This window comes from Tachyglossus aculeatus, chromosome 21 (genome assembly GCF_015852505.1).
Source record: "Tachyglossus aculeatus isolate mTacAcu1 chromosome 21, mTacAcu1.pri, whole genome shotgun sequence".
In the NCBI taxonomy this organism is placed as follows: Eukaryota; Metazoa; Chordata; class Mammalia; order Monotremata; family Tachyglossidae; genus Tachyglossus; species Tachyglossus aculeatus.
This window is the reverse complement of record NC_052086.1, coordinates 58148116-58199151: the sequence shown is the minus strand read 5'-3', so window position 1 is coordinate 58199151 and position 51036 is coordinate 58148116. Positions and strand designations below refer to the sequence as shown.

Sequence of the window (51036 nt, the reverse complement as noted above, 5' to 3'; positions counted from 1 at the left end):
ATCAATTATAGTATAGAAGTATAGGTAATCAATTATAATCAATCAAGTATAATCAATCTAATCAATTTAGACCCAATCTCTGTCCCATATTGGACTTATAGTTCTAAAGTGTTTAATATTTGCAAAATGTTTCACAGTCATCCACTAATTTTTACAGTATCAGGTGAAATGGCAGTCCCTGACAGACACTGGATCTGGGACACTAGTATAGCAGTAGCATGACATAGTGGATAGAGAACAATCCTGGGAGTCACAGTCATGGGTTCTAATCCTGGCTCCACCATTTGTCTGCTGTTTGGCCTTGGGCAAGTCAATTCATTTCTCTTTGCCTCAGTTACCTCATCCGTAAAATGGGGATTAAGACTGTGAGCCCTCTGCAAGACAGGGACTGTGTCCAACCCAATTTGCTTGTATCCACCCAGCCTTAGCATAGTGCCTGGCACATAGTAAGCACTTAACAAATACCATAATTATTATTATAAATGTCATTACAGAACTCAAAATTGTGAAAAGAAGGGTGTAGGGAGAGCAGAGAGCATCACGATAATGTTGGGGCAATCATTCTTCAAGCCAGTGCACTGCCCGCTATTGTCTGCCTGTGATTTAATCCATTTTCAAAAGCCATTCTGTGTACAATGCCCTTAATATTAGATTTGAAAACATTAGCTCATACATTTGGAGTTAGAGGGCTGGTGGATGGAATACCAATCAAATTCATTTAAAACAGGATAAAAATTAGCATTCTGAGCCAAGAGCCTTGGCATACAAGAAAACAAGAACCCAACACTGCCTCTGTATGAAACAGAAGTATTTGTAGTGTATGGATCTCACAAAGAGTTTTTTTATTTTAAAAATGAACAAAAAACCCCCAACAACATTACGTTCTTTAAAGCCATCTGGCTAGTAAGTGCCAACACTTCTCAGCCATTTAAGAAGAGGGTTTCAAGAAGTGTTACATCAATAAAGTTTCACCCAACTCTGCTAACATTAATTTAAGCATTTATGTTACTCTTTACTTTTTTCAGAGGGATTTAGAGTCATTAGCTCATTCTTATAAAAATCCCTGTGAAGTAGTTTCCAGCTTTACAGAGGTGAAAACTGGGGCACTGGGTGGTTAAGTGATTTACTGGAGTTCACACAGAAGTCAGTAGCTAAGAGCCTCTAATACACAGTTTCACATAGCTAACTCTTGGCTACCTGTAATAATGGAGAACAAAGATAGCAGAATAAATGAAACTAACAGTAATTTTTAAAATCTACTAGCTATTTGCTCCAACTCTTCCCCAGTTAAATCTGATACTGGATATTCCAACCACTGTAATGGCAAAACCACAAGAAATTTCCTTTTACATAATAATAATAATGGTATTTGTTAAGTGCTTACTGTGTTCCAAGCACTGATCTAAGCACTGGGGTAGATACAAGGTAATCAGGTTGGACACAGTCCACATGGAGCTCACAATCTTAATCCCCATTTTATAGATGAGGTAACTGATCGAAGGCCACACAGCAAGACAACTAGTGGAGTCGGGATTACAACCCTCTGACTCCAAAGCCTCCGCTCTTGCCATTAGGCCGTGCTTTTCCTATATATCCCCTACTCATTCTTGGATAGAGAGGCTAAGAAGCACCAGTCACCAGATGGGAGGAGGAGTAAGGGATCTTAGATTTTTCCACCTGTCCACAATGGACAAGTTGATGCCACATAACCATAGTCGGCCAACTGAAGGCCAACACTGCTCAGAGTTGTGGGTTCATGCCCCACGTTGGGTGCAATTCTTTCGAAAAGCAGCAAGCAGCGTGGTTTAGTAGATAGAACACAGTCCTGGGAGTCACAAGGACCTAGGTTCTAAGTCTGGCTCCACCACTTGTCTGCTGAGTGGCCTTGGGCAAATCACATAACTTCTCTGCACCTCAGTTACCTCATCTGTAAAATGGAGATTAAGACTTTGAGCTCCATGGAGGACAGGGGCTTTGCCCAACCTGATTGTATATATGTTTGTACGTATTTATTACTCTATTTCATTTGTACATGTTTGTTCTATTTATTTTATTTTGTTAATATGTTTTGCTTTGTTCTCTGTCTCCCCCTTCTAGACTGTGAGCCCACTGTTGGGTAGGGACCGTCTCTATTTGTTGCCAACTTGTACTTCCCAAGCGCTTAGTACAGTGCTCTGCACACAGTAAGCGCTCAATAAATACGATTGAATGAATGAATGATTTGTTTGTATCCACCCCAGCAATTAGTAAAGTGATCAGCACATAGTAAGCACTGAACAAATATCACAATTATTATTATATACTATTTTTATGGGAGCTTATTGATACAAACAGGTCTCCCAATCCAACACAAAATAAGAATTACATCATTTCATCCCAAAATTCAGTACAAGCAGTTCTCTGATTTCTAAGCACAACTGGCTCCAGAAAACTGTGTCATAAATAAAAATGTTAAGTTTGAACCAATTTTCTCACAAAAACATTACCTATTGGGTCCATTTCCTGGTCAGCTTACTTTTGGTAAAAATACTCAGAAATGTTTTCCCAATCAATTATAGATGAGTAATATAATAATAAAAATATTGGTATTTGTTAAGCGCATACTATGTGTCAAGCACTGTTCTAAGCACTGGCAACTTCAATGTATTTATATTGGGTCAGAGAGCTTCCATGGTAAGGTAGCCAAATTTCATTTCATTGGAAGTAAACCGGACTTGTCAACTCTCCCTGGTGACTCCACCTGGGAAGCAGGTTAACCCTATCCCCTACCCCTTTCCGCTCAACCCCTCACTTCCCTCCCTTAAGTTTTCCTGCCTAAAAGTGTTTCCCTTTTTCCCCATGACTCCTTTCCTGCCCTCCATTCCCACAGCCCCAGAGCTAATAATAATAATAATAATAATAATGATAATAGTGGCATTTGTTAAGCGCTTACTATATGCAAGGCACTGTTCTAAGCACTGGGGAAGATACAAGATGATCAGGTTGTCCCATGTGGGGTTCACAGTCTTAATCCCGATTTTACAGATGAGGTAACTGAGGCACAGAGAAGTTAAGTGACTTGCCCAAAGTCACACAGCTGACAAGCGGTGAAGCAGGGATTAGAACCCGTGACCTCTGACTCCCAAGCCCGTGCTCTTTCCACTGAGCTACACGGCTAGTGTCATACAGGAAGCTAGTTTCATAAAATCAAAACTGAAAAATTATGTACATTTAAACTACCATAAGTGCTGCATATTGTCATGTGCAACATTTTAAATTGGTCTGCCTGAACTAAGGTTGACTTTCAGCTTTCTGCTAGGATGCAGCATTTTCTGAGGTTTAGTTTCACCATGCCCTGGGAGTCGGTTGCTGAGGTTCTCCCCCTTCTAGACTGTGAGCCCACTGTTGGGTAGGGACCGTCTCTATATGTTGCCAACTTGTACTTCCCAAGTGCTTAGTACAGTGCTCTGCACACAGTAAGTGCTCAATAAATACAATTGAATGAATGAATGAATGAATGAATGACAGACCAGCAAAGCACACCACCATCAAGAAAGCAGTGGCTCTTTTTGAGCAAAAAGCTTTGTAGGCAAAGAGAAACAATGAAGCAAAAGAGAAAAAGTAGCAGGCATTATAAACATTAAGTTCAACACACAACAAGGAATCATTTCCTTTGTGTCCCCAGTGCGGCTAGAATTGTGGCTCCTGCATTGGCCTTTTCGGTCATACATGCACTCATAAGGTGAACTTCACAGTCAGCAGTGTTTTCTTTGTATATAAATTAAAATGACTTCAAGGTGAAATAAAAACACTCAATACATATATGAAACTGTCACTAATCTATTCCTATATTGCTCCTCTGATTTCTCAGCTTCTTCCTAGATTTCATGCCCCAAGCTGTCAGAATATACTCTTTCTTGGCCATAGATAAACCCAGCCAAGTTTTATAATTTAACTCTTAGCTTCAGGTGACACATTCCTCTTAACTGATTGGCTTCATAACCTCAGTGTTTCATCTTTGAAGGATTCTCAAATACCTAAGAGAATATATCTGACTTTCCTGAGGCTTATATTGCAGCCAAAATCCCAAGCCAATTCTTTGCTGCTTGGGGCGTCTTACTTTTCTTAACTTTATCAACTCTGGAAATATGCAACTGTTTGTATAATCTTTGATATAGAATACTATCTGGTTGCTTCAGGAGGCATATATATGTTTTTAACATACATAAACTGGATAAGACCACATTCTCCAAGGTTACCAATGACTTCCTCCTTGCCAAAATTAATGGTCTTGATACTAATCCTCCTTGACCTTACTGCAATATATGACACTGTGGACCACTCCTTCCTCTTGGGAACACTATCAAATCTTGCTTTCAATTGTACAGTTCCCTAGTGGTTTTTCCTCCTACTTTGGCCATTTTTTATCATTCTCTTTCATTGGCTTCTCTGACGACTCTACTTCCAACTCTGGGTGGCTCTCAAAGCTCTAACCCAAGATCAAACAGCAGGCAGCTGGCAAACCTAGGATTAGAACCAAGGTCCTCTGACACTTAGGCCCGTGCTCTCTCCACTAGGCCATGTTGCTCCTCTTGTCATATTCTGGCTAGACTTACCCTCTGATCTCCCTGTCTCTCCCATCTCCAGTTCATACTTCACTCTGCTGCCCAGATCATGGAATAGTGGATACAGCGTAGGCCTGGGTGTCAGAAGATCATTGGTTTGAATCCCAACTCCACCACTTGTCTGCTGCGTGCCTTTGGGCAAGTCATTTAACTTCTCTGTGCCTCAGTTACCTCATCTGTAAAATGAGGATTGAGAATGTGAGCCTCATGTGGGATAGGGACTGTGTCCAACTTGGTTTGCTTGTATCTACCCCAGCGGTTGGTACAGTGCCTGGCACACAGTAAGTGCTTAACAAATACCACAACTATTATTATAATTATTACTACAGTGCCTGGCACATAGTAAGTGCTTAACAAATACCATCATCATTTTTCTAGAACATTCTACTCATGTTTTTCCACTCCTTGGAAATCTCAAAATGTTATCCATTCCTTTCCTCATTCCTTTAGTCTTCTCACTTTATCCTCAATTCTTCAGGAACTCACCTGCTCCCACAGCTTCAACTATCACTTCTATGAGAAGGATGGCTCTCAAATGAAACTCAAAGGCTCTGAACTTTCAACCCACCTGCAATCTTATAATTTTCTCTGCCTTCAGGACTTCCCACTGGTACTTTAACTTCAACATACCTAAAATTGAACTCTTCATCTTCCCTCCTAAACCCTTTCCTCCAACTAACCTTCCCATCACAGTTGACAATAACAATCTTCCCTGCCTCCAAAGCCCATAGTCTTGGTATTATTCTTGGCTCCTTGCTCTTCCAACTCACATATTCAGTCTATCGCTAAATTCTGTCAGATTTTTCTCCACATTTTTTCCTCATTTTTCTCCACCCTCTCCTCTCCAGCCATTACACTGGTACAGGCCCTTAGGAAAAATGGTGTTTGTTAAGTGTTTACTATGTGTCAAGCACCGTTCTAAGTGCTGGGGTAGATACATGATCATCAGGTTGGATGCTGTCACTGTGTCCCACATGGGGCTCATAGTCCAGGTATTGAATCCCCATTTTACAGATGAGGAAACTGAAACACAGAAGTTGTGTGATTTGCCCAAGGTCACACATCAGGCAACTGGCAGAGTTAGGATTAAAACAACCTCTTACTGCTAGGTCAGTGCTCTTTCCACTGGGTCACACTGCTCCTCTTGTCATATTCTGGCTCGTCTTCCTCCCTGGTCTTCGTGCTTCCCCTCTCCAGTTCATACTTTACCTTGCTGCCCAGATCATTTTTCTAGAATGTTCTGCACATATCTTTCCATTCCTTGGAAATTTCAAATGGTTACCCATTCCTTTCCTTATTAAGCAGAAACTTCTGATAATTGATCTTAAGGGACTCCTTCAGCTAGCTAGCTCTCTCTCTCTCTCTCTCTTTCTCCTATCCACTCTTGCTTCCTACCTCATCCCAGCTTTCACTCTGTTCCTCCCAACACAAGTTCTCACTGAGCCTCCTTCTCAATTCTCCCATCTCCAACCTCTGGTTCACATTCTTCCTTCTGTTTGGAACTCCCCTAAATATACCAGGCTTCAGCTCTTCCCATCTTCCAAGCCTGTCTGAAAGTTTACCTCCTCCAGGAGATTTTCCCCAGTTCATTTTTCTTCTTCCCAAGTCACATTCTCCCAGTAATTATCTGCTTTGCCTTTTGCACCATCAGCACTTAAGCAGTCACATCCTTCCGTAGCACTTTTGTGCATATCGATTCACATGCTCTTATTATTTAAGCACTCCTACCTCCTAGCTGTAATTCATTTTGTGTCTGTCTCTTCCATTAGACTGTAAACTCCTTAAGGTCCCAAGCACTTGGTACAGTGCTCTACTCTCATTTGGTGAACAATAATACTATTGATTGGATAATTAGTTTTTAAATGGAAAAAAAAAAGATTTTGCTTATTCCAGTGATCCATTCAGTTCAATAGGATCAAGCATTCTTGTGGGGTTAGTTAGCAGGGCTGAATCCCATGCTTTTGAGGAACTCCAAAATCAGTGGTGAAGAGCACAATAATTTTTGCTAGTTTCTGCAATTTCTCCATCTATATGCCCTCCACTCCCCATCTAGCAACCATCAGCCCCATGGAAGTTCAATATCCAAAAGGAATTTTTTGCTCTGGGCCACAGATTTCTAGAGGCAGGTCAGCCTCAACTTGCCTCAAGAGTAAGGCCTCAACTATCTTTAGATTGGACATTCAGGAATATATTTCAGAAGATGAAAACCATTATGGCCTAGTGGATAGAGCACAGGCCTGGGAATCAGAAGACCTGAATTCTAATTCCAGCTCTGCTTCAAGTCTCCTGTTCTACCTTGGACTTCTCTGTGACTCAGTTACCTCGTCTCTAAAATGGGGATTAAATCCTACTCCCTTCTACTTAGTGAGCCCCATGTGAGACAGGGACTATGTCCAACCTCATTAACTTGTATCTACCCCAGCAATTAGAACAGTGTTTGGCACATAATAAAAGCTTAACAAGTACCATAATTATTATTTTATTATTATGACATTGCTAACCTGTTACTTGTTCCTATTTTGGTAACTGTTAATATTTATTGTGTACAAACAGAAAAACCTTTGATTGAGGTTCCAGAATTGAGGATAAAGAGGGAATTTAGGCCATGTTTTTTTGTTCAGGGAACAATCAATCAATCAATCGTATTTATTTAGCGCTTACTGTGTGCAGAGCACTGTACTAAGTGCTTGGGAAGTACAAGTTGGCAACATATAGAGACAGTCCCTACCCAACAGTGGGCTCACAGTCTTCAGCTCCTCCAGAAAAGCTGAAGTCCACTTACCGCAGCTCCTTTGCTAGACTGCCTGGCTCCAGTATTCTCATTTCCCTTAGCTCTTTCCACTTGGACTGGCTGCATCCTCAGTCCTGGCTTTCTTACTGGACTTAGCAGTACTCCATTCCCTCTTTAAAAATAACAGGTATTTGTTAAGCACTTACTATATGTATTCTAAGCACTATTACTATTCTAAGCACTGGGGTAGCTACAGATCAATTAGGTAGGACACACTGTTCCGCATGTGGCTCATAGTCTAAGTAGGAGGGAGAAGAAGTAGTGAATCCCATTTTACAGTTGAGGAAACTGAGGCACAGATAAGTCAAGTGTCTTGCCCAAGGTCACAAAGCAATCAAGTGGCAGAGCTGGGATTAGAACCCAGGTCCTTCTGACTCCAGGTCCATGCTCTTTCCAGTAAGCTGTACTGTTTCTGATTAAGGCTCTTCACTTCCCACTGTCACTGAGGGAGTTCCCTGCCGCCTTATGTCCCATAGTTGCGAGAGGAGAAATACTGCTTCATTTGCCATCTTGGAACCTGTCCCTGACCAGGGCCAGAATGTACAGCATGGCTGAATGGAAAGAGCCTAGGTTTGGGAGCCAGAGGTTGTGGGTTCTATTCCCAGCTCTGCACACTTAACAGCTGTGTGGCTTTGGGCAAGTCACTTAACTTCTCTGTGCCGCAGTTACCACACCTGTAAAATGGGGATTAAGACTGTGAGCCCCACGTGGGACAACCTAATTACCTTGTGTCTACCCCAGTGCTTGGCAAATAGTAAGCGCTTAACAAATACCATCATCATCACCATCACTCACCCACACAGAGCAGTGCCTCAGTCTTCAATATGCCCCAGAGTCAGGACCTGGCCTCCTTTCTCTGAGCAACAGCTGTTCCTTCAGGTCAGACTCTAACACCTCCTCCTAGAGAGCGGAGCAAGCTCCCTAAGTCACAACTCCTTGCTTGGTACTGACCTTTAGGATGTGTCAATCCTCAGAGATAATTAAGGATAAAATAGTATTTGTTAAGCACTCACTAAGCGCTGGGGTGGATGGAATATAAGCCGCCTGGGCACATCTCAATCACAGTTTAAAGGGAAAGCACGGGTATCTTATCCCCATTTTACAAATGAGGAAACTGAGGCACAGAAAGTGATTAGCCCAAGGTTACGCGAAACAGGCAAGTAGTGAAACCTGGATTAGAACGCAGGACTCCTGACTCCCAGGCCTGTTGGGAGAGGTGGAAGACACTAATGGGACCTCAGCAAGGTCTGAACAGGATTGCCAATTTCCAGAATCAAAATTAAGGATTCAATTTACTTTATTTGGACAGAATTTTCAGTACACCAAATCTAGTAATTCCAAACTAGAACATAGTTTCCCGCCGCAGGCCACCCTTAGCCATCCTATCGTCACCCTGTACCCCACAGCACTTATGTATGTATCTGTAATTTTTTTTATTTATATTAATGTCTGTCTCCCCCACTAGAATGCAAACTCACTGTGGGCAGGGAATGTGACTACCACCTCTGTTATAGTGTAATAATAATGATGGTATTTTTTAAGCTCTTACTATGTGTCAAGCACTGTTCTAAGCACTGGGGTAGACACAGGCTAATCAGGTTGGACACAGTCCCTGTCCCACATGGGACTCACAGTCTTGATCCCCATTTTACAGATGAGGCAACTGAGGCATGCAGAAGCTAAGTGACTTGCCCGAGGTCACACAGCAGACAGGTGGCAGAGCCGGAAATAGAACCCAGGTCCTTCTGACTTCCAGGCCCGTGTTCTATACATTAAGCCATGCTGCTTCCCTACTCTTCCAAGCGCTTAGTCCAGTGTTCTGCACACTGTAAGTGCTCAATAAATACAATTGATAGACTGATTGAAAAGTTGCATTAATTTTTTTAGTAGTCGAGAGGCTCCACTTCACTTCTCTGTGCCCCAGTTACATCATCTGTCAAGTGGGGATTGAGTCTATGAGCCCTATGTGGGACATGGATGGTGTCCAACCTGATAAACTTGGATCTACCAAGTTTAGATGTGCCATTGGCCTATATTCTTGAGAAACAGCATGGCTCAGTGGAAAAAGCACGAGCTTGGGATTCAGGGGTCATGGGTTCTAATCCCAGCTCCGCCAATTGTCAGCTGTGTGACCTCGGGCAAGTCACTTCACTTCTCTGGGCCTCAGTTACCTCATCTGTAAAATGAGGATGAAGACTGTGAGTCCCCCGAGGGACAACCTGATCGCCTTCTAACCTCCCCTGCGATTAGAACAGCGCTTTACACATAGTAAGCGCTTAATAAATGACATCATTATTATTATTATTATTACTCTTGGCCTCGGCCTAAACACACGGTTCGGTGGGCCACGCTCTTGTGCGCAGGCGCAACCGCGCCGTCGAGTTGCTGGGGAACGGCGGCGGCGTCTCTCCCGTTACGCATGCGCGGCCTTCGGAGCCGGGTTCCTCGGCGGAGGGGCTCACCGCGCCTGCGCGCGACCGGGGTCAATCAATCAGTCAATCAATCAATCGTATTTATTGAGCCTTTACTGTGTGCAGACCACTGTACTAAGCGCTTGGGAAGTACAAGTTGGCAACATATAGAGACAGTCCCTACCTAACAGTGGGCTCACAGTCTAAAAGGGGGAGACAGAGAACAAAACCAAACATACTAACAAAATAAAAAAGAAGGGAAGCAGCGTGGCTCAGGGGAAAGAGCCCGGGCTTTGGAGTCAGAGGTCATGGGTTCGAATCACGCCTCCGCCACATGTCTGCTGTATGACCTTGGGCAAGTCACTTAACTTCTCTGAGCCTCGGTGACCTCATCTGTAAAATGGGGATTACGACTGTGAGCCCCACATGGGACAACCTGATCACCTTGCATTCCCGCCCCAGCGCTTAGAACAGTGCTTTGCACCTAGTAAGCACTTAACAAATGTCATTATTTTTATTATTATTATTATTATTTAAAATAAATAGAATAGATATGTACAAGTAAAATAAATAGAGTAATAAATATGTACAAACATATCTACATATATACAGGTGCTGTGGGGAAGGGAAGAGAAGGGAAGAGAAGCAGCGTGGCTCAGTGGAAAGAGCCCGGGCTTTGGAGTCAGAGGTCATGGGTTCAAATCCCGGCTTTTCCAACTGTCAGCTGTGTGACTTTGGGCAAGTCACTTCACTTCTCTGGGCCTCAGTTCCCTCATCTGTAAAATGGGGATTAAGACTGTGAGCCCCCTGAGGGACAACCTCATCGCCTTTTAACCTCCCCAGCGCTTAGAACAGTGCTTTGCCCATAGTAAGCACTTAATAAATGCCCTTGTAAAAAAAAGTCACTTCACTTCTCTGTGCCTCAGTTCCCTCATCTGTAAAATGGGGATTAAGACTGTGAGCCCCCTGAGGGACAACCTCATCGCCTTGTAACTTCCCCAGCGCTTAGAACAGTGCTTTGCCCATAGTAAGCGCTTAATAAATGCCCTTATAAAAAAAAAGTCACTTCTCTGTGCCTCAGTTCCCTCATCTGTAAAATGGGAATTAAGACTGTGAGCCCCCTGAGGGACAACCTGATCGCCTTGTAACGTCCCCAGCGCTTAGAACAGTGCTTTGCCCATAGTAAGCGCTTAATAAATGCCCTTATAAAAAAAAGTCACTTCTCTTCTCTGTGCCTCAGTTCCCTCATCTGTAAAATGGGGATTAAGACTGTGAGTCCCCTGAGGGACAACCTGATCACCTTGTAACTTCCCCAGCGCTTAGAACAGTGCTTTGCCCATAGTAAGCGCTTAATAAATGCCCTTATAAAAAAAAGTCACTTCATCATCATCAATCGTATTTATTGAGCGCTATGTGCAGAGCACTGTACTAAGCACTTCACTTTTCTGTGCCTCAGTTCCCTCATCTGTAAAATGGGGATTGACTGTGAGCCCCCTGAGGGACAACCTGATCGCCTTGTAACTTCCCCAGCGCTTAGAACAGTGCTTTGCCCATAGTAAGCGCTTAATAAATGCCCTTATAAAAAAAGTCACTTCATCATCATCAATCGTATTTATTGAGCGCTTACTATGTGCAGAGCACTGTACTAAGCACTTCACTTCTCTGTGCCTCAGTTCCCTCATCTGTAAAACGGGGATTAAGACTGTGAGCCCCCTGAGGGACAACCTGATCGCCTTGTAACTTCCCCAGCGCTTAGAACAGTGCTTGGCACATAGTAAGCGCTTAATAAATGCCATCGAAAAAAAAAAAAAAAAAGGAGGTAAGATGGGGGGGAGAGGAAGGAAGGGGCTCAGTCTGGGAAGGGCCTGCGCCTCAGGGGGCGGGGCGGCGCATGCGCCCTGAGAGGCGCGCGGCCGCGGCGTAAACAAGAGACGTGAAGGGATGAGGCGGCGGCGATGGCGGGCCTCGGTCCCGGGTGAGGAGACGACGAAGGAGACGACGAAGGAGAGGAAGGAGAAGCGGGCCCGGAGCCGCCCCTGAGCCCTTTTTCCCTCCCGGGCCTGGGTGCCAGGCCCCCCCCCCCCGCCATGAACCTCGCCAGTCAGAGCGGGGAAGCCGGTTCCAACCAGCTCCTCTTCGCCAACTTCAACCAGGACAACACGTAAGGAAGGCCGGGAGCCCCGGGGGGGAAGCCCTCAGGACCCCGCGGGAGAGGCAGCAGGGAGCACCCGACTGGGCCACCCTAGGAATAGTAATAATATTACTATTAATTACTTAATAAATACCATCAAAAAAAAAGGAGGTAAGATGGAGGGGGAGTGGAAGGAAGGGGCTCAGTCTGGGAAGGGCCTGCGCCTCAGGGGGCCTCCCTTCAAGGCCCTGTTGAGAGCTCACCTCCTCCAGGAGGCCTTCCCAGACTGAGCCCCTTCCTTCCTCTTCCCCCTCTCCATCCCCCCATCTTACCTCCTTCCCTTCCCCACAGCACCTGTATATATGTTTGTACATATTTATTACTCTATTTGTTTTACTTGTACATATCTATTCTTTTTATTTTATTCTGTTAGTATGTTTGGTTTTGTTCTCTGTCTCCCCCTTTTAGACTGTGAGCCCACTGTTGGGTAGGGACTGTCTCGATATGTTGCCAATTTGTACTTCCCAAGCGCTTAGTACAGTGCTCTACACATAGTAAGCGCTCAATAAATACGATTGATGATGATGATGATGATGATGATGAATAATAATGAGGGCATTTCATAAGCGCTTACTAAAGCACTGTTCTAAGCGCTGGGGAGGGCCCAAGGCGATCAGGTCCTCTCCCCCTCTCCATCCCCCCCCTCCCGCCTTAATAATAATAATGTTGGTATTTGTTAAGCGCTTACTATGTGCAAAGCACTGTTCTAACCGCTGGGGTGGATACAAGGTAATCAGGTTGTCCCACGAGGGGCTCACAGTCTTCATCCCCATTTTACAGATGAGGGAACTGAGGCTTAGTGAAGTAAAGTGGATTGCCCAAAGTCACAAGTGGCGGAACCGGGATTTGAACCCACGGCCTCTGACTCCAAAGCCCAGGCTCTTTCCACTGAGCCATGCTGCTTCAACCTCATTCATTCATTGTCAGTTGTACTTATTGAGCACTTACTGTGTGCAGAGCACTGGACTAAGCGCTTGGGAAAGGACAGTACAATTTTCGTCCTGGCCTCCAGCTTCTCTTCCTCCTTCTCGTCCTTCTCTCGCCTTTCTTGTCTTTCTCCTGCTCATTCTTTCCTCCTTCTCCTTCTTGTCTTCCTCCTCCACTCCTTCTCTCTCCCTTCTCTTCCTCCCTTCAAAGCCCTACTGAGAGCTCACCTCCTCAAGTTGGAGGCCAACTTGTACTTCCCAAGCGCTTAGTACAGTACTCTGCACACAGTAAGCGCTCAATAAATATGATTGATTGATTGATTCAACGCTGCCTTACCTCTTTCCCTTCCCCACAGCACGTTTTAGACTGTGAGCCCACTGTTGGGTAGGGACTGTCTCTATATGTTGCCAACTTGTACTTCCCAAGCGCTTAGTACAGTGCTCTGCACACAGTAAGCGCTCAGTAAATACGATTGATTGATTGATTATCCCCTTCTAGACTGTGAGCCCACTGTTGGGTAGGGACTCTCTCTATATGTTGCCACCTTCTACTTCCCAAGCACTTAGTACAGTGCTCTGCACACAGAAAGCGCTCAATAAATACGATTGATTGATTGATTATCCCCTTCTAGACTGTGAGCCCACTGTTGGGTAGGGACTGTCTCTATATGTTGCCAACTTGTACTTCCCAAGTGCTTAGTACAGTGCTCTGCACACAGTAAGTGCTCAATAAATACGATTGATTGATTAATAATAATAATGATGGCATTTGATAAGCACATACTAAAGCACTGTTCTAAGCACTGGGGAGGGCCCAAGGTGGTCAGGTCCTCTCCCCATCTCCATCCCCCCCCGCCTTACCTCCTTCCCTTCCGCACAGCCCCTGTATATATGTTTGTACGTATTTATTACTCTATTTATTTTACTTGTACATATTCTATTTATTTTATTTTGTTAATTTGTTTTGTTCTCTGTCTCCCCCTTCCAGACTGTGAGCCCACTGTTGGGTAGGGACCATCTCTATATGTTGCCAACTTGTACTTCCCAAGTGCGTAGTACAGTGCTCTGCACACAGTAAGCGCTCAGTAAATATGATTGAATGAATGAATGAATCAGGTTGTCTCCCTTGGGGCTCACCGTCTTCATCCCCATTCATTCAATCGTATTTATTGAGCACTTACTGTGTGCGGAGCACTGTACTAAGCGCTTGGGAAGTACAAGTTGGCAACATATAGAGACGGTCCCTACCCAACAGTGGGCTCACAGTCTAGAAGACTGACGGAAGAAGAAGACGGTCCCCATTTCCAGATGAAATAACTGAGGCCCAGAGAAGTTAAGTGACTTGCCCAAAGTCACACAGCTGACAATTGGCGGAGCTGGGATTAATAATAACAGTAATAATAATGGCATTTACTAAGCGCTTACTAAGTGCAAAGCACTGTTCTAAGCGCTTGGGAGAGCCCAAGGTGATCAGGTTGTCCCACGTGGGGCTCACAGTCTTCATCCCCATTTTCCAGATGAGGTAACTGAGGCCCAGAGAAGTTCAGTGACTTGCCCAAAGTCAAACAGCTGACAATTGGTGGAGCTGGGATTAATAATAACAATAATAATAATAATAATGGCATTTATTAAGTGCTTACTATGTGCAAAGCGCTGTTCTAAGCGTTGGGGAGGGCCCAAGGTGATCAGGTTGTCCCCCGTGGGGCTCACAGTCTTCATCCCCATTTCCAGATGAAATAGCTGAGGCCCGGAGAAGTTAAGTGACTTGCCCAAAGTCACACAGCTGACAATTGGCGGAGCCAGGATTAATAATAACAGTAATAATAATGGCATTTACTAAGCACTTACTACGTGCAAAGCACTGTTCTAAGCGCTGGGGAGGACCCAAGGTAATCAGGTTGTCCCCCGTGGGGCTCACAGTCTTCACCCCCATTTTCCAGGTGATATAACTGAGGCCCAGAGAAGTTGTGACTTGCCCAAAGTCACACAGCTGACAGTTGGCAGAGCTGGGATTAATAATAACAATAATGAATTTATTAAGCGCTTACTATGTGCAAAGCACTGTTCTAAGCGCTGGGGAGGAGCCAAGGAGATCAGGTTGTCCCCCATGGGGCTCACAGTCTTCACCCCCATATTCCAAATGAGATAACTGAGGCCCAGAGAAGTTAAGTGACTTGCCCAAAGTCATACAGCTGACAATTGGCAGAGCTGGGATTAATAATAATACTAATGGCATTTATTAAGCGCTTACCATATGCAAAGCACTGTTCTAAGCGCTGGGGAGGGTCCAGGGTGATCAGGTTGTCCCACGTGGGGCTCATGGTCTTAATGCCCATTTTTCAGATGAGGGAACTGAGGCCCAGAGAAGTGAAGTGACTTGCCCAAAGTCACACAGCTGAGAAGTGGTGGAGTCGGGATTAGAACCCATGACCTCTGACTCCCAAGCTTCTCTCGTCAGCGCTTGGAGGGGAGGGCTAGCTGCCTTGTCGCCCCTTCTTCCTCCCACCCCTCCTCAGCCTCTGCATCCCCGAGGACACCCTGCCCCCCACATTGTGCATCATCAATCGTATTTATTGAGCGCTTACTATGTGCAGAGGGGGGATAATAATAATGATATTTGTTAAGCGCTTACTATGTGTAAAGCATTGTTCTAAGCGCTGGGGAGGTTACAAGGTGATCAGGTTGTCCCACTGGGGGCTCACAGTTTTAATCCCCATTTTACAGATGAGGTAACTGGGGCCCAGAGAAGTTAAGTGACTTGCCCAAAGTCACCCAGCTGACAGTTGGTGGAGCCTGGATTTGAATCCATAACCTCCAACTCCAAAGCCCGGGCTCTTTCCACTGAGCCACACTGCTTCTGTGGCCGGGGGAAGAGCAAGGAGAGGTGCCCCAGAGGTCATGAAGATCCTCCCTTATGGATACAGTCACGTCTCTCCTGGAGGGCGAGATTACCTAAATGGCTGGGAAGGTGACGTGTTTATGGGGAGGAAGGCAAAGAGTTTCCTCAGTGCGACAAGCTGGTGGTACCTGCCTCCTATGCAGTTTAGCTCCATCTTTTCATTGGAGCTGCCAGTTTTGTTTTTTTAATGGTATTTGTGATGCGCTCAGTATGTGCCAGGAACTGTATTAAGCCCTGGGGGTAGATGCAAGCTAATTGGGGAGGACCACAGAGAGTTTCCTCATGGTATTTGTGATGCGTTCACTACGTGCCAGGCACTGTACTAAGCCCTGGGGGTAGATGCAAGCTAATCAGGTTGGACACAGTTCATGTCCCTCGTGGGACTCACAGTATTAACCCCCTTTTTACGGATGAGGTAACCGAAGGACAGAGAAGTTAAGTAATTTGCCCAAGGTCACCCAGCAAACAAGTGGTGGAGCAGGGATTAGAACCCGGGGCCTTCTCACCCCCAGGCCCGTGTTCTATCCACTAGGCCACATTGCTTCTCAGTTTGACACATTGAGGAGCTCAGTGCGTGAATGTTTCCTCCTTTGTGATCGATGGTATTTTTTGATGGCTTAATGTATGAAGAGCACTCACTGTACGAAGCACATGGGAATTTGGTAGACACAATCCCAGCCTTCCAGGAACTTAGTCCTCCTTGTATTTTCAACTTTGCATTTCAGATATGTAAAAGGCAAGAAGCAACCAACGTTGGGCCTTGATTTGAGGGAAGTTATTATCTTTGGGATAAAACCAGAGAAAGGGATGATGGAGGGATCGCTGAGAAGTGTGGGTTTAAGCGAGCATTGGAATTCCTTGAAAGGATGCCACAGAGATGATTGAAGAGAGAGGAAAGGTCTAATGAAACAAATCCACAGTTAGGAGTGGGAGGGAAAATCTACCCAAACTGTGGAAGGATGATGTTCTTTTGCATCTATGCAGGTTAGCTTGTCAGGTTCTACTGAGCATGGTTAAGGGATGAGGCTTTCAAAGAAGGGAGGATGAGTTAGGGAGCTGAGAAGGGAGGAGGGTCATTTTAACAAATGAGTAAGAGGAAATGATGTGAGGGTGGAGGAGGAGTGTGTCATTTGGCCGGATCTTGAGTAATTGCTGGTCATTGGGTTGGGTTTATCCCTATGAGTGGAATCCGAAAAGTAGACATTTCAAAATTAAATTTTCATTTTCCCCTCAAATTAGTTGGCTCCTGGATTTCTCTTTGGATACTATTGGAAGTTGGGAAGTAATGCACTTTCTGCAATTGTGAAATTACGGAAATGCTATTTAAGCACATTTTTAAGAAAGGGGAAGTTAGGTGCCGAGAGGGACATCGAAAGTAGTGTTTCAGAACAGGGAATTTGGAAACTAGACAATTGGATACAGATGAAATTGGTAGTATTCATTGAACGCCTGCTCTGTGCAGAGCACTACTAAATGCTTGAGAGAACAAAAAAGTTAGAAATGATCCCAGCTCTAAAGAAACTCACAGTCTAGCAAGGGAGACAGAAGACACATTCCAGTGTATAAAAATATGTACCTAAGTCTACAGGGTTGTGGGAATTATAGTGCTGAAATGGGAGTTGGGATAAAAAATGGGGCAATAGGGAAGACCTGTTGGAGGAGGTGAGGTCTCAGTTGAGCTTTGAGGATAAAATTGTTAATAGTAATAGAAATTCCACCAGAGGAACAGCATGTTTCAAATCCTACTGAAGGTAAAAATTGTAGTCATCGATGAGTCAAGTGAGAAACACATAAACGTTCAGCGCTTTGAACAGTGCTTGGTACACATAGTAAGCACTTAACACAGACCATTATTATTACCATATGTCCTGGCTAACTGACATGTTATGTGTTAGAAGTGCATGGCCTAGTAGAGCACAGGCCTGGGAGTCAGAAGGTCATGGGTTCTAATCCTGGCTCTGCCACTTGTCTGCTGAGTTGACCTTGGGAAAGTCGCTTAACTTCTCTATGTCTCAGTTTCCCCCATCTGTAAAATGGGGATTAAGACTGTGAGCCATGTCTGGGACAGGAACTGTGTCCAACCTGATTATCTTGTATCTGCTGCAGCACTTAGAACCGTGCCTGGCCTGTAGTAAGCACTTAAATACCATAATAATAATAATTATTATCATTTATGATAATAATTATTATTCAGACACTTTTGAAGAGGTAGAATGCAAATTCTGATTCTTCTACTATTTTTCCCCAATTTTATCATTTATTTCCAAAGAAAATACATGTGACAAAGCATTCTTTTTCCTTTTTCTTGAAGTTTGTTAGAGGTGTGCTATCCAATTTCATGGCCTGCATCTTTTTTCCCATTTTTCCCCAATTTCATCATTTATTTCCAAAGAAAATACATGTGACAAGGCATTCTTTTTCCTTTTTCTTGAAGTTTGCTAGAGGTGTGCTATCCAATTTCATGGCCTGCATCTTTTTTCGTTCTTTCAAGGCCATATACTTTTTTAAGAAAAGTTAGGTGTTAAAAAAAATTCCATTTCTTGTGCTTCTACCATGCCAAAGAATCATCTGTTGTTGTCAGAAATGGAAAGTAGTCACTCATTGTTACCCCTGAATTTCTTTGCTTTAGGGTTTGTGTCTTGAAACTGGTTTGTATAATTCATTTAGTTGAAAGGGGTATCCAAAAATAGCTGGCTGTGGAAAGACCTTAAGTCTCTTTCAAGGAAATAGCTTTGTAGTCCTGTAATTTCTAGGAAAAGATCAGATCTTTTCTAAGGTCAGGGAATATTTATCTGTGTAGAGTTCATCTCAGTCACTCATATTTATTATATATTCATGTACTCTCTCCAGTTTGGGAAACTTGTTCAGGGCCCATTTCATTTGGTCTATGCTAGCAATGGATTTAAGCCATATTTTTCAATATTCTAGCATTAGATCTTGTGGGATTTTAAAATAAGGAAGAACTGTTCATAACCTCCATCACTTCTACCTTTTTCTTTTTTCTTTCCATACTAGTTTTGTAATCAGAATCTGGGTAATTATTTCTTTATAATTCCTACCCTCAAGAGTCTGAATCATTTTGTTTTTCTTCTTCTGTGTTGCTGAACATCTGCCAAAATTGTAAATGGACTTGTGCTGCTTTCATTTTTGCTGTTTTCAACTGGATCAGTAGAAAAGGTCTAAACCCTATTGGCATAGGAGTATTTCATTAAGAACTGAGTATTGTTCTGTGCTCTGACCCAAGTTTTGAAGTATAGATTTGAAATCCTGAGACCAGTATTTGCTTTGAGACCAGTTTGATGTACCAACAAACAGCAAAATATTCACCAAATATAAACTTAAATTTTGGGAGATTAAATTTGCCATTGAATATGTTAATCAGTATTAAGCATTTACTCTGTGCAAAGCAGTATGTTAAGATCTTGGAGTACAGTAGAGTTAGCAGAAATGATTCTTACATTACAAGCTTGCAGTCTAGCAGAGACAGACACACTAAAATTAATTATGGTAGGGGAAAGCAGCAGTTTAAAGATATGTAGATAAGTGCTGCTTCCAACTCTTATGGATGTCAGGGATGTATCCATGAATATGATAAACAAAATCTGACTACTGGAAATGAGAACATGGGATGCATTTATCTTAACATTGCGTACAAGCACAGTTGTCAACAGAATTAGCGATGTTCTTGTTGATAAATAAGAAAATTAGAAGTAAAGGAAATGGGAGGAGAGACTTTTCTGAAGTTGTTTTTAATGACATTTATTAAGTGCTTACTATGTGTAAAACACTGTTCTAAACTCTGGGGAGGATACAAGATTATCAAGTTGTCCCACGTGGGGCTCACAGTCTTAATCCCCATTTTACAGATGAGGTAACTGAGGTGTAGAGAAGTCAAGTGACTCACCCAAGGTCACACAGCTGACTAGCGGCGGAGCCGGGATTAGAGCCTATGACCTCTGACTCTCAAACCCAGGCTCTTTCCACTGAGCCACGCTGCTGCTGTTAACATTTATTTCTCAACCGAACTTCCCAGGCTATTTCCATTACACCTTTTTATGGTTTTCAGAATGAGACTAAAAATAAATTTGCTCTATACATTTTTTCAACTGATGAGAAAAATGAAGGGAAGACGTTTTGAGCAGTTGAGGAATAATGGAAGCAGAACTTGGACTCACTGTCTTTTGTAAGTTAGAACTAGATTCCAGTCTCTTGGGTACAGTACTTAGTAGTCCAAGTTTAAATTAGTGCTCTAAAAGTCATCTAGTAGAAGCCCTCGAGGTGGTTCTGCTTTCTGAGTTTTCCTATATGTATTAATTTTTCATTTCCCTCTTTGGAAATTTCCTCTTGTAAAGAGTCTTTAGTAAGTCATATATGAAAAACCATCCTGAGAATTTTACTTATGAGATTTGAGACTTCCCTTCTGAGGCCTTCCCCAAATAAGCCCTCTTTTCCCCAGTTCACCTCCTCTTCTGTGTCCCCTATGCACTTGGATTGGTCCCTTTAAAGCATTTGATATTCACCCCACCTTCAGCCCCAAAGCACTAATATACATATCTGTAATTGATTTACATTAATATGTCTACCCCCCTTTGTACTTTCCCAAGCGCTAAATACAGTACTCTGCACACTAAGTACTTCATAAATACGATTGAATGAATGGACTGTAAGCCAGTTGTGGGTAGGAGAGGTGTCTGCCAATTCTGTCTCAAAAGTTTTGAGTGTCTTCCTTCATAGTCTCTTCCAAGAATCAATAGGAGATAATAGTAGTAGAAGGAAATTCAAAAGTCATGGAACTCAGAGTAACGGTTTAGTGGGATACATTGTCCTTGTCTCTCGTGACTTTACCAGGATAACAGTTGACATGATTACATTGATTTAGGACAGGAATGGCAAAGTGTTTTGAAGATCAGGATGAAGGTATATGGAGAGTCTTGCATCTTTTTAACCACCTTTTGAACAGGCCAAACATTAAAAGTACATATGTAATTTAACTTTTAAAATATTTAAAGGCATTTTCTAGGCGTAGGAAGAAATATTGGACTTGAAAAAGCTCAGCCTTTAGCTTAATTTTAGAGGGGGTGTCTATACCCTTCCCTGCATTTCTCAGTCTATGATTATTGGGATTTCTCCCCTTCTACGAACTGGGGGTCATAATTTAGAGTTTTGTTTTCTAAAGAGTTCATTTATTCATTCATTCAGTCAGTCAGTCATATTTATTGAGCGCTTACTGTGTGCAGAGCACTGTACTAAGCATTTGGGAAGTACAAGTTGGCAACATATAGCAACGGTCCCTAACCAACAATGGGCTCGCAGTCTAGAAGGGGGAGACAGACAACAAAACAAAACATGTAGACAGGTGGAGCAGTAGAGCAACTCATATTGTAGTAGTAATTAATAGACTATTTACAAGCATAATAAGAAAAACTAGGTTTGCCCAACAGGTAAAATTTGGGGCAAAAGTTTTAATGTCATGGAAACAATACGAACCCTATTTACTTGGATTCAGTCAGGCAGTACGGACCAACAATAAGCTTGGAAAAAAAGTGATGTATATCATCCTGCACTAGGGAAGTCAGATGCACAATCAGAAATCTATATTAACACAGAGCTAAACACTGTCACATAATTCTGTTTCCTAGGCAGAGAACTGACAGCACACTGACCCATTTGAAATTGGGAAAATGAAAGTGAAAAGGCCAGATGAAACAGTTTAAGGACCTGGTAAAAACACATCTTCAGATAACACTAAATCCCAGCTGAAAACTGGGAATCAATTGCTACAGATAGATCAGCATGGCTCACTGAAATCTGGAAAGGAGTTCCTCTTTTGGAGCCGAGACTTCGTTTGAATCATGAAATAAGGAGGCAAAAGTGAAAACAGCATCAGACTCTGCAGGAACAACTGTGACAGTACAACAGAGGTCAACTTTTGTTTGTGCGTGATGCAACTGGTACTGTGGGTCTCTCATTGGTCTTTTCATCATCATCAATCGTATTTATTGAGCGCTTACTATGTGCAGAGCACTGTACTAAGCGCTTGGGAAGTACAAATTGGCAATATATAGAGACAGTCCCTACCCAACAGTGGGCTCACAGTCTAAAAGGGGGAGACAGAGAACACACACACACGCACACTTCCACATTAGAAACATGTTATTTTTATGTTATACAAATGACAACTATATATATGTTTATATGTGTACATATATATGTGTGTGTTTGTAGTATGCAGTATTCCATGAAACATCCATCATTCCTCATCATTCTCATACCAAATAGCTTGTTTGCTGTTTAGTAATAACTGCTATTACTACAGCAGTATATAGCAATATAGTACTGCTATTTATAAAACATTTACTATGTGACAAGCACTATGCTAGATACAAGCAAAATTTACATATATATATATATATACACACATAATATATATTTATGGGATTTGTTAAGCACTCGCTATGTTCCAGGCACTGCACTAAACACTAGGGTAGATACAAGCTAATCAAATTGGACATAATCCATGTCCTCCATGGGGCTTAGTTTTAACACCCATTTTACAGAAGAGGTAACTGAGGCACAGAGAAGTTAAAGACTTGCCCAAGGTCACACAGCGGAGGAGTGGCAGAGCTAGGATTAGAACCAAGGTTCTTCGGACTCCCAGACCAGTGCTCTATCCACTAGACCTTGCTGCTTCTGTTTGTCCATAGTATTTGAAAAAGCTGACATTGATGGTAAACTTCACCTATAAGTGCATGCATGACTGAAAAGACCAATTTAGGACCTTCAGTTCTGGCCACATTGTGTACACAAAAAATGATCCCATGTTGTCTTGTCATGTTTGATGTTTTTATCACGAGGTCCCGTTCCCCCCCCCCCCCCCCCCATTTCTCACTGTTTACAAAGCTTTTGCGACACTCCTTTCATGATAGCAGTATCCCATGCCAGTTGGTCATAGGCAGTTGACCCCTAGTTTTCATCTGGGATGCAGCTTTGCCTACGGCTTTATTTCATTATGTCGTTATAATGTTGTTTCCTCTATTCTCCCTGCTTTCTGTTTCCCAAGTTCAGCTTTCCATACAGCAGTTGTTTGGATATCCTGCAGTCACTCATTCTTCTCATATGTCCCAACCAGTGTAGCTGAGTTGATGACCATAACTTCAATCCTAATGACTTACAGTACTGTAAATAGATCAGACATGTTCTTTGTCCCACACAGGCCTCACAGTGTAAGAGGTAGGTAGAGCAATTATCTTATCCCCATTTTACAGATGAGGAAATTGAGACACAGAGAGATTACATTCCTTGCCCAAGGTCATAAGGCAGGCCAGTGGCACATCTCAGATCTCAGTTTTTGTGATGACAATTTGTATTGTATTTCACTTGTTCCTTCTTTATTCTGTCACTCCTCCCCTCTTTTTACACACAAACTCCTTCCCTGTTCTTGTTTTCTTTCCTTTTCCTTTATTGTTATGTCTTGGAGTGTAGAATCTGCTCAAAGAAAGCTCTGTTTTGGAATCAGTGATATCCCTTGCTAGGCAGTTTCTCTGTATGGGTTGAAGTACAGGTTGTTTGGAGCAGGCGCAGTACTGTCAAATTGGTCCTTTACGTTCTGATTCCAAGCTTTTTGAACCATTTTATCTCTATCCTGCTCAACTGATCGATTCACAATGTAAAAAGACTTGGTGAAACAGATAAATAGTACCAACTGACTCATCCTTGCTTACCAATGGAGTAATCTATTCAGAACACCAGTTTAGTCTGCAGTCATTAATTTACCTAGACTACCCCAAATACAACTTTTAAAAAATTAGGTTCATTATGCTGAAAGGATTTTTTTATTAGAAAAACAAAAAGAAACAACATTTGTAGATTAATAGTAACTAAAGATTAATGTTTTTCTTTATACCTGTCATAAAGTCAGAGCTGGAGTTCACAAAAACAGGCAACAGACTTAGCCTGAAAGCTCCCAAGACACTGAGCCTCCAGAGGCTTACCCTACTGTCCCATCTCTCCACTTCACACAGGGTAATGAGGGCTTTGCTGCCTGAATGGGCTGGTGAGGCTGTACTGGCAGGGTGGGTTTGAATATAAGTCTGTGACAAAGTGGAATAATTTCAGCCAGTGGTAAGGACTTTCAAAAGTCAGGTAGAGTTTGTTTGTCCCTTTGAGTTCTATTTAAAGAGACTTTTCTGTATTCTGATAAGCCAGGTCAGGGTCCAGAAAGGGTGGGAAAATCATCATGTAGCACTTAACTTTGGCTTTGTAGTTGAAATGAAGCACTAAGTTATCCTCAGAGAAGCCCTTTTTTCCATTATGTCACTTTACACTCCATGTAGCCATTCTTGCAGGCCTTTTTCATCTTCTTGTATCTGTCAATCTATCTATGTATATGCATATATATAGTATATATATAATTTATATTATATATGCTTTATATATAATATATGTATCTTGATTGTTCACACTTTTTTGTAAATATGCATTCATTTTCTTGCCCCACCTCCTCTTCATTCTCTTTTATCTTTGCCACTGGCCCTGAGAAGAGTAGATACTTTCAGGGTATTAATATTTTGCTGTTTTAATTTTTGATAAATAATGTTGGTTACTTGTGCAAACTGAATACAGGGAGCCACCTTTTGAAGTCAGCTATGTCAGCCTGCATGGAATCAGCATTTTAATTTCATGTTATTCCTTTCAGAATAATTTGATGGTTCTTTTCCAGGTCCCTAGCTGTTGGTAGTAAATCCGGTTACAAATTCTTCTCCCTTTCTTCTGTGGATAAGCTGGAACAGATCTATGAATGCAGTAAGTACTCTCTTTATGCATTTTTCCCCCTTCATTTTGTTACTTAAGAACTAGCTGATTAAACCAATTCCTTATGGTGTCCAAAAAGCTTTTAGAAAATTGTGTGCCTCCACTAAAAAGGACTTTTATTATGGATGACTATAATTTCCTTCTGTAATCATGTTATGCCATTTTGGTATTTTGCAAGCTATGTATTTTGTAGGCCCAGCCGGTATCTTTGGAGAAATGAAATGATTTCCTTGGTGTTAATGTTCTTTATTATAGTTTAGCTTTAGTTTCCCAAAATTAGTGAAGTTAAAAGACCTTAGGTGTTTGTTTCTTTTTTCTTATCTTGAGATTTGCACTGCATGGAGTTCTGGGAAATTTATGTTTCCTACCTTTTAAATTCATTCTGTTTCCCAGTATCATCCAATTTTCTTCACTTTGAGTGGGTTTCCTCCTCTGTAATGTGTCACTTTATCAAAAATTGCTCTGCAGAATTGGGAATGTCATTTAACTCTCCTCTTCTTGTACTATGCTCCTTATTTTAAAATTATCTTTGAAAAAACTATTTCACTGTGCACAGTTTGCTACTTATCTTTATTTGTAAATGTTGGGCAGAGAGAAAAGGAGTAGGAGAAATAAAATATTAGCCTCAATCAATATATACTTCCGAGGACTGTCAAAGGCTGCACCTGCCTATGGGAAAATGAAATGAACACAGGTAGGCTTTATTGATGCAATAGAAAAGAGGGTGAAGTGCTCATCAAATCCAGCCCTAAATGAGGTCCCAATGTTCTGCCTTGCCAGCTGGTTGTTTTGTTGAAATCTTTCTGCTGCTAAGGTATAACTTTCTGTTACAGTTGTCTGTTTAAAATCCAGCAGATTGCATCCTTCCTTCCCTAACACCTGTAAGGCCACTGATGTGCAGAAGGGTCGTCCTTCTGCCAACTTGTTTTTATTTTCCCTTTAGCATGTCCAGATTAGTGCATTAGTTCTCTGGCAAGGCCATTTTCCAAAGCCTTTGTAAAATGTTCGTGATGGAGAGACGATGCCCAGCTATCTTCACCCAGCATGTTGAGATTTCTATTGATTATTATTGTCTGATGAGATGAGACCATTTGCAGAGCTTGATATTCTGGCTCCTAAGAAGAATTGGTAAAATAGTCAAATGGGAACTCTTGTAAGACTTGTGGTGCTAGCCTTTTGGCCGCATCACAAACCGAGTCTTCTGTCAAGTCACAATTGCCATCATAGCCAGAAATGGCTGCAATATGGTCCTGGGAAAACAAGAGTGGCCATTTCTCTCTCTAATAAATTGTTCTTTCTTTTCCACAACTCTTTTGAAAGCCAGCAATGTTTGAGGATTTTCAGTGATCATTTTAGAAGCTTTGGAACTGACAAATCTGTGATCTGTTTTTCTCTTCCTTCATGGCTCTGCCTCACTCTTTAGAACAGTTGTAGCAGAAATAAATTAAGGTAGTGAAGTGCTTGGACCAATCAGAAAGCAGAATCTAATGTAGCAGTCCTTGAATCCATTGTTTTAAAATGTCGTTTGAAACAGATAAAGCCCTGCTTGGGTAAGCTGCCTCTAAAATGGATTCTTTTTAGGGAGTGCATACACATATTTGTTTTTCTTTTAAATGTTTCATTTCATGTTAGACCTGTGTTCATCAGAAAAATAACCCAACAGTTCTAAGGCAAGACATGTACCATAAGTGTTTCTCTTATGCTCAGCAAAAAGCATGCTGGAGCTTTCTTTCATCCTAGAGATGCATTGTTATAGATAACTATCTTCCAGAGAGCTTCTGGCTTGACTAATGAGAAGAGTATCAATTACTTTATCGGGCCAACAGTTGCATCTGTAGCCCTGAGAAATTACTCTTCCTGGCACCTGTCCTATTTGGCAAGCATCATATTGTTCAGAAGAATGATTTAAAAATGTTAGGTTTATAATAATGGATCAATATAGAAAGTGAGTGGCTTGTCTTGCTCCCAAGTCTTTTAGAGTGGAAAACTAGGTTTTCAGCAGATTTTTATGTACAGCTCTAGAACTGCACAAGGCATCTGCTAGACCTGCCTCCGTGCTATGTTTTATTATCACGGAAGAGGGTTAATGCTCAAACTGAGATTTGCCAGATCCACCTTAGATGCAGGCCTTCTATTAAAAACTAGGAAGGGCTGTTAGATTTCATCTAGTCTAATAAATCGTAACAGTGGTTCAGTTTAGTGTCAGAAGCTGCTCAGGTGAACTCTAAAAGAGCAGTCTTGAACGTGAGTGGTCACTGAAGAGCCTTTTGAAACTCTGCACATTGGCGAAAGCTCTGATTCTGGTGTCCTGGTAACGTGCCACCTTGAATAATTACACTGTGCTTCTCTCTTTCCCTTGCATTACAGTTGATTTTAGTATCATCTGCTTTCTGTATAGAATTGTTTTCTAAAGATTCAGTTGTACCATCCTAGGGGTGGCTTTATTTCAGTGGTAGGGGAAAGTGATTGCTGTAGGGAGACAGCATATGTTGTTTTTAAAGGATAACTTTGGGACTAAAAGTGCACTACATGGATTGTGGAAATGCTGCACTAGAACATAGTAACAGGTCTGAAAAAGATGTTTAAAATAGTTCAGTTTGCAGTCCTGCCATCAACTGCAGCCTCTGCAGAAAAGCTAATGGATGCAGGAATCCATTCAATCAGATAACAGATGCATCAGCAGTGCCTCAAGGCACCTTGTGTCCCTGACCAGAGAGGCTTATCAACACCTATGTCATGATGGGCAAGTCAGTGAGGGATGGGCACATTCTTGGGCGATTGCCAAGGCTATGCAGGCTTCCACCAAGCCTAGCATGTCTGCATTACAAAAGAAGCTATATGGCTCCTTAAACATCATCGCAGCTCCTCTGAGGAATGAGGATTGCTCCAGTCTCATCACATGCAAGTAGAGAATCCTGAAGAAGTAGCCACTATGTTTTCAGTATTCTCCTGAACACCCCTTTTACTGTTGAAGCTGGGGTCCTTCAAGGTATAGAAAACCTTACTCAACATTTGGCGATTTGGCACTTGCCTCAGCTGTTTAATCACCACCTTAGGCAAGGTCATGAAAAGTGACACAGTATCTGAGCACAGTGCACACCTGCTGAGCCCTCCTGTCATTTTCCTTCAGTCAGTGATATTTGTTGAGCACTTTACGCTGTGCAAAACTCTGGAGTGAGTTTTGGGGAATAATACAGTACAGCAGGTGTCAGCCATCTTTTTCTACAGATGAACCAGAATAAGGAATCCTTTGAGCTATTGGTGCACAGAGTCATGTAATCTGGCCCCCGCCTAACATGTGGTATTATTCTGTCATGGTGTGGAGTGATGACATCATTATGCTGCTTGCCTGCTTCATAACAGCTGTGACTGTTGGAAGAGATGGGAAACGGGGAAAGGGAAGAAATGAAGGGAACAAAAGAATAGGGGTGAAAAAGGGAGATTGCAGGGAAGGAGTCAGCATCAAGCAGCAAACCCAGAGACCTCTGCCAGGCTCTGGCCCCATAAACACAGCCTTGTAGGGTGGAAAGGCCCTGATGTGTTCTGGGGTTCAGATTCACACTACTCTAAATGGGGAATCATCACCTTGATCTGCCCGGGATGAGGGCAGGGTTGTACCTGACTGAAGATTCCATGTATCCCCTGTTGCTTTTCCTTCTCTCCCTACTTCTCTGCTTCAAATAGTTCCAGAGCCAGGAGGGGAGGAGGCAGGCAGGGGGAGGAAGTCTGTCCCGTTCTGTCATGTCTCTCCCCCCGACAAGAAGACCTCAGCCACAGGCGACCTGCCTGGGAACCTCAGGTAGGGCCTGAAAGCCATGAAGCTGGACCCTTGCCTTGAAGCCCCTGTGAGACCCTAGTTTCTGGATTCTATGGCCCTGGCTGGTAATTCCTGGACCCGCCCTGCCCAGGAGGGCATTTCCGCCGATCACTTCAGCGGGAGGGAAGTGAATACACCCATCCTGAATGCTGTCTGCACTCAGCAGCTTTTCAGCTGGTTCTTCCCCTGTCCCTGCTTTTACTCCTGACAGTCCCCTGTCCCCTTACTCCTAAGCTCCCTCTACCCGCCATGACTCCCCCTTCACTTTTGACTCCCCTATTCCCCCCACAACCCCCAGAAAGGGCCAACCTGAGAAGGAAGGAGGGAGGTGGGAGGGCACTTTCTGGGCCACAGAGCTGATTAAAGGAAATTCTCTGCCACTTTAGCACTAGGAGGAGAAGCTGGGTAGGGTAGGAGGAGAAGGGGCAGGGGAATTTGGTAAAATGGGCACATATTGTACCCAGCGAATGAAGGGGAGAAGGAGAGAGGGGAAGATAGAGCTGAACTTGTGTTAGGGTGTTTACTTCCTCCTCTGCCACCGTTTAACTCAGTTGCTCCTAAGCCTGGTGACTGTGGGGGTCCATGAGAAATGCTAGTGGCACCCAGCACCTCCTGAAATCATAATGAGGCTTCAGACCAAGCCAAGACCTCTACACACTTTTCAGAGACCTTATCAAAACATTAGATGCTATCAGAAAATTTTGTGGCCACCACATATGTAATAAATCTGGTTTCCCTGAAAAATTCATCAATATTTTGACACTTTTCTGTATAATTGTGAGACAGGGGCCTACCACATATGCCACAGCCATTGAACAATTCCTTCAGTATCACTTTCAGGTCTTGGCATCCAATGGCAAGACAGGTTCACAACCAACAAAGCCCAACTTGCATTGATCCTAAGCTCATCTCAATTTAACTGGAGCTTGAGAGGAGAATTGATATTAGAAGGCTACCCTAATGTAAGCTGAAATGGAACAACTGAAATTAAAGAGAGGAGGAGAAATATTTTAAGCCCCCATCAAAGTATGGCCTCAACAAAGAAGTATTAAAGTTGAAAGCTGGGAAGCAATTGCAACAGACTGGCAAATAAGAAAGGAGTGATTCTTTTTGAGTGCTAACTTCAAGAGGATCATGAAAGAGGCAAAAATTAAAACAGGGTTAGGCACAAGTGACAATAAGTACATCAGTGCAACAAAGGATAATCTTTTTATGCATGTCAGAGCACTTAAGCCCAAATTGATTTACTGATGCTACTGTTTAAGCACTTAGAAATCTATCTGTATTTCCATTTCCTTCTTCCTCTCTGTAAAGTTGTAATTGTCACTCCCATTAGATTGACAGCTCATTCAAGGCAAGGATTCTTTTTCTACCTCTCTTACACTCTTCCAAGTATTCAGTACCACGCTGTACACCCAGTAAGTGCTCAATAGATACTGTCGATTGATCGACCCACAGTGACTTCTACATCCACCTACACATCCTTAGCTAAGCAAACCAGTGGTATCATCACTAAAAGGGAAGGCGTCTGAGACCACTGAGCTCATTCCTTTTCCCTTCCTGCCTGTCTTTGCTGAGAAGAAATTCTGTGTTTCAGAACCAGGCAGGCAGAAACTGGTGACATCCATGCGGCCTCAAGCACTGTCCCCATTGGTATTCCACCATCTGTAAAGCGGTATTCAAAACTGCAGCACCTTCCTCCTCCCTCTCCATCTGCTGTCAGCAGGGAGGAGACTTGTCCCACTGTAGTGGCCAAACAGAAGCATAATAATAATAATAATAATAATAATAATAATAATGATATTTTTAAGTGCTTACTGTGTGTCATGCATGTTATAAGCACTGGGGTGGATACAGGCTAATCAGGTTGGACACAGTCCCTGTCTCACATGGGGCTCATAGTCTTAATCCCCATTTTCGCCATGAGGTAACTGAGGCACAGAGAAGTGAAGTGACTTGCCCGAGGTCACACAACAGACAAGTAGCAGAAGAGGGATTAGAATCCAGGTCCTTCTGACTTTCAGGTCCATGCTCTATCCATTAGGCCATGCTTCTTCCCTAGGTCATGCTGCTGCCATCTTACCCATTAGAACATGGGGAAGATGCCACCTGTTCCGACCAAGGACTACTTCTGTTGAAGTGGTGAGGAGCCCGAAGACTGTTTCCTTCCCAGGCATCATATACTATTGATTTTTATTCTGTCGCTGATATAATGCTGTTTCCAACTGAATTTACCTGTGGGTCTCTTCTACCTCATTGTAGGCAGGAATGATGTTTGCCAACTCTGTTATATTGTACTGTCCCAAGAGCTTAGTATACTGCTCTGCACACAGTGAACACTCAATAAAAAGGATTGATTGAACACCTTGTGAGCCAGGAACTGTGTCTGATTAAATACCCATACCTTTTCCCCAAGTATAGCACAGTACGTTACACAAAGTAAGCTCAGTGTGTAGTAGTAATAGTAAAGTTAATTATGTCAAATGGGGCAAATACAAATAAATATTGTAAGTGGACAAAATACTGGAGTGTATTTGAATAATGCATGTAGGTTTGATATTTCTATTTATACATCAGAATGAAAGATTGACTTCTTACTTCCCTCAACCTTTCTGACTGTGTGTGTGTGTGTTCAGTATATTTTTATTGAACATGAATATGGTAAATTTTTTGGTTAGGTGTGAGCTAGCTACAAATGCTTTTTGCAACTTAACATGATACTCCTTTGTCATTGTAAATATCAGTGCTCTACCAGTCCTGTTTAGGATTGATTTATCCTTTTGAGTAGCTTAGTGTGCTTTCTTATTAATGTGGTCTGATCATTCTTTCTCCTTTCTCCCCAACATTGCTCCCTTTTTGGTTATATTCCAGCTGATACAGAAGATGTCTGCATTGTGGAGAGACTTTTTTCAAGCAGCTTGGTGGCCATTGTTAGTCTCAAAGCCCCAAGGAAGTTGAAAGTTTGCCACTTTAAGAAGGGGACTGAGATCTGCAACTACAGCTATTCCAATACAATATTGGCAGTCAAACTGAATAGGCAGGTAAGTAACCTCTTCTGTGGAATCACCTTCACAGCAAAACTCCAGATGATTTAAATGAATTCACCAAGCATGTTCAGGCCCCCAGTTTTAAAATATTGACTGTTGTTGTTTTGACTTTTTGTCCCAACAGTTTTGATAGTACTCTCAGGAGACTTCCCTAAACAGCATCCTATTCACTTACTGAAGAAGAACAGTAACTGATGGTGAAGTAACTCCCAAAAGAGCCGTAAAAGCTTTCTGTTCAAAGCAAGGAAAGCTAATTACCCAGTTGAATCAACATTGAGTTTTAGGAACAAATCTAAGTATAGTGACAAGTCCAGTTAGGGTAGTTATTGTGTGTTGCCCTAGCCTACCCCATGTTGAAAGAGGTGAACATTGTTTAAATGACTCTAATTCTCAGTTGTCACATCTGAGTTAACTAGCCTAATATGGGTTGAGCATAATAAATTCTCCACAAAGTTTCTCTGAAACAATATTCTTACCAAAACATTGATTTTTTTTGTTTCTGTTTATTTTCTTTCTTCTGTCTCAAGAGGTTAATAGTGTGCCTAGAAGAATCTCTTTATATACACAATATTCGGGACATGAAGGTACTGCATACCATCAGGGAGACACCCCCTAATCCTGCAGGTAAACTACTTTGTTAAAAATGAACAGGAAATTTGTTTCTTTTTACCTGTGTAAAGGTCTCCGTTTCTTATTGTAAAATCCCACATATTTGAAAAAGCTAAAGAGGATGGCTTTCATGAATCCTGAAATGTTTGCAATCCCAAATGGGGAACCCAACTTGCCTTTTAATGGTGGATGTGCCTGTAACTGTTTCTGCTTCCACTTAGCTTTCAGTGAAATTTTCTGTTTGCCATGGTGGGAAAATCCCTTGCAAATCACAGAAGTCAAGGCATCTTATGCTAATGGTTAGGAATAAAGGCAGAGCAAGGTTTAACTTGTGAAAAGCAGGGACCATGTTGTAGCTCTCAGAAAGCATTTTTCTGGGTATCGTCAAACCCAGGCTCTCACCTCATTTTTGTTTTGGTCAATCAGACCAGTGTGGCCTTTTTAGTCTTTGGACTCCTAAAAGGCCCAAATTGGACTCCTAAAAGGCCCAAATTGTTCCTTATAATACAGGTAATTGTGTTGCCTAGCCTCCTTCTCATCTACATATATAGTCAGTCGTGGGCAGAGAACATGTCTACCAGCTGTTTTATTGTACTCTGTTAAGCACTTAGTACAGTGCTCTGCATACAGGAAATGCTTAATAAATGCATATGACTGATTGAAATGTTTAAACATGCCATAAAAACTAAATATTAAATGAGAAATGTTTGCCAGCTTTTATATTTTCTAATCTGCTATAGTAGAAAAGAAAAGTTTTCTTAGTCTTAAACTGTGGTTTGTTTTTTTTTCCTGCCTTTTCCCTTCCCCAATTCTTGATTTCCCCCCCTGTTCTTTACAGGCTTGTGTGCACTGTCGATAAACAATGACAATTGTTACTTGGCCTATCCAGGGAGCGCAACCATCGGAGAAGTGCAAGTCTTTGACACCATTAATTTGGTGAGAGTCCCTGCATATTGACTCAAGGAATATTTCTTTCTTAAAATGGGTGTCAGTCTACATCCAGGAGCGCATAGGAAACCAAAATTCCTTGAGGTCTCTATGTGTATAATATATTGCTTATCTTTAAACTGAACTGCTGGCCTTCAGTTGTGAGGTCCAGGAGAACAGAAATTGAGTCTTCTCTGTGCTTTGTATTTCTTGCCCATTAGTGCTTAGTACAATGTTGTGAATTCCAGCATGATTAGATAGTCTTTCAGTTCTTGTTTGTCCATTTCCTGTAACCTCCAAATACATGCATTTGGAGGTAGAGAGAAAATTTCGTCAATAAATTAAAACAATTTTGCCCTTTCAGACTTTGCACAAGTAATCATGTTGGTGCTTGCATTCAACCAATTTGGCTTTTCCATCATATATGGTTGATAGGACAGGTGTGTTTTCTGACACTGCATAGTAATAAATCACATTTTATTTGTTTACCCTTTTCAGAGGGCTGCTAATATGATCCCGGCTCATGACAGTCCTCTAGCAGCCTTGGCCTTTGATGCAAATGGCACCAAACTTGCCACTGCTTCAGAAAAGGTGGGTTGTAGTTTGCTTGTAGCCCAGTGGAGAGGCAGTTGGAAAATTTGAATAGAAAATTTTCAAAGCCTCAGTTGTTCCTGGAACTCCAAGCAAGTTTACTTGTGAGCATCTTACATAAAAGACAAAAATGCAGTAATATTTCATTTTTAGACAATTAGCATGGCACTTTGTAGCTAATCTTAATGAGTGTTTTACAGTAATAGATGCAAATCCCAATTTATAATTTGCATCATATGTCAAATCACCTTTCTGTATTTCGAGCACTTTTCCTAGGACAGGCCTAGTGCTGTAGGAGGGAGATTTTGAAATAAGGCAACGTTATTTTGTTTAAACCATTTGGGGAAATAAATTTAAGGTGAATGTTGAGCTAAGCTGTGTAACTGACTAGAGAAGATGATTTTCATTTAATCTAGTTCTAGCCTTGGTAAGAAGATCTCCCATGAGTCAAAAATATGCCCCTGGCAAAGGAACTGGTAAGATCAGGATGCACAAATTTTCTTTCCTGCAGCATATACAACTTAACATCCTTTATAAATGAAATCAAATTCCATTATTTGAGTCACAAATCTTAATATATCTCCCATATTGATCTAAAATTTCTTTTAAAGTAGAAATCCTCAACCTGATCATTAATGGGAAATAAATAACACAAATCGCAAAGTCTAACGCACACAGTAAGATAAAGAAAAAAATTTTTATTAAGCATCTATTTTCAGCAGACATGGATGTTGAAATCCCTAAGACAGCACAGTTCGCTTGTGTTAAAGTTACAACTTCATTCTCTCTTTTTGTTTTCCCTGTGTGTAGTTTCAGACCAAATAAGTCAGGAGTAATTCTTATTCTTGGCCACAATAGTGTAATATTTGCTGGACAGAGCTCAGCCTATAGGGGAAGCAAAGAGTATTTGTAATTTGGTGGAAGAGATACTGATACATTTTCTTTCCACTTCATTTCTGTAATACGAATTGAAAATATCAAGAACACATAGAAATAAAAAAAATTTCTCTCTGAAATGTTGTACATCCATTCAAAGCCTAAACAGCCTGGTTGTTGCATTCAACTTTCCCTCAACTCCTGATAGAGAAGTTGAAAAATTACTTAGCATTACCTAACAGTTAAGTTAGTAGGGTTTTTTTCTTTGCAGGGGACTGTGATTAGAGTATTTTCCATACCAGAAGGACAGAAACTCTTTGAGTTCCGAAGAGGAGTAAAGAGGTAAAGTATAGAAGTCTTTCTCTGAAATTCATGAGGATATATTTCAGCTGTCAATTACAGAAAGTCTCCTGTGACAGAATAAGAAAAAAAAGCCTCTACCGCATGATAAGCAGGACAGGTCAAAAGCAGGAAAGATGATCCTGACTGTTATTGGAGTTAAATATTAGGCTAGGTTACCCAGGAAGGTTATGGGAACTCCTTCACTAGAGGACTCAGAAATGAACACGAGCCTCATCTGTGAGAGATGGCTTAGGTATTTTCCTTCCCTGGAAGCAGGAAGATGAACCGGGTGTTTGTTAATAGCAATCTCAGGATTCTCTGAGTAATCAAGCAATCAATGATAATTATTGAGCACTTACAGTGTGCAGTGTGCAGCACTGTACTAAGCACTTGAGTGATAACACTAAAATTAACTTATTTCAAAAATGGGATTTCTGTTTTGAATTGAGAACATCATGCTTTCAGTCAGTAGTTCATTTTGAGCACTTAAAATTGCTAACAATGCCGTTCCTACAGTTTAACTTGAAAATATTCAACAAGTAGCATACTCACAATTATAGGTCAAGGTTATTTGACATAGAGTAGGCAATGACTTGACCCGATCTTCCTGGGAATCAATTACAGTCTGGAGTCAAACTAGAATTGGGACCCCCAACTCCACTGCTCTAGCCAATAAAGCTAGCATCCTGTAGTAAGCATTCTTGTGGTCATAGACAGGTTTTCTAACTGAATGTAGGAGTTTTACATTTCAGAACTCTGACTTTCCAACAGCTGCCATTTCATCAAAAACTCTGAAATACTGCCTGGAAACAATGAGTATGCTAATAATATCCACTATTCCCAACACAGTCATATGGTGAAGTACTGGTGTTAGCTATTACTAATTCTGATGTTACAGGAGATGTTTCTTGATTGTGAGATTATAGGAGGATTTAGAGAGATTTTTTTAAAAAACATTTAAAGGTTCAGTGATTGTAACTTTGGCATTTTAAAGCATAAGTTGCACTGTTGAAGCACAATTCTTAGCATGCTATGCTGTTTTTTAAACTGTTAAAGTCATTGATTTGCCACCTTTATATTTGAGGCCCGCTCTAAGTAGCATCAGCAGTTCTTGAGCTTTGAAATTCATTTTCAGGCTAAAAGACATGCCTTAATTCATCTGAAAAGTGACAAACGTTGGGCCTAATGTCCTTTGTGGCGTTAGTCCAGTTCTGTCTAGAAAAGAGGAGGTTGTTAAAGGTACATGTAGGTGGATTCCATCTAAGTTGCTTCCTAGACAGTATAATGTTTAGTGATGCCATAATTGCAGAGAAGTAGAAACTGAATCAAGGAGGCCAACCTGTCCTCTGGGGGCTGGCAGATAAAGTGAGGTTGCCAGCCTGGCATCAAGCTCCAGACCAAACTGCAGGTTTATGGAGTGATAGCTTCAGCGGGGTCACCTGTTGTAAGACGAGCTCTCAAACAGCGAAGTCCTGGAAAATCATCAGTGTACCAAAATAAAAATGATGTTCCCCAAAATACAACCTTGTGGACCTGAAATGACTTGGATAAATGGTGAATTGAAAGGGGGTGTAGAAAACAGTAGGCAAACAAAATGGTTCAAATGAGTATTTGAAGCACAAATTTAAAGAATGTAACCTTGTTGTGGATTATCGGGAGTTAACAGTAGGAGATAAATTCGCCTGGTGTGCATTAAGATGGCTTCTTTGAACAGAGGCTTTGGGTGTGTTCCAAGTGTGTGGCCAAGACTGAGTAACAAACAGCCCTGACCTTTGCAAATAACTGTTGCAGGCCCAAGCCAAAAGGTAGTTTTCATTTGTGCCGTGTGGAGCTTTTTGGATCACCATGGGTCTTTCAGCCACATTTCCTCCCTACAGGGAGCGATCACCATTAGTTACATCATCTTTGTATGTGAAGAACTACCATGTGAACATGTTGATAATTTTCAGTTGCTGTTCACCACTATCTAACCGTGTGGGGAAATGACTGAGAAATGAGATGACTTAGTAATACCTCTTATTGGAATGTCTCAGGTTCCATCATTCTGTATAGTTATCCCCAGAGTTACCCAAGGAACAGTATAGAAATATTTGATGAACAGTGCAAGCAAATAAGAATTAAGTCAATCAACTAATTGCATTTATTGCATGCTTACTATGTGCAGAGCATTGTACTAAGCACTTGGGACAGTACACTATAACAGAGTTGGTAGACATGCTCCCTGCCCTTAATGAGCTTACAGGGAGCATTGTTATTTTGGACAGTAACTTGCCATTAACTGGGGATAGCTGTGTCACTGATCTGATTGATGCCTTTCCTAGGTGTGTAAGCATATGTTCCCTGGCCTTCAGCATGGATGGCATGTTCCTCTCTGCATCCAGTAACACTGAAACTGTGCACATCTTCAAACTCGAGACTGTGAAAGAAAAGTAAGTTAAAAAGTGACATCTGATATCATATGTGTGCATGGCTCATGGAGTTTGGATGATACCTCAGAAACTTAGCAATGTCCTGTTAGGGAGGGAGGGTGTTCCTATCAAGGGAACTGTGAGTAAGGAGACAGAAGAGGGAGAATCAAACAAGGTACCCTTAGAAGGTTATTTTGGGAGGACCAAAGAGCAAGTTGGGTAATGGAGGCTAAAGAGAGCAGATGGGTAAGAGGGATGAATTGATGAATTCACCAGCCTATTCACTGTAACTTGATCTCATTTATCTTACCACTGAACTCTTGCCCAAGTCCTTCCTCTGGCCTGAAACTCCTCTTTCATATCTGATAGAGCACCACCACTCCCCATTTTCAATACCCAACTAAAATCACATCTCCTCCAAGAAGTCTTCCCTAACACTCCTCTGTCATAATCCTCCCTTCTGCATTGCCTTTGCACTTGGGTCGGTATGCCTTAAACACTTCAATATTCACCCCAGCCCCATAGCACTTATGTACTTAACCATCTTTATTTTAATAGGTCCCCTGCCTCTAATCTGTGAGCTCCTTGTGGATCGAGATAATTGTACCTTCCTGAGCGCTTAGAATAGTACTGTGAAAACCATTAGTGCTCAACAAATACCATTGATTAAAAAAGTCTTGTAACATCCCTCAAACCATTATCACAAACCCATATTGAGACCTTATGTAGTGTGAAGCATGGAACTAACTATGTGCGGGAGAGACTCCATAGTTCCTGGTCCAAGTTCCAAGTTGTAAGGGAACATAGTTCCAAGGGACTCACAGTTTAAAATGGGGAGAATAGACACTGAGAATATTCAACAGGCAAACAAAAATTTAAAACTCCAAAATTACAGAGTTAGTCCAACTACTCGGTTTCAGTTATTGTGGGAGAAAATTTGATTGGATGGTGGCAGGAGGGAAAGGAGAAACCCCAGTCGTCTCTCCCTTTTGCTCTAGGCAGAATCACTCAATCCAAATTTTCTATTCCTTCTCAGCACTCTTGCCTGTCTTTCATCCTTCTTCCATTCTGGAACTGGAGGGCGGGTTATTGACACCTGCCCTGTCCTTGTATTGCCAAAAATGGAATATCTTTTATAAAGCCAAGTTCTACAATTGTGTTGGCCTTGGTGTTCCTGAAATAGCTTCACTGGGGTACAGTGTGCAGAATCCTTGTTTACTTGATGGGAAGAAGGCCATCACTTCCCTGTATTGAATATTCTCAGAAAGTTGAATTGGAGAAGAAGAAGGCCATCACTTCCCTGTATTGAATATTCTCAGAAAGTTGAATTGGAGAACGGTGACAGATGACTATATCTCCTTGGGTTCTTTTTCCTTGGAAACGGGGCCGTACTATTTCAAGACATGCAAGCTAACATTTGTGAGGAGGTGGAACTTGAGGAATTCTTTAAATAGAGTAGTGCGGCAGAACCGATATCAAGGGGTTTGTCTTTGGGAAGGCTCATTTCAAGTGAGCTAGATAAAAAAAATTGGTATTAATGGTGTCTTCTACTTCTAGACCTCAGGAGGAACCCACTACCTGGACTGGTTATTTTGGAAAAGTTCTTATGGCCTCTACCAGCTACTTACCCTCTCAAGTAACAGAAATGTTTAATCAGGGTAGAGCTTTTGCTACGGTCCGTTTACCATTCTGTGGTCACAAAAACATCTGCGCTCTTGCCACGTGAGTATAGAGACTGAGTTTGCATTGCTCCAGCCCAAACACCCTGTGTCTAGTAAAATATCCTCAGTCGTTGACTGTGTGGTGTTCCGAGCTTGTTAGGACTACTCAGCCAAACCGTACGGGCTGTTTACACTTAAGTGGTTTCTGTACCAAACCCAGAAGGGGATTATTGTAATCATTTGAAGGCTTTCTCCTGGCTCAAGAGCCATGTGTGATGGTAAAACTTTGATCTCATGCCGTGTAATGGGAAAGCAGAAAGGACAATAAAACCCTTCAGGGGAGGTTTTAGGATTGAATACCATTTTTTTTAATGGTATAGTATGTTCATTTCCCATAAATCTTTCCCTTTTTTTGTTTTTTTTTAACTGAGAAAAGTGTTTTAATGAGACCATGTCTTTGATCTGAAACTTGTTGGTGTATTGGTCTGAAGTTACTTATCGTCCAAGTGCCAGATGGGTCCCAGAGCCCACATTGAAGCCGTTTCACTTTGTATCAATAAGTTATTTATTTGGTTTGTATAAGTCTGTATGGTGCCCAGGAATGCAAGACATTTAGGGGTATGTAGTTGGAGACGCAAAATTCTCTAACTTTGAGATCATCTTTTAAACTTTGGTAATGCTACACCTACTTTGTGATCCAACTTGGTCCAAGCTGTACATTTTTGTTCCCATTTTTGTTTTGCCTGTCCTAGTTGAAGAAGCTGTTTTAAAATAGCCTCTTCTGAAAATGAGTTGAGGCTAGGTAGATAACTCTGTTGAGTCTCTCATTTGAAATTGTTTGCTTCTTTCCAAAGAGGAGCCACTTCTGAAGATTTAAGTACTGTAATAATGATAGTATTTGTTAAGCGCCTACTATGTGCCAAGCACTGTTCTAAGCGCTAGGGGGGACAAGGTCATTAGGTTGTCCCACGTGGGGCTCACAGTCTTAGTCCCCATTTTGCAGATGAGGTAACTGAGGCACAGAGAAGTTAAGGGACTTGCCCAAAGTCACATAGCTGACAAGTGGCAGAGCCGGGAGTAGAACCCATGACCCCTGACTCCTAAGCCTGTGCTATTTCCACTGAGCCACACTGCTTCTTTAATTGTACTAACTCCTCTTTGCATCAGTGGAAGTGTTATTTTGTCTCCTATTTATTAATAAATGTTGAGATGTGTTTTTTAGCAAGGAGACTGAACATGTAACCATTTGGTGATGGGGTTCTTAGTTGGAGATTTAGGAGCTGTTGTGGTGGGGGGCTAATAGGAAGCTCTTATTTTTAACATGTGCTTTTCATAAAGGCACACAATCCTGTATGAAGACCATTATTAATTTTTTTTTGCGCATTTGCTAGAATTCAGAAGATTCCCCGATTGCTTGTGGGGGCATCTGATGGGTACCTTTATATGTACAATCTGGATCCCCAGGAAGGAGGCGAGTGCACATTGATGAAGCAACACAAGTAAGTCTGCCCAGATAGCCTTTTACATATTGATCAAATCATGGTTTTTTGTTTTCCCATTTCTGCTCTTAATGTTTAGGTTCCTTGCCCTTCTTGTTCAAGTTTTTCTCTGTCAGGAGAAGTAGCGTGCCCTAGTGGTTAAAGCATGGGCCAGGGAGTCTGAAGGTCTTGCCCTGCCCCTTGTGTACTGTGTGACCTTGGGCAAGTCACTTAACATCTCTGTGCCTCAGCTACCTCATCTGTAAAATGGGTAAGAAGACTGTGAGCCCCATGTGGAACTTGGACTGTGTCCAATCTGACTAGGTTGTATCTACCCCAGTGCTCAGTATAGTGCTTGACACTCATGCTTAACAAATATCATTTTAAAAAAAGAGAAAGAGAAAGACATTTTATGGTATTAAATTCAGGCTTTTGACTGCATCTTACCTGGTGATAGAGTTAATTTTTCCTAAAGTTCATTAACACGAATAAACTTCAGAATTGCAAGGTGGTGCCCTTTTTAAACGTCACTTTTCCCAGAGTAAAATTTAGTGCTACCTTATGTTGAGACTTCATTGGCTTAGGTATTAGGCTGTTTTTTCTTGTGCTTTTTTTTAATGGTATTTGTTAAGCGCTTACTACATGCCAGACACCATACTAAGCACTGGGTTAGATACAACCTGATTAGATTAGACACAGTCCATGGTCTGTGTGGGGCTCGGAGTTTTCATACCCATTTTACAGATGAGATAACTGAGGCACAGAGAAGTTAACTGACTTGCCCAAGATCACACAGCACAAAAGTAGCAGAGGTGGGATTAGAACCTAGGTCCTTCTGACTCCCTGGCCCATGCTCTACTAGGCCACACCACTTCTTCACTCTGTATATTTCCTCACTTCGTATATTCCTCAAGCATCTAGTTCAGTGCTTTACTCCTAGTAGGTGTTCAGTAAGTGATATTGATTGACCTACCTCTGAGCCAGTTTGGTAACTTTGACAAGAATGCATAAAATTGGAAAGAGACTATATTATATAGGCTAGGCTTCAGAGAGTTTAGGCTTGCACATATGGCATGTCAGACATTCAGGAGATAGGGTTTACAATAATGCCTTATGGACTTGCTTTACCTTCATAATAATACTGTTGAGTCAACTCAAGTAGGCATGTGTGCTCAGCAGAGCAGGATTAGAGAGAGAGGAAAAAGTTTTAGTGGGTATGTGCACCCTTACATAAGAGAACAAAGTGAACAAGTATAGCTGGAAAGGAGAACTGAGATGGCCAAGAAAAGTGAGATAGGGAGTCGGACTGAGATGTGTGGACTACTAGTGAGGGGGAAAGCTATAAACAGAAAATAGAGAAGGGTAGTAGAGAATGGATGGATGGAGAGAAAACAGAGAAAACCAATGTTTCACAGATTTTAACTAGTTTTAAGATATGATTTTATTTGTGGTACCTTTTGTCTGCTTCCTCTAGAGATCTTGAACTATTTGACCTGTAGAGATTTTTTTTTATTGCATCATGACAACTATTATTAGAACCATTCTGTTTCGCTTTGTCTCTTCCACTCTCCAGGTTAGATGGCAGTATGGAGCCAGCTAATGAAATCTTAGAGTCTGCATCACACGACCGTCCTCTAGTAGCTCAGACCTATAGTGCTGCTGTAACAAAAGGTACTTACGTGCCTTCATCACCCACAAGACATGGTAAGGTTGTGGCTAAAGAAGCATTCCTCACTTTATTAAAGGAAATGGTGCTGACAGGATTGTCCTGCATGGCATCTGCTCTCAAAATAATATTTATGGTATTTGTTAAGCGCTTTCTACGTGCCAAGCACTGTTCTAAGCACTAAAAAGGTTCTTCTACTACTGTTTTACCTAGCTAAGAGCCGTTACTAAGCTCTTTTTAGAGAGACAGAAGTGGCAACTGTAGATTAAACATTTAGAAGATGGTATGTTGAATTGAGGGCTTTCAGATCTCCTTGGTCTGATTTCCACTATCTCTTCATTTTCTTTTGCACCCTCACAGGTGTTGGGCTTCCCTTTATTTCTGCAAATTTCTGCACTTACATGTCCGAGAATTGCCCCAGAGCACCCATTCTATCCAGTAGTGTAGGAATATGTGTGACCTGATCCAGAACTCCTGTTAAATATATACCACTACTTCGGGCTCCCTCTTAAGAATACCAGGGATGACATGAAGATGGCTCCGTTTGCCCCTGCATTCCTTTGAGTGGCTTGCTAACTGAGCAGTGGAAGATCAAAATCAATAGCCCTTCTCTCTGAAGATGAAAATTGCTACCTCCACTTTTGTCTGGGTAGAATGGGTTCTGAAGGCAGATGTGATTTTTTTAGAAAATCAAACCATAGACCTTTAAATTCTTATGCCATAGAGATAGAAGACATGCATTTTATATCTTTCGCTTGTGATGCCCAGGCACCAATGTGAATAGTAACTGTTCCTCCAAGTTGACAGATTAGGAGTTTGGGTCACCCGTGACTTCAGTGATATCCAGCTCCGAGAAGAGATTAGGATTTAGGAATTTTAGTTTATGGTTCAGTTTCTAAATTTGGGGTTCTCTGAATGTTCTGTTCTTTCTCTTGATGCAGCCTACACAGATGACCTGGGGGCAGTAGGTGGTGCTTGTCTGGAAGATGAAACCAATGCCCTGCGATTGGATGAAGATAATGAAGATAATGAGCATCCTCCCATGATTCTTCGGACTGACTGAATTTTGACCTGTGAACTTTAACCCCTGGAAGCAGAGAACACTGGCTTGACACTTCTTTGAGGACTCTTGTGTTTTTGCTGCTATGAATTTTGGTTGAATTAGGGAGAGGATGGCAGAGACTTCAATTTTTTAAAAAAGTCATAGCTGTAGTCTCATTCTATACTATGGAAAAAAATATATTTTCATTTCAGTGGCTTTTAATCTTGCATATCGATTTTAGCTCTTTTGTTTATTTGGTTTTTGTTCATTTCTTGCCAAAATCAACTCTTTGCTGAAAGCCCTCAAATCCTCCTCGCTTTGCATGCATTCATGAGATTCGTTCATGTGCCAAGCTAGCATAGGAGACATAGAAGCCACTTTATAACCAACTTGAGTTTGTAATTTTTTTATATATGTATATAATAGTAAGCATATATAAGGAAAGTGTGAAGAAGTGGTTTTGATTACTGAGGCTAGTCCTGCACTGACAAAGGTCCAAAAAGTTTCTCGTGCATGGGCTTACAGGGCGTGCTTAGTGACTGACATGTGACCTTTGAGTTTCGACCCCCTTTCTTCAGATCCCCATTCATGGACCATTTTTTTTTTTTGTTCTTGTTTTGTTAATTAAATTCCTTCTGAATGTCGCTTGATTGTGGGATTTTTTTTTCTGTGGTGGCTTTATATTTATTTTATTTTTTACTGGTCCTAGTAGGAATTGGTTAGGGGAGGTTTGTTCCCAGATTGGGAGTGTTTTCCCCTCTACCAGTGAATAAAACATCTGGGCAAACGAATGCAATAGTGGGTTTGTCTTATTAAATCATCTGTTCTTTTACTTGGGGGTTCTGGTAAATCAATATTCTGGCTTCAGGAGAGTGTGCATCTGCTTTGATTTCCCTGGAAAATGTAAGTTAAAGCCTGTGGGTAGCAGCTGATGTGACCAGATTTTTGGATAGGAGGTGAGGAGTGGAATTCCTGTTGATCTGGACATGCTAGTTGAATTGTCCTTGAGAAAGGCAAGGGAGGAAATATAACAAGTCAAATTTCCAACTGTAAGTGGGGGAATCTTTTATAAGCCAGTTAGTTGGCAGAAATGAATCATGTTATCAAGTAGGAATGGCCCCATATAAGGGAAGGAGGAATTGGGTGTATGTGAAACACCTATTTTACTAGATTGAAAAATGTGCCTTTTGTCTCCTTCTTTAAGGTTTGTTCAGCAAGCAACAAGGGATTAGGACAGGTGGTTATACGCATCAAAATTTGCCTGGTTCAATATCCTCCTTTTTTTCCTTTAACATGGGAGAGAGAATGAAATTCCTTGAAATACCTCAAGCTATGCATTCCAATACTTGATGTTTTAGTTGTGTAGATAAATTTATATGAGAATTAATACTTTGGCAGGTTTAGGTGTGGGAGGTGAATTTTTGTAAACTGAGATGCAAAACTAACGATCGGTTGAACTAGTTTTCTTGGTTTTGCTACTGACATTTCACTCTTGCGGATCTGGGGATAGGTGGGTAGAGTTCCTCGTCACTTAGGATCTGCTAGTTGAATTTCCCTTAATGGGAGAAGGGAGGAAATTCATTTAAATTTCCAGCTGAAAATTCAAAGCTCTTTAATATCTTTTTGCAAGGGGAAACTTTTGGTATGTATTTCTAAAGGGCAGTGCACCTTAAAGTCTGTGTTTCTCTCTTCCAAAACATTGCCTTGGATTTTATGTTTGTGGTGTACTTAAATGAATTGCATGAATTCTCTCATTGTGAGCCTCCGGAAATGAAAAATACTATTTTGAACTAGAACCAAAAATGCATGAGTGATATGTGGGCTTGGAACCCCAAACTTGGGTCTGGGCAAGTCAGCTGGGAATTGTTTTTCAAACTCTTTATTTTTTGATATTGTCACTAATTTGGAGATATAGGGTATTTCTATTTGTGATGGGTTTTGGATCAAGTCTGCTTCATCAGCTAGTTGAATAACTTCATAAGTAAACTGGCAGATGAATATTTATGTCTTTAGGCACAAATAGTTCCAGAAATTCTTGGATTTGAGCAGCTGGAACAGAAAGAATAGGGAAAGGAAGAAGAAAATAAATTAATCGCAAAAAAAGTAAAAACATAGTGGAAGGTCAAAGTTTTGAGGATATTTCTGAAAGGAAAATTTAGGATTTCTTGAGTAAAAAGATTCTTTGAAGTATGTTTTCCTTTGTTTACTCTTGGCTTGGCCTTCTCTCTCCTGTTTCTGACTTTTGGCCACTTCAGTGCTCATTTAGCACCCCTCCAGAGAGGAGCAGACAGGAGAAAGGGAGAAAATTCTATTTGATTGAAGCTCTGGTGTAACATGAAATAAAGGGGAGGAGTCTTGGCTAAAGTCAGGGTTTTGGATTTGAGGATTTAATTTATCTGTGCCTTTCCTATTCCCTGTTTCCCTAGGTAAATGAGCAAAGCAGTGTAGCCTAGTGGAAAGAGAGAGGGTCTGGGATTCAGGACCTGGGTTCTAATCCCAGCTCCACCACTTGTCTTCTGTGTGACCTTGGGCAAGTCATTTAACTTCTCTGTGCCTCGATTTCCTCATTTGTAAAATGGGAATTAAGACTGTGAGCCCCAAGTGGAACAGGGACTGTGTCCAACGCAATTATCTTGTATATACCCCAGCGCTTAGTACAGTTCCTGGCACCTAATAAGTGCTTAACATACAACAATAATAATAATAAATATTATTATTATTATTTTACCTTTGAAAGGAAAACATGCTGTCAGGCAGAACAAAATGGCACTGAAGCTCTCAGAAAATCTCATAGAGGAGTCCAGTCCCCTAGAATACTGGGAATCTTAACCAAAGGTCAAGACAATCAGTTTGGTGAACAACTCTGTGAACTAAATTCCTTTTGGAATTTTCTTGATTTTTAAAAACTGAAATTGGCACCAACAAGTTTTGCAAAACAAGTTTTCCCTTTATACTCTGTAGATATGTGGGTACAATCTATATAATTAAAAGCAGGACTAACTGCTCACTTGGAGGGTCAATTTTTGACACAATTTTAGCCATTGGCCCTGAGCAAATCATTTTTCAGTTCATGTTACCAAAATTAATATTAACAGAACTTTGTTCCTGAGGTAAGAGAAACTCAATTTCTAACAGGTTTCTTGGCATTCATATGGCCACTGATGCAATTTGGAAATCATTTCTGGCTCCAGGTATGTGCTTAACTTATTTCAAGTTGAAATTGCACAATTGGAGGCATTTACTCAGCATCTAAATATGATTTGTTTAGCATCTAGTGCTTACCTGACCCAGGCTATAGAAATGACTTAACAGCTCCTCCAAATCCACATGGATCTTTCAGATCAGTGTTGTTGCCATGTTGTGTGCTGCCAGTTCAGTGTATATTTGGGGAAGCACTTATGAAGCTGCTTTGAACAGACCTGACAGACTTTTCTTACCGCCTTCTACCTAAATCCTCCCCACTTGACAGATGGGGAAAAAATTTGATCTGGAAAAATCTAATCTTATCAAGACTGAGAATTTGATGGAGGATTTCAGACTTCCAAACCCATTATTGTCAGCTACATTTTTTTATTAAATTTTCATTTTAATTTCTCCCTTTCAGATTTATTGGATGAAGATACAGCATCTGTAGCAAATATGTTTAGTATCTTATGTGTGTGCATGTGTGCGTGTAAGTGTGTGTGTATATAAATAGTGGAAAATCTGTTCACAGATTACATTCCACACTTGAACTACCCAGCGCTTATTAAAAGCCCATTGCTGTTAGAATTTTATAACTGCATATGAAATTAAACCTGTGTTGTGATATGTGTTTTGTTTTTTCATTTGTTCACTGCATGATCACGGACAACATGGATATTTTATACCAAACTCATACCCATTTAAATAATATTTCAAAAACTGTGATAGCAGTGCCATCAGAATTCTGAAGCTGGCTAAATCTTACTGGGCTTTCAGATACATGAATAAGTTGCATCTTACCAATCTTTTCTCATGTGCAGAAAGCTGTTTACTTAATTCAAACCACCATAATTCTAGGCCTAAGCCTGACCTAAAAGACAGGAAGAAATATGAATCTCATCGTACGCTTGCTGATTTCTTCCTGGGGCTGAGGTCATTTGTTTGGCTCAGCTGCCTTGGGCCAAAGTGAGTTGTTCATTAGCAGTTATGAAAAATACTTGTCTAACGCCAACAGAGTATATTAAACAGCCTAGCTGGTTGGAAAGCCAAAGGGGTTATTTTTATTGGTATTGCTGACATCCACATTCCTCAAGAAGAGACCTAACCTGAATTGCTCTGATGGATTGGCGACTGCTTTAAAAGTAATAGCCAAGCATACAGTATATTATTTTGTAGTTAGATTTTCCTCAACTCATTCATTCAATCGTATTTGAGTGCTTACTGTGTGCAGAGCACTGTAATAAGTGCTTGGGAAGTACAAGTCTGCAACATATAGAGATGGTCCCTACCAACAACATTTTAAAAAACCTTCAGCTAACCGGCCCCATGGTTAGTGGGGGAAGCCGACGGCGGAGGTAAGCTGCGTCCATTTAAACTAATCTAGCAGGCGGAATTCAACACTTCGTATTATTTAACGGTCTTAAAATCCAGGGTTTAGGTTGTAAATATGTTTCGGATGTGGACTTGTATATAGATAGCTGGTTCGGTTACTCATCTAGCACTTTCAAGGGAAGATAAACTTGGACAGCTAGTCTTAGCTCTTTTTATTTTTCTTTCCCCGCCTTTAAAGTGGATTTGGAGTTGTGTGAACTCTGGGAGCAAGGTGATTAAGAGCTTGGTTGAACTGTGCTTATGGAATGACATCCTCTTTTGGAGACCTAGACTCATCATTGGCCCTCATCATCTTATCTTTTCCTTACTCTGCATTGTAGTACAAAAAACCCCCAGAATAGTTATAGAACTACAATGATCCTGAGAGAATAGATCTCTCTCTCTCTCTCTCTCGCTCTCTCTCTCTCTCTCTGAAACTGTATATTGAGTTGTAAAACTTCAATATGAGTCTCATCTCCCATGTTGAGATTCAGTTGCTGTCGTAAAAAGGAATATGATTTAGCTCTGTCATCTTTTCTTTTAATGACCTCCTTGATGTTCCCTTATTAGGACAGGTGCTTAAGTTCAGAATAGAGAAAAGTATTGTAAAGACAAATCACCATAATATTCTAGTTTAATGCCTTGGGCTACATAACCCTTCAAACCCCTACATACCTGACCCTTCAAAAGCAGGGAGAATTGCACTCAAGGTAGTTAAGCAAAACTTTACTTTAGAGTTAGTTAATTGCCCCCTAAATCTTTATTCTGATGGGAAGTTACAGGCCAAATGACCCTCCTCCATGGAGAGGCTCCATATTTTCAGTCTTTTCTTTCTCTCACCTTCTGCAGCAGATTTTACTCTCATTCCTTCCCTGAACTTCTGTGGCTTATGTAGTTCTTTGACTTTGTCTGAGCTCAAAGACTTGTGAGAGTTCAAGGTGAAATCCATTAAGGCCAGAACAACTACTGAGGATGTAAATTAGTCCAATTGCCAGTACTGGGTTACATCTGTAACTGAACTCTTGCAGGGGATTAAGGAAAAGGGTAGAACAGTGTGATGCATGTTAAACAGAAGCTATGCCTTTTTCTTTTGAAAGGACGTCCTTAGGATGTCCTAATCTAACCCAGCTTGGTAGATAGATGAAAAAATTATCTGCTCTTTAAATTTCTCATTTGCCTCATACCAAGGTAGAACAAAACTGCAATTGATAATGGAATCAGTGGCTCAGAAAAGTATGCAGTATCAGCTCTGTGGGTCAGAATTTGCATTTTAGCTAAAAATTCTTGTTTGCCCTAATCTCATCTATTTTAGGCCTATCCTACTTTGTTTTGGGGGCCACACCAATGCTGATTTGCAAGACTTTAACTGCCTCTGTTGCCTAGGTCAGTGCTGTGTACTCCTTGGATGGATAGGTATTCAATCATTGATGATAATGCTGATGAGATGGAAGGGAATCTTATTTATTGAGCACTTACTATGTTCAGAGCACTGTACTAAGCCCTGAGTAGAGTACAATACAACAGAATTATCAGACATGTTCCCTGCCCATAACGTGGCCTGAATGTGCCAGGGTGCCTTTAGATGGTAACTGCCAAGGGTCAAGCCTCAGAGTTCTAATGCTGTTGATTTGTGTTATTTCAGGCCTCGGCAAATGGAAGGTTGGTAGTTGATTGCCTTTTGGATTGGATTGATCATCATCATCAATCGTATTTATTGAGCGCTTACTATGTGCAGAGCACTGTACTAAGCGCTTGGGAAATACAAATTGGCAACATATAGAGACAGTCCCTACCCAACAGTGGGCTCACAGTCTAAAAGGGGGAGACAGAGAACAAAACCAAACATACTAACAAAATAAAATAAATAGAATAGATATGTACAAATAAAATAAATAAATAGAGTAAAAAAAATATGTACAAACATATATACATATATACAGGTGCTGTGGGGAAGGGAAGGAGGTAAGATGGGGATGGAGGGGGGACGAGGGGGAGAGGAAGGAAGGGGCTCAGTCTGGGAAGGAGGTGAGCTCTCAGCAGGGCCTTGAAGGGAGGAAGAGAGCTAGCTTAGTGGATGGGCAGAGGGAGGGCATTCCGGGCCCGGGGGATGACGTGGGCCGGGGGTCGATGGCGGGACAGGCGAGAGCGAGGTACAGTGAGGAGATCAGCGGTGGAGGAGTGGAGGGTGCGGACTGGGCTGTAGAAGGAGAGAAGGGAGGTGAGGTAGGAGGGGGCGAGGTGATGGAGAGCCTTGAAGCCTAGGGTGAGGGGTTTCTGCCTGATGCGCAGATTGATTGGTAGCCACTGGAGATTTTTGAGGAGGGGAGTGATATGCCCAGAGCATTTCTGGACAAAGATAATCCGGGCAGCAGCATGAAGTGATATTGGAAATATTGATATTGGAAATGGAAATATTGATATTTCCATTTCAACAGCTTCTTTTAGTCAGAAGGTTAAAATGATGAGAAGACCCATATCATGTTCATTTTGGGTAGTCTGAGGATGCAGAGAGGGGGGAAAAGCGTTGGAAAAGATTGGATGAAAAGCAGTCAATGTTATGCTATATTTTTTCAATACCACTGAGATCTTGGTTCATCTCCAATCCGATCTCCAATCGTATTCTGGATTGTGGACCTGCGTTCTAATCCTGCCTCTGCTGCTTGCCTGCTTGTGACCTTGGGTAAGTCACTTAAATTTTATATGCCTCAGTTTCCTCATCTGTAAAATGGGGGTTAAATACACTGTAAGGTCTTCTCTTAGACTGTACAATCCTCCAATAGACTATAAATTCTTTGAGGCAGAGCCCATGTCTACCAACTATAGTGAACCCTCTGTAACACAAAGTAAGCACTCTGTAAATACCAATGAGTGATTGAAATACCTGTTTCCCCTCCCCCTTAGACCAGGAACCTGATGTGAGACAGGGACTATGACTAATCTGATCATACTGTAACTACCACAGTGTTTTGCACGCAGTAAATGCTTAACAAGTGCCACAATTATTAATAATAATCAACGATATTTGAGTACTTAGTATGTGCAGAGTACATCAATAGAATACCAACGCACAATTCTTTCCCTCAAGGAGCTTACAATCTTGTAGGGGAAACAGACCTTAAAATAAATTACAGGAAGGGGAAGCAACGGCATATACTTTTCATTCTTTATGCTATTTTTATATTTATATTAGGGGTGACACGTTTTTCCCATATTCCACAACTGTAAGCTGCAGCCCAAGATGAGTCATACTAGAAGTAAAAGGAAATATGAATAACATATGAGACCTGCAGAATACTTCTATCACAAACTCGACCTCCAGATTCTTCAAGGTGAGAACTGCTTTAGGTTTTGTTGGAGCAGGTACTCTAACAGAATCAGCATTATG

General features: G+C 41.5%; 1 protein-coding gene across 1 annotated transcript; it reads left to right on the top strand.

Moving 5' to 3' along the window:
• Nucleotides 1-11730: 11730 nt before the first annotated feature.
• Nucleotides 11731-43893, top strand: WIPI2 (WD repeat domain, phosphoinositide interacting 2). The gene is made up of 12 exons (XM_038762496.1): nt 11731-11967; nt 24542-24624; nt 31322-31491; nt 32025-32121; nt 32945-33042; nt 33532-33624; nt 34772-34842; nt 37164-37271; nt 38808-38972; nt 40303-40410; nt 41963-42093; nt 42997-43893. Exons 1-12 carry the CDS (start codon nt 11894-11896, stop codon nt 43116-43118), a joined length of 1320 nt encoding a protein of 439 aa, XP_038618424.1. The 5' UTR covers nt 11731-11893; the 3' UTR covers nt 43119-43893.
• The last annotated feature ends 7143 nt before the right edge of the window (nt 43894-51036 follow it).

Bases quoted from the DNA above. Each gene is read 5' to 3' on its own strand.
- WIPI2 (XM_038762496.1), top strand. From the start codon at position 11,894: ATGAACCTCGCCAGTCAGAGCGGGGAAGCCGGTTCCAACCAGCTCCTC. The intron at 37,272-38,807 runs GTAAGTTAAAAA...TTCTACTTCTAG, and splicing joins CTCGAGACTGTGAAAGAAAA to ACCTCAGGAGGAACCCACTA. The intron at 42,094-42,996 runs GTAAGGTTGTGG...CTCTTGATGCAG, and splicing joins TTCATCACCCACAAGACATG to CCTACACAGATGACCTGGGG.